This window comes from Periplaneta americana, chromosome 2, assembly GCF_040183065.1.
Source record: "Periplaneta americana isolate PAMFEO1 chromosome 2, P.americana_PAMFEO1_priV1, whole genome shotgun sequence".
In the NCBI taxonomy this organism is placed as follows: Eukaryota; Metazoa; Arthropoda; class Insecta; order Blattodea; family Blattidae; genus Periplaneta; species Periplaneta americana.
The window spans coordinates 17,402,712-17,474,800 of NC_091118.1; the positions used below are offsets into that span (position 1 = coordinate 17,402,712).

General features: G+C 35.3%; 1 protein-coding gene across 1 annotated transcript; it reads left to right on the top strand.

The window, feature by feature from the left end:
- Nucleotides 1-31,543: 31,543 nt before the first annotated feature.
- LOC138714437 (calaxin) lies at nt 31,544-59,483 on the top strand. The gene is made up of 4 exons (XM_069846612.1): nt 31,544-31,731; nt 39,691-39,832; nt 45,564-45,817; nt 57,095-59,483. Exons 1-4 carry the CDS (start codon nt 31,649-31,651, stop codon nt 57,315-57,317), a joined length of 702 nt encoding a protein of 233 aa, XP_069702713.1. The 5' UTR covers nt 31,544-31,648; the 3' UTR covers nt 57,318-59,483.
- Nucleotides 59,484-72,089: the final 12,606 nt, after the last annotated feature.

Below are 72,089 nucleotides of genomic sequence, written 5' to 3' on the forward strand. Positions count from 1 at the left end.
TTGTGAACTCACTCCACACCTTATTAACAAAAAGTTCAAACTCAGGTCTGTGCCTCAAGCAAAAAGAAATCCAGTCCCCTAGTGTCCATGTAAAAGCTATGCAAATCTCATGGCATTCAATTACTTCACAAAAACATAATCGGTAAATATTTCATAGCTATTTCTTCCATGTCACGGATGATACAGATGAGTTAATGTCCTTCATTTTCCCAATTTCAAAACAAATGTAACATTTCTAAGTCAAAATATTCACTTGAATTACAAGATTAACCCAAAGTACTGAAAATAAATCGCAGAGAGAATATAGTACAGAGTAAAAAGTTCCTTGATCCTGCAGCTCTGGAATTAACAGTGCAGGCTCTCAAAATACGTTGTTGTTGTTGTTTTCTAATGCCAGGCGTTTGACAATAAAGTCATTTGACCTCTTGCACTCCAATATTTTTCAAAGATATTATCATGGTCAGCCACTGAAGCACAGATTTTGAGGTGTTCCGAATCCATTTCTTGGTTTGAGTTGCACAATGGGCAGTTAGGGGACTGATATATTCCAATTCTATGCAGATGTTTGGCCAAACAATCATGGCCTGTTGCCAATCTAAATGCAGCTACAGACGATTTTCGTGGTAAATCGGGAATTAACTGTGGATTTTGATGCAGAGAGTTCCATTTTTTCCCTTGGGATTGTGTTATCAAATCTTGTTTGTTGAAGTCTAAGTATGTAGATTTAATAAATCTCTTCACAGAGTAATACGTAGATTTAGTAACAGGTCTGTAAGTAGCAGTGCTGCCCTTCTTTGCTAAAGCATCCGCATTCTCGTTTCCCAGGATTCCACAATGGGATGGTATCCATTGGAATACAATTCTTTTATTGAGTGATATTAATTGAGAGAGCATTTTAGTTATTTCTGTTGTTTGAGATGAAGGTGTGTGTCTAGAGACTATTGATAGAACAGCTGCTTTGGAGTCTGACAATATAACTGCATTCTTAAATTTATTGATGTGGCATAGAAGATTCCTGAGACTTTCACTTATTGCAATGATTTCTCCATCAAAACTTGTTGTTAGATATCCAAGATATCTTCAAAAATAGCTGGTTTAAAAACTTACATTAACAGCTGATCGCTCTATGAATAAGTGCTGCAAACTTTAGGGAAACAAAAAGCACCCATTACCTAGCCAAGATCACTTAGTTTCAATGCCAATAAAACTTGTGAAATATCTTCCTTTTGAAAATAAAACATTAGGATATTTAAATTTAGAGCTTTATCTATGTCTTGCACTAATAATAAAGAAATATTTCTGAAAAAGACTTTCTCAGTTTGCTTGGAATGGCTGCAGATGGATTGAAATGCAAAGTACAGTATTGGAGGTCTACACGTAATTATTCAGCTAACTTGATGTATATACTGCACGCATAACTATAAAGGCAGAGAAGATGCCTATACTCACGGCGACCTCTGCATTTTTTCAGGGTTTTCATGACGAGAGTTCGGATATAAAACTAGGGCGACAAAAAAGCATTGTAAATATCCAAAACAGGCACTAAAATGCGATCTAATATTAAAATGTATATGATGGATATATTATAATATTTTTGCTTCTTTTGCTCTCCTGCATTTTAAACATGTTTTATGTTAATTTAAATGCCGCTTCTTTCTTTGAATTAAATTTAAACAAAAAAACACGTCAATTTAGATATTGAGGGGGAAGTCTGAAACCAGGTTTAATTATTACATTTTAGATTTCACCCCCACCCTAGGCACCCCCTTTAGAAATTTCAAATGGCACCCCTATATTTTTTATACTTAAACATGAAAGAGCATTCAATTGTTTATACACTTCATTCATTTATTTCACGTCTTCTATTTCATATCGTTGCCTGGCAACCTCGATTGTTGTTACTGTTGATTAGAGCTGAACATTTCTTGTAATAGTTGTGTTCATGTAGTAAATTATTACAAAATGGTGTATACCCTTCAAGAGAGAACAGAAATCATATTTATTTATGGAGCTGAAAACCGTTGTTAAATTCTCAACACAACTCTCAATTTCAGAACACACATACTCTTTGACTCCACATTACACTAGACAAACACACCCCCACAAGAAACAAAACAAAAGGCGCCAAGACCAGCAACAACCAGTTCTGAAGAAGGTCAATAACAGGCCGAAACATGTTAACCAGGTACGATAGAATTTAACACGAGAAAGACATTTAGTACATATTCCGAAGTGACGTCATTTGTTGAGTAATTTTTATAATATTTTACTGGTAGCTTCTTGATTTGTATAAGAAATGAACTCACACAAGAAACTATTTTTGTTAAAAGTCTGGCTTTGGACCATTCACATAGAATGAGAAGAATATAATTAGGGCTAGGATTTTGATGAAATTGCATCTTTTTTCTAGTAAGCCAGAAACATAGCTGCTTTAGTATTTCTATGTTATGTGATAAACTACGTGTTTTAAGACACATTTGTCAGGGCATTTTTTTTATTCATTTTTTGCCTGTTTCAACTCATAATGTATGTATTTATTTACACTGCAAGTGGGCAAGCACCCAGTGGCAGTGGTATACACAATATAAACAATACACAATAAAATGATAATACACATAAAATTTACAATACACATTACAATTTTACAATACATATACAATTTTATACACAATACAATTTAACACAATAATAATAAAACATAAATAAAATACCTAATTTTACATTAAACCTACATTATTATGTACAGGTCCTACATAAGTTTCAATAGTCTTTCACTTTACTCTCATCTCATTCACTGTAGTGGCACTATGACGCATTTCGCTGACACTTTAGCACACATTTCACTGACACTCTGTAACACATTTCACTGACACTATAGAACACATTTCATTGACGCTATAAATTATCACTGATCGGAACTGTTCACTGCACTGTAAAACCATAACTTCACTGACTCACCTCGCTTCACTGATACAACAGTTCAAATAAGACAAATAATTACATCCTTATGCATACTTATAAACAGAACTACATTTAAACTAAACATTTCTAGTCTAAGGCCCTCTTACACGCTATTTTTAAATAATTTACAATTCAAACCAAGGAAGTAAACTCGTCAGGCTAGATAAATACATGTCACCTTAAAAAATTAAATGTTGAATGTCACCTTAATTTTAATTTGCACTTGATACACAACTTTTTAAGTTATTCTTGAAACTCCTTAAGGAAGGACAGCCCTCAAATACCGCTGCAGGTAGGTCATTCCAATCATTTATAGTTCTATTTAAAAATGAGAATTTACCTACATCCGTTTTCTGTTTCCTACATTTGATTTTAAAATCATGATCGTTCCTATCATAGTACGTTGGCTTTTCTAACCGAGCCGTTATGTCTACCCATGCTTTCTGACCTAGATGTGCTCTATACAATGATTTTATTCTAGTTTTCCTACGTCTGTTTTCCAAAGTTTCCCATTTAAGTTCTTTTATCGTATCGTTTCCATCGTTAAGTGCATCTTTTGTTTTATTTGGACATTTTTAAGGCATTTTCATTTAATTTTGGCCATAAATCCCCATTATTAATATAAAATAATGTTTATTTCCTTTGATATTTTGTCTACATATTTTGTCCATTAATACACATTATTTTTTACTTGGTTATTTCACGACGCTGTATCAACTACGAGGTTATTTAGCGTCGGTGGAATTGGTGATAGCGATATATTTGGCGAGATGAGGTCGAGGATTCGCCATAGATTACCTGACATTTGTCTTACGGTTGGGAAAAACCTCGGAAAAAACCCAACCAGATAATCAGCCCAAGCGGGAATCGAACCCGCGACCGAGCGCAACTCCGGATCGGCAGGCAAGCGCCTTAACGGACCAAGCTATGCTAGTGGTTAATAACCATTATTTTGTATAATATTTTAATCGTTTTCTACACAAATATTGCCATTTTAACGTAGTACACTCCAACCACCCCTTCAATATAGACTCCTCTATACCTGCTAATTCCGGATAAGAGTGGCCTTGTGATGGGCTACATGGAAACTACATCAGGTAAAATAATTAATTAAAGTGTACTACTTAGAAAAGATTGTGTAAAATTAAATAAACTTAAATGTTGGTACTAGAATTTAATGTAATTACTAGTCTAAATATGATGTAGTACAATAGTAATATACGTTACAAGAGCGGTATGTTGACGTTTTCATGGTCGAGGAAAAGATTGAAAAAGCGAAACGTAATTGAGCTTTTTTAATTTCAGAGAACATGAAAACAAACATACCGCTCGTGTATCGTACATTATTTTGTGCGAAGATCGTTTATTACATACCTGAAAGATGAATTTCTAATTAGTTGCAATGAAATCTCCATCTTGGTTTCTGTTTAATGACGGCAACTTCGGAAAACCAAAATATCTTTCTTCAACATTGTTGCTATAAAATGTTTTCTGTGTTTACTATACTCCAGCAGGCCGTGATATACGTCTGTCTTTTTTTCCCCCAGTCTATAAATGCGAACTTAAAACAAACGGTAAGGTTATGTAATGATTTATTTTTCATTTTAATATTTTAACAATATTATTTATATAACATATTGCAGTAATAACATCGGCATCTGGAATCTTGTTGATTTTTTTACGGCTTCCTTAATGTTACTTGTATCAGGAATGCAATAAGTTTCGTGGAGTAGTAGACTTTACTTAATTTTTGCAAATATTTAAAAACAATAATTAAGCTCTTCAAGATATATTCTCTACCAACGCACTAATTCAAGAAATACACCAGCTCCTCACTGACTTGATAAAACAAGGACGAAAAATAACTCTAATATGGATCCCTTCTCATCAGGGCATTCCTGGAAATGAAACTGTAGATGCCGCAGCAAAAGAAGCTACACGACTGCCATTGCATTTTTTCACATCTATTCCTCATGCAGACGCCATTAAATACATAACCAGAAAACTGCAGAACCATTGGCAAACATCAGGACAGAGTCATCATCCAGCAAACTTCACGAAATAGTAGGCCTACAGCATTCCAGAATGAAATATCCACTACAGAATTTTAAACGTCAAGATCAAGTAACAATCACCAGATTGCGAGTTGGCCACACCAAAATTACACATTCTTATCTTCTAGACAGAACTCCTCCTCCAACATGCACCAATTGCCACATTAGGATCTCTGTACGACATTTAATTTCTGAATGTCCACTATATCACCTTCATCGAGATCAATTCCATATACCAAAAAACTTATCAACAGTTCTAAACAACCCATCATTCAGTTCAAACTTAATTAAATTTCTGAAAGCTATCAACATTTACAAATATATCTAAATGATTATTGTAATACAGTACACTCTATGTAAACTGTAAGAATTGTTTATGTACGTATTGTCGCGATATGACTTCCTAAGTTAAAGCGACATAAAATAAATAAATTAAAAAAAAAAAATTATTAACATTGCAATTTAGGTGAAATTGCAGTGGTAAGTTTCCAATTTATAATTATTACTATGTTAAACGTCTCTAAAAATAATATGTTAAAAGCCTAAAGCAGTAAAATGAATGTCGCGCTTAAGCGGTAAGAAGAGGGAAATTGTTATGTGTGTTACGTTGGGAATAGTGAATGTAGTATTTCACACTTACCGCGTATTGGTTCTGTGCGGAAAACAAGCAAATACACACGATCTCGCACAAAACGTCTTTTCCTACTAAGACAATTATGTAAGAACAATGTTAAGGACTTTTTTTTTTTTAGATTTTTAGATCATAAATGCATTGTTTTTAAGACATTTTTTAATGATTTATAGGTCATCAAAATCCTAGCCCTAATGATGATGATGATGTCGGAAGTGTTATTAGTAAGAACATGAATGGAAGTAGATAATGGCAGTGATCGGTGGTAGCTCAGTGTTATGTAGTTATTGTACAGGTATATCGTGTTAGTCTTCTCGAATCCGAGCTGTGGGTTAGCGAGGGCCTAATCGATTGCACGAAATAGCATTGTGTGTAGTGTTAGTGAGTGTGCAATTGTTCATTACCGTCGTACATGCATTCCAAACTGTTGTTACTGGCACGGGGTGGTATTCACGGACTCAGGGGGCGCGATGTTGTCTGCTGTATGCAAGCCAGACATATACACTTGCATAAGTTTAAATAACTCCATCAAACGCTTAACCAACATGTAATCTAACCCAAATAAGTTAAAGTCTTGAATGAATTCTAGACATATCTCTCTCTCTCTCTTTTTTTACTTAGTCTGTATGAGGAGCACAAAGAGAAGATACTGTGCTGCTGAATTTTTTTTTTTTTTTTGACATTTTCATACGTAATACTACAAGCGGTTTTCCAAAGGAAATCAAAACTTCACGTCCCATCGGCATAGCTCAGGCGGTAGTGCATTTACCTGCTGATACGGAGTTTCACTTGGGAGTGGGTTCGATTCCCGCTTGGGCTAACCCTTAAATTGGCAAAACTTCATTTCTCACACTAGTTTATTAAACCGTGTCGGACCGTAAAGAAAACAACTATCGCAATGTCCATATTTTATATATTGTACAATATTAAACTATTGTGAAATTTTAATTTTCTTACCAATTTTTTTTTCTGGTTGGGTTTTTTCCTGGGTTTTCCATCTATGACCCTACAATTCAATACTTCAGAGATTATTATCATATGCAAGGACAGATTGAAGTATTTGGCCTATTGTTCGGAGCAAGGGGAACAATTCCAAAATTCTCAGTTGAATGTTTTAAGTCTTTTGTGCGAGATCGTGCGTATTTGCTTGGTTTCCGCATAAAACCAATCCGCGGTAAGTATAAAATTCCACATTCAGTATTCCCAACCTAACACACATAACAATATCCCTCTTCTTACCGCTTAAGTGACTTATTGATTTTACTGCTTTAGGCTTCTAACATATTATTTTTAGAGACGCTCAATAATTATAAATTGGAAGCTTACCACTGCAATTTCACCTAAATTGCAATGTTAATTATTGTTTTTAAATATTTGCAAAAATTAAGTAAACTCTACAACTCCATTAAATTTACTGGATTCCTGATACAAGTAACATTAAGGAAGCCGTGAAAAAATCAACAAGATTCCAGAAGCCGATGTTATTACTGCAATATGTTATATAAATAATATTGTTAAAATATTAAAATGAAAAATAAATCATTACATAACCTTACCGTTTGTTTTAAGTTCGCATTTATGGACTGGGGAAAAAAAAAAGACAGACGTATATCACGGCTTGCTGGAGTATAGTAAACACAGAAAACATTTTAAAGCAACAATGTTGAAGATAGATATTTTTGTTTTGCAAATTTGCCGTCATTGAACAGAAACCAAGATGGAGATTTCATTGCAACTAATTAGAAATTGCTCTTTCAGGTATGTAATAAACGATCTTCGCACAAAATAATGTACGATACTCGAGCGGTATGTTTCCTTTCAATTCTCGGAAATTAAAAAAGCTCAACTACGTTTCGCTTTTTCAAACTTTTCCTCGAACATGAAAACTTCAACATACCGCTCTTGTAACGCAAAATACTACTGGAATTCCTTTAAATATTTTGAAAATTATTGCTATAGACGTAATGAAGTATTCTGTTCAGATTTTACGTAATCACCTGTACACCTAGATTTCCTTATATTCTATTTGATTACTAGTAATTATTGATAAAAGTACTTTCCCAAGGGTAGCTTCCATTTGAAAATAAAAATCGTAAATACTGATAACACAAATGTTTATTTTTATTTTATTTGTTTAGTATGCTGTGTCTTCTGGCAACCCTTAATGAAGGGCAGATACCCTTGTGGGATTTATATAAAATTATAGCATACTATAGCCTATTAACCTGTTGTATCCTACAGGATACTTTGTCAATTTAAAGGCTAATTATCTGGTTGGGTTTTTTCCTGGATTTTTCCAACGTAAGGCGAATGTCAGGTAATCTACGGAGAATCCTCGGCTTCGTCTCGCCAAATATCATCTCGCTATCACCAATTCCACCGACGCTAAATACTCCAGTAGCTGATATAGCGTCTTTAAATAACCACGTAAAAGAAGAAGCTCGCATAATATTTAATGAGACTATTTTTCGAATGATATAATAGTACATTATGCAACGAGCCAATAATGATAATAATTAAGAAGTGAGTATGGATGTTTATGAAACGAGCGCAAGCGAGTTTCATAATTTTCATACGAGCTTCTTAATTACCATTATAGGCGAGTTTCATACGACTTTTTATGCTCGACCATATTTCTTGAAATTATTCAGATGTATAAATTTTATTTGTATCTGACAAGATCGGAAGTGACCTTGTTCTAGGTCGTGAATTGTGAGATGTGCGCAGACGCGAAAGTATTGATTTTTTTCCGAGGAACAATAATGTCATTGACCTTGATGTAATCCCGTTAAACTTGGTATAACCTTGATTATTGAATTCGACATTGAAAAACGAGATGACAAATTGAATTTATTTGAATATTATTTATAATTAACGCTAATTATTATAGTAACAGAACATAACCTTCTGCGACAGTATTGGATTTCCAGCCTCCGTGACATTTCGCTAATTCTCTTTCGATTGCATATCCGAGAATAATCGATACTTGCGGTTTTATAACGGTACAAAACTGACTTGTCATTGGCTGAACACCTGTAAGCTGAGTTGTCATTGGCTGAAAACACCTGTACCTTAATGAGTAGGTGTACTTTAATGACATGCATTGAAGGACTGCTACCAGATGTATAATTACTACATTTCGGCATGGTCGAGCATAAAAATACATACTTAATGAAAGGGAAATAACAATTTTTTTCATTGGCCAGCATGATCAGGCCTCTATAATATGAAATTGGAGAATAAACATTTGACAATAGCTGTAATATAGCCATCTTAAATTAATAAGCCATATTAATACACTTGGCAACGTTGCTGCACCAGCATATTATGGTGGTTCGGTTGCAGGAACATACCAGACGACACTTTACTAAATACAGAGTGTCCCAAATTGATGTATACACTATTTGAAATATTATTTCACGGCAAAGAAATGAGACAGAAATACGATTTTTACGGTTTATGATTCAGAAGGTAGTGGAAAACATGGAAACATGTTCATCTGTTTATAAACAAACATGGCTGTGAACGTAAGTGGATACTGAAATGTTATTGTTGAATTTGGAACAAAACCACCAACAAGGTTAACTATCACTAGAATCCGAGACAAGTTTGAAGTCGACGGAACGGTGAAAGATGTGTTGAAAGGGAGGTGCAGAAGAAAGAGAAGTTCCACCGATAACGAGAGTGTTGATGCAGTCATGCAGGCTTTTGCACAATCCCCAAAGAAGTCAATGAGGCAATGTTCTCGTGAGATTGGTATCAGCAAATCCAGTGTTCATCGAATTTTGCGAGCTCAAAAATGGAAGCCTTACATTCCGAGACTTGTCCACGCACTAAATGAGGACGACCCAGAGATGGATAGGACGAAGAGGAAGTGCTGCGGAGTTCCCACCTCGATCTCCGGATTTAACCCCTCTAGACTTCCACCTATGGGGAGCTCTAAAGGACACAGTGTACGCCACAAAACCAGGAACACTGGAGGAACTGAGAGTTCAGATTGAACATGCCTGTAATGATATTCCATTAGCAACAATCCAGTTGGTATGTCGCTCTGTTGTACATTGTTGTTGTTGGGAGTGTAATGTGGCGGAAGGGGGCCATTTTAAACATGTACGGGATTAATAAATAGCCTCCTATAAAATTGAGTACCGGGTCTTTCCCGGGGGTAAAAGGCGCTCAGAGCGTAGTGCCGTCCACACCACCTCATTCTAGTGCCGAAGTCATGGAAAGCATGGGGCTCTACCTCCATGCCCCCCCCAAGTGCCTTCATGGCAAGTTACGGGGATACCTTTACCTTTACCTTTTACAGGATTAATGAATACAAAACCGTAAATATCGTATTTCTGGCTCATCTCATTGCTGAGAAATAGTGTTTCAAAATGTGTATACATCAATTTGGGACATACTGTATATTTAAATCTTCGTGCTTAATGGCTTCGTAGTAACTGAAAAAGCTTATGAATCATTTCGACATGAAAGTGATTAATGAAAATGATCTATACACATTTAAATTTAACAATTAGGAAATACAGTATAAATAGAAAACCTGTATTTTATTATACATGCAGTTGAGGTATAAGCTATCTGTAATCAAGCTATTGACACACTATACGACAAAATTGAAACATTAAATAAAAATAATGGTTCAACTTCCTTTTTTTTTTTTGGTTTCCATTAAAATATGAACTAATTTATTAAAAAAGCTGACGTTTTAAAAATCAGTAGGTCTGTACCTGAAGTCAACCATTAGGCCTATCAATTATCGTGTACTATTTTAATAATAATAATAATAATAATAATAATAATAATAATAACTTCACACATTATCTCTGTATTCTTCATCTTTCACTGTTGTTACATCTCGTCACTGGAACTCTCTGCCGCCTGAAGTCAAGGGCTGCCGAACATTGAAATCTTTCAAATCCAAGTTGGAAAATTATCTTATGACGAGTTGCCAAACTATTATGACAAGTGTTGTAATGCATGTTTCCACGTATTCACATTTTTTTATGTTCTAGTGATATTTAACTTATTTTATATTTTTGTTTTCATATTTTCCGATAATGGTATATCTATAATATTATGATAACTTGAACTATGTATAATCATAATTTTCCTTACTGTGTATACTTAAAAATATTGTATTCATTGTATGCTTTGTACTGCATTATTTTGTTACTATTATTATTATTATTATCATTATTATTATTATTATTATTATTATTATTATTATTATTATTATTATCATTATTATTACCATTCTTATTTTTATCATCATCATCATTATTATTATTATTATTATTATTATTATTATTATTAATTGTCTTACTATTTTATACTTTGTATGTCTTATTTATTTTTACCTGTTCACATTTTATTATGCTTTTTCCTTTCTTTCTGTATGTTATATGTTATGTCTGATTTCTACTTACTTGTTGTTTACATTTTATTATTATTATCTTATTCAGTTTTGTGTGTAAAATTGTAGTGCTTCTTGTAACGCAGTTTTACTCCTGGTTGAGTGTTAGAGAAGGCCGTATGGCCTTAACTCTGCCAGGTTAAATAAATCATTATTATTATTATTATTATTATTATTATTATTATTATTATTATCATCATCCTGGTAGAGGGGCATAGAAGGCGTGACGGCCTTATCTCTATAAGTTTAAATAAATAAATAAATAAATACTAAATAAATAAAATAAATACTAATAACAAAGATGGACTTTCGAAGAAAATTGTATTCGATAATATCTTCAAATAAGCATAGGGGAGAGTCGGGTACTATCGGACATCGGGTAGTATCGGACAGTGCGCTTCTTTCATCTACCACCATATGGTAGTACCTTAATGACATGGTTACGTTTCTCTATGCGACATCATAGAAACGTAACCATGTCAATCAGGTACTATCATCGTGTGGTAGATGAAAGAAACTCACTGTCCGATATTACCCGATGTCCGATACTACCCGACTCTCCCCTAAGCATAAATTGATTGAATTCATAGTTAAATTCAAAAAAAGTAACTCGGTGATATTCTAATGTAATGTTTTCGATTGTTCAACTGTATCGTTCACATACTTAGCGCAGTTGCTCAACATATGTTGGCAAAAACAGAGAAATTCGACCAATTATTAAATTAAATTGCTGTCCATATCCATACACACTGTTCATCTAAACAATAGAACAACTTAATGCGTATTGATTATGGTAATTGGTTATTCTTTAAATTGCGAGACAAAAGTATTCTTCCGTGAATATCACATCCGTATTATTTGATTCAGAAAAAAAATACAATTCAGTTCTCATAATAACATAATTATAGTTATTATGGTAATGGAAAAGTTGGGAAATGCCGTTTCTTTTTATTTACATGGAAATGAATTCAGCATATACACTTTAATGTTATTGCCCAGATATTAACGTTAGCATGCAAAGTGACGTCAAGCATGAACTAATATCGTACTCGCAAATGGGCTCCGTTTTAATGAATGTAATGCATTGAATAACGGAAAGGTTTACATATTTACAGTTTAAAGTACGTAGAAAGCAGAATAAAATTACCCACTTAACTTAGGTGCTTTATATAACTTCTTCCTGATGTAGAACTTTCGTGGTTATCTTAAAAGGGCTAGAACCTACATGGATACATTCACTTAGACTCAAATGGACTCATTGTGGGCGCTAAATGCGATGATTTTAAAAAAATACGATGGGAGCCTTTCAGTGGGAATCGTGAATACGAAGCTGACAGACAGGCCGTCCTGCTTCAACCATGTTGGGCAAGACGAGATATGAGCCACCGGCGTGGCTCAGTCGGTTAAGGCGCTTACCTGCCGGTCTGAAGTTGCGTTCGGGCGCGGGTTCGATCCCCGCTTAGGCTGATTACCTGGTTGGGTTTTTTCCGGGGTTTTCCCCAACCGTAATGTGAATACAAGGTAATCTCTGGCGAATCCTAGGCCTCACCTCGCCAAATATCATCTCGCTATCACCAATCTCATCGACGCTAAATAACCTAGTAGTTGATACAGCGTCGTTAAATAACCAACTAAAATAAAAAAAAAAAAGACAAGATATGATAAATACCAGAACCTATAAATCCTATCACAATATTTAGAATGTTTGTCTAGGTTTTGTACAGCCCATTTAATTACAGATAAAAGTTAGTTTATAAATATGTTGTTATAGTCTATTTGTTATATTTTAGTGAATCTTATTTGTTTCGCTCATGCGATGGTAATTTGTTAAATAAAAAGTTGAAAGTAATGCTTCATTCCTTATTGTTATTGTTTAGTTATTTTTAGTTGATGTCTCAACTGTTTTAATTGCGTAACTTTTAATATATCAACATTGCGATAATAATTAAAATATATGTCTATTAATTATTATGAAATAAATTATTAAAAACAAAGAATATAATTAATACATCTTGATTACACAACTTTTAACACTGTATCACTTCGGAATAAGTATGATAAGTCTTTCTTGTGTTAAATTTTAACGTACCTTGTTAACATGTTTCGACCTATTTTCGGTCATCTTCGAAACTGGTCGTTGTTGGTGTTGGCGCCTCTTGTTTCCTGTGTGGGTGCGTTCGTAGTGTAGAGTCAAAGAGTGTATGTGTTTTGAAATTGAGTTATGTGTTGAGAATATCGTTGGGGTGTGTTTTCGTGTGTCTTTATATTTTATATTGTTCTAATGTGTTGAGTTTCTGGCTTTTTGGTTGGATGTGCAGTACTTCCATGTCTGTGTTGATGTCTCTATAGGTGTGGTTGGCATTTGTGATGTGTTCTGCATATGTGGAGGTGTTTTGTAACATCAACACAGACATGGAAATACTGCACATCCAACCAAAAAGCCAGAAACTCAACACACTAGAACAATATGAAATATACAGACACAAGAAAACACGCCCCAACGATATTCTCAACACACAACTCATTTTCAAAACACATACCCTCTTTGACTCTACACTACGAACGCACCCACACAGGAAACAAGAGGCGCCAACACCAACAACGACCAGTTCTGAAGATGACCCAAAATAGATCGAAATATGTTAACAAGATACGTTAAAATTTAACACAAGAAAGACTTATCATAAATATTCCGAAATATAGGCTAATTAAAGTGAAGTTGTAATGTAATCCAATCACATTTTTCCAATAACTTTTCACAGTTCATTAATTTTGACCTCATCATGTTTTCTGCTATACTTGAAAAACGATATAAAACATTACTGGAATTTCTAATGGATACCAATGTATACGCACAGACAGTCATTAGAAATACGCATGGAATTTCCATTCATCTAACGATACTGACATTCTAGAAGGCAGTGGTCAATGTTTCCTATTGTTGCGACCTGAATTTTGGGAATAATTTTCGAAGGTTACGCGTGAAATACATAATAATAAGTCATTAATGTTTAGGCCGGTATTTTAGTTGGTTGATTTGACTTGAGATTTATTAAATGAAGCATTAATTATTTTATTTGAAGATCTGTAAAAACTTTAATGTTCTAAAGAAAACTTGAATCACATGAAACGGTGGAAACAATAACAATTGAACAGTGTAAGGAGATATCAATTGTTTTAGTGGCCTTGAATAATTATACAGTTACGAAGGCCATCTATATTTTAACAGAATTAGATTATACATACACCGGAATTCAAAAGGCTCTTTTTGTATTTAAATAAATAAATAGATGAATAGAAGAATAGATGAGTGAATGAATATTAACTTCTTCTGTACATAGGTATTGTTTGTCTTTTGTCTTCGTAAACCAACCAGAAACCCCATGCGTTAAGCTGTTCAGATGGATGGTTTTAAAAACAAAGTCTCTGGTTCAATTCCGTTCAATTTCTTCTTTCTTTCTTTTTTCTGTCTTTCTTTATCTTTAATTGTACTCGTAATAAAGGAATTCAATTCCTGTCATTTTTTTTATTCTTTGTTAAGTTCTTCGTTCCTGGATTGCGTATTACATACAGTAACAGAACTTAATAAATTTATGTGCGTATCTCGTCCTTCGTAAATCCATTGAATTACTTTTGCACAAAAGATGGCGGTTTATTTGATACGACCTTGAATTTTATTCGTATAGGCCGAAACAAAACAATAGAAGAAATTTTTTCTTCGAAATTGTACAGGCAATTTATCATCCGGAAGGCAATTTCGATTCAATATGTACGCAAATAATGGACCAAATTGATATTCAATCAGGACATAAAACATTCTCAAATATTTGTAATATACAAAGCATCCGCTAGATGGCAGAAGCGTGCTCAAGCACGACATTTCTTGAGTAACTGACAAGAGGCATCAGTTCATATTATTCTATATAAAATAATGTATTAGATTATGTACGACGGACGAATATGAAGTGCAAGACTGGCGTAAAGGACATATTTTTTCGTGGCACTTTCATAAACCAATAATTACGTCAGTTGTTTCCGTTTTTGAAAGATAAAACCTTAAAATTTAATATTAGCAAACTTAACTCTCTTCTGACGTTAAAATCGCTGTAATCCAGACAATTCGGTTCGATTTCAAACACGAAAGTGATGATTTAGTTCAACACTTCGAGGCCTTGGACGTGTTATCCCTTGTGTTTATTCGCATAAACATTGGTCTCAAGTTTTACTGAGAGCACAGACATCATGAATGCTCCCCCCCCCCAAATATTCACAATAATGAAAACGAAAATCAAGTAAACAGCAAAAACGATGAAAAGAAGAAGAGAGGATTCATAGAATCCCTGTAATTGCGTTAAACGTTTATGCTGTTCGTGGTTGGGATTGTAAGAATTAGAACTAAAAAATTCGATATTTATTTTCATTTCTGTCTTTATGCTCCCCGCATTTAAATTCAACAAGGCGGAGCCTTCTCGTTAACTACTTCAAAATCGTTTCCTCATTCCATGAGGCCTAGTCTCCAGACAACAATGCAATTGATAGTTGAAAGATTCACACATCAATATGATGCCAATGAGTTGTTTGAAATTATAATGAATAATTTAATATATCATTACAGAGAATTCGATTCATTTGGAAATTAATACCATAATTAAGTACATTAGAATTAGTCTATGTTAAATTAACTAATCTGTCTTTACTATATTCTGCATTTATAAATATACGAACAAAATTATTTTATTAAATTAAAAATAAGTTTAATATTTTGTTAAGCTTTTACACGTTAAAAAGTATCACGCAAATTTGTCCGAGGTCATCTGATATCGAAATCACATATTTACCACAACTGTTTTTAACATGGCCCTCCTTGAATGAAGATATAAATAATTTAAATAAAAAACCATCAAAATGCATTAGTCATTTATTAGTTAATACGTCATTGATATGGTTGAAATTGCTTATATAGGCCTAAAGAGGTGACATCGGATGACTTGGTGGTTTCTTTCAGGAAATTCTGCGATGCACATAACCTCATAAAATATAAAAACAAATGAGGGTAGATCCGACAACTTAATCAGTATATATCGCGTATTCTATTTTATCAGTGTTTAATAGAAGCATAACCCAGTGAATGGGGATTATATAGAATGCACACTGAGCGAATTTTCCTGTTTTGTTTTTTCTGTGTGTCGGCGCTTAGTTCCACTTTCAAGCGCTAGAGGTTAGTGTAATCGAGCACACGCTAAGATAATAATTGAGAATAGAATTAAGACACAGGATCCAAACATCGCCTACCTTATTGCATAATCCCGTAACGCTTTGCTTTAAATAAATTCAAGTTAACAGCTTTTCCTTATTTCTCAGTGACAAACTAGTTGTAATAATAATGTTTTATGTTTTATATATAATAAATTATATTATAAAATAATATAATACATTATAAAATTATGTATCAAATTCGTTTAATATTTGTATACAATATAATATAGGTATATGGTTTTACTTCTCATAGGAGTTTTGTTTTTCCATTTTCAGCGCTATCAAATCATTACATATTTTAATTGTTGTTGGGGTCAACGTCTCAACTCTCATTATAAAGGAACTCTGGAGTCTAGACATTACAGTTAATGACGGATTTATTATTTCATTGATCCAATTTATTTTATTTCAGTACATAATGTTCCTAGATGTATTAATTGTATGTGTTATATTTCCGCTGTGTCGACTGCTAGCTGGTATGATGTCAGTGCCAACTCTAGGGAGAAAGCAGAATCTCACGCTCAAACTGGTTTGAAGGTCACTGAAATCAGTCCTGCTACATCAAAGGTACCGACGCGAAGTGTCCATACTGTATAATTATCTATATGCTGCATAACTTAGGCATGACTGAACAAATGAAAATCGTTACTAGCAAATATATTGAGAGTGGAATCGACACAACGATGGACAATGCCGTAATTTTTGTTACAATTTTATTTTTCTGTAGTGGTACGTAGAAATAAGTTGGAAGTCAAAAATATTGCCTGTTTTTATTTATTTATTTAAGCTGGTAGAGATAAGGCCTCTACCAAGCGATTACAACTACAATATTAAGAATGCAATTACAATTATAATTACAATTAATATTAAATTTAGAAATACAATAAAAATCAAAGTACTAAAAGATTAACTGATTAATAATAGCTAGACAGTTTATTGTAAAAGTTAAGAGAGAAAAAAACTGTTTTTATTAATTAAGTAAAAAGTAAACCTACTCTACGCAGTAAGAAAATGCTTAATAAGTTTGTTTTTGAACGCTACTAAATTCCGACAGTCTCTGATGTCACTGGATAGGGTATTCCACAAGCGCGAGAGCGAGATTGTGTATGATGATGAATACGATGATGTCTTATGTGTTGGTATGACTAGTATGCGGCTATTTTGCGTGCGAGTGAAGAGATTATGATATGATGACTATAATTTGCAACGAATCTGCTCTTATGTGGCCACCAGACGTTCCTTCGACAATTTTTATTGGGTTATTTTACGACGCTGTATCAACATCTAGGTTATTTAGCGTCTGAATGAAATGAAGGTGATAATGCCGGTGAAATGAGTCCGGGGTCCAGCACCGAAAGCTACCCAGCATTTGCTCGTATTGGGTTGAGGGAAAACCCCGGAAAAACCTCAACCAGGTAACTTGCCCCGACCGGGATTCGAACCCGGGCCACCTGGTTTCGCGGCCAGACGCGCTGACCGTTACTCCAGAGATGTGGACTCCTTCGACAAAATTAACGATAAAATAAGATAAAGAAATTTTGGGATAGCCTTATCGAAAATGGTCATATTTTGAGTATAATTTACCGTTCCTCATAACAGTACTAAAAATGAGCATAGTCGTAAATAACACGAAAAATCATAATACTTTCCTATACTTCCTATATTTAGAAAGAAAGTTAAAGAAATTAAAAAAAAAATAGAAAGAAACTTTGGCAAGGTGTGACCTTCAGTTTTCTTTAACTCAATACTTTCAGTTTCTCTGACAAGTTTCACCACAGCTCAGATAAAAGAAAAAGACTTGAAGTACGTAAATGTGTGCTGCCGAGAGCCATTATGGGAGTAGATTGGTTCACGGAAGAGCTCAAACTTGCTGGAAGTTTCTCGATCAAATTCGGTGCTAGAGTTGCGGTCGTATTGCCACCTCAATCGTCTCGCAGATTTCGAATTTATCTCGCGGTAGCGTGACAGTGAGGAATGCCACGCCACACACGTCAGTCTTCTGACACGAACGATCGAGTTCTGCACCCAGCCGTGGAAAGGTGATCGTGTGCAAGAACACTGCCAATTACTATGACAGTCAAAACATATACTTGATACCACCAAACCTACATTCAGATATAATCCAACTACTTAAGTTATATACTTAAATATACGGAGTGAGTAAAAAGTTTGGAACAATGCTTGTAACTTTCTTATTTCTAATTTTATGAAGAATTGTTCAAAAAAAAGTTGTAGGGTATCAAAGAAGGAATATTTTCAACATGTTTTCAAATACTATGCTTTTCATTTAATAAAGGATGTGCCAATGAGTCTGTTTTTTCTAATGGCACCATGTACATATCTCCCCATTTTTGGATTCTTCAGGTCTCAGTACGTATAGGTATGTATGTATGTATGTATCCCACTGTGTTGTTTTTTTATTATTATTAATCTATTTTTGTGTACATTTTATTCAATTGTCGGTTTCTGGTTTAATTATGTAAATCCTACTTAATTGTAATCTAATACTAATATGTATACTAATGAGTTTATTTTCATTTCTACTGTGTACATTTTTTATTAAATTATCGGCTTCTGTTTTTATGTGATTCGTATTTAATTCTAACAACATTAATATGTATTCCACTATATTTATTTTTATTTCATGAGGTAAATTTTTATGGAACTATCTCTTTTGATCTCATTATGCACCTAAATTGTATCAGTATGTAATTACTTAGTTCTGATCCAATTTTATGTTCAACTGTGTAAGCAAGTTTTAATCCTGGTTGAGTGTAAGAGAAGGCCTTACGGCCTTAACTCTGCCAGGTTAAATAAAGCCATTATTATTATTATTATTATAAAATCTTTTTTTTTTGCCATTTATAAGTTATTGTTTTGTAAAAGTTACCTCTTTTGATGACAATGTATATGTACTGAATAAAGGGAAATTTTAATTCAATTCAATTAAATTCAATTTATTAAGCCATTAAACATACAGTGATAGGCTTCGTCACAATACAGAAGGTTGGAAAAAAACATTCATTTGAAAATTGCACATATAATTGAAAACAGTAAAATGTAATTAGAATGAAAACACAAAACATTTTGAAACTCTAAACACTTCACTCTTAACTCAGATAAGTCCAAACATTTTTGTGATAAAAATACAGTAGCACATTAGTTACTCTCAAAAATCGGTTAAATGATGTCGAAATAAACTGAAACAAGGAACGTATATTTTCTAAAGCTAACAAATACTACCAACATTATCGCACAACTTATAAAATGTCCCTAACACCAACAATGACATAATATCCTAAGGCACTGCAACTGTCCTTAAAAAAGGACGGTGGGAAAATCTGGGTTAATGTAATATTTGTAACTAAATGTAAATAACTTTATTTATTAAAAAACAATTTCGTATGAATTTATGTTAAGAAACTCATCTACAGAGTAGAAAGGATTAATTAAAAGCCAATTATAAAATCTAGCTTTGAAACTATTGGTTGGTAACTTATAATATTGACTGGGAAGCTTTGTACACCAATTTGAGGAGGCTTTGGATGAAACAATTGCAGACAAAAGCTAACAGAAACAAGTGAATAAAGGTAATAAAAAAACAACTGAATAACAATGGTTAAACATCAAACGATTTCAAAGACAGATTTATGCATTGTTTGATAGTAAATGGGGGCCATTTTGAGCACCTTTTGTAAACTGCAATCTACATAATTATGATACAACGCAATAATAGTAATTTTGTATTTAATGGGTTTTCTTACTTTAAAATCCATGTTATTGCATTACTATTGCAGTTAAAATTCAATAGTGCATATCCTACAATGTGTCTTTTTAAATTATAAATTTAAATAATATTAATATTGTAATCCGATGTAATCCGTTCAATTCCAAACCCTCTCTGTTATCCTGAACTTTCCTATTGGCATACTCTAGAGCGAAGTTAAAAAGTAAAGGTGATAGTGCATCTCCTTGCTTTAGCCCGCAGTGAATTGGAAAAGCATCAGACAGAAACTGGCCTATACGGACTCTGCTGTAATAGTATAATATATTTACTTACATAGAGATGCGTACTACATGCGCATATACAGGGTGTACTGTAAGTAATGTCATTAATGTCGGGAGTTATTCTTCGAGATGTTTGAAACAAAATAGTTTAATACAATTTTGCTCGGTTTTCTTTTCTTTTCGAGATAAAAATTGTTTTATATGAAACATTTCATAGCGTGTTCTGGGAAATCCATTGATTTAATTCCCAATATGCTCAATCAATTTAAGAGAGCAGTGTATTATGATAATGAATTTATTTATTTAGGGTGGGTGGAATTTTAGGGTGGGGACATGCATGTATTTCTAATCTCACTCCACATACTTATTCAGAAAAGAATAATTAAAATATGCCTTAATAAACCAATTGATTACTCATCCGAGCTTCTGTTCACTGATTTTAATGTTTTGAAAATTAAACAGATTTATTATATTGCCTTATTAATCTTCATACATACAAATCGTAATAAATTCAAATTGTATCATCATAAATATGGAACTAAAAGATCCGATTTTATACGACTAGAGGAACCAAAGTGTTTCACAAGCATAGCTCTGAGCCATGGTACCTACTTTGGTCCAAGGTTATACAATAAAATAGTTGATAAATACCCAAATTTGGAAAATTTTAGTATCAGGAATTTAAAAACTAGCGTTAGGAATTTAATTTTAAAGAATATATTATATTGATTTAATTGGTATATGTATTTGTATGACTTAAATTGTTAAAATTGAAATTGTATTTTTAAATTTCATTTATTCCTGTAATTTTTTTTTGACCCAGTTTGTGTCAAATAATTATCTTTGTTTGTGTTTATCTTTGTGTTTAGATATCTTCCTGAGCACGAGTTTTTACTCCTTCAGGGAAGAACTAAGATTGTATTTTTGTACACGTTATTTTACTAACAATAAACAACAATTTATTTATTTATTTACTTACTCATTTACTTATTTTATTTATTTATTTATTTACTTATTTATTTATTTACTTCCTTACTTATTTATTTATTTATTTATTTATTTATTTATTTATTTATTTATTTATTTATTTATTTATTTATTTATTTATTTATTCATTTATTTTGCTAATAATTGTAACATAATAGTAATATGCGTTACAAGAGCGGTATGTTGACGTTTTCATGGTCGAGGAAAAGATTGAAAAAGCGAAACGTAGTTGAGCTTTTCTAATTTCCGAGAACATGAAAACAAACATACCGCTCATGTATCGTACATTATTTTGTGCGAAGATCGTTTATTACATACCTGAAAGACAAATTTCTAATTAGTTGCAATGAAATCTCCATCTTGGTTTCTGTTTAATGACGGCAACTTCGGAAAACCAAAATATCTTTCTTCAACATTGTTGCTATAAAATGTTTTCTGTGTTTACTAAACTCCAGGAGGCCGTGATATACGTCTGTCTTTTTTTTCCCCCAGTCTATAAATGCGAACTTAAAACAAACGGTAAGTTTATGTAATGATTTATTTTTCATTTTAATATTTTAACAATATTATTTATATAACATATTGCAGTAATAACATCGGCATTTAATAATTTAATTATTTATTTATTTATTTATTTAATCTGGCATCTGGAATCTTGTTGATTTTTTACGGCTTCCTTAATGTCACTTGTATCAGGAATGCAATAAGTTTCGTGGAGTTGTAGACTTTACTTAATTTTTGCAAATATTTAAAAACAATAATTAACAGTGCAATTTAGGTGAAATTGCAGTGGTAAGTTTCCAATTTATAATTATTACTATGTTAAACGTCTCTAAAAATAATATGTTAAAAGCCTAAAGCAGTAAATTGAATGTCGCGCTTAAGCGGTAAGAAGAGGGAAATTGTTATGTGTGTTAGGTTGGGAATACTGAATGTGGTATTTCACACTTACCGCGTATTGGTTCTGTGCGGAAAACAAGCAAATACGCACGATCTCGCACAAAATATAACTTATACAGAAAAAACTTTAGCTCGCCCCTGAAAGAGTAGAACTCGTGCTCAGGGACGGATTCCTGAATTGAAATTAATAAGTGTATAATACAAGAATTATTGAAAGAATTTTAGTTTTGTCCTTTAAATGTGCAGAAATTTGATCCGAACAATGTAACATTTTAAAATACCTCGACTATGTTCAGTATTTTAACGAACAGAAAGTATTTTTTTAGATACAAGAGCAGTTGACATGGCATGACCCATTACTATAATAGCTGCAATTGGAATTTGGGTGAAACACAAACCCCGAAGCGAATTTCCCAGACGGGCAGATTCCGGCACTTGCGCCACTGTTGCATTCAGGGTCCGTCATCGACCGTGCGGGGCATTTACCTGCGTCCCCCAGAGGGCTCCCCCCGTCTTGACTTCTTTATTGTGAGCAGCTGACTGGCTGGCAGACGTGGATAGATAACTTCCACATTATTTAGTGATGGGGTGGGCTGGGCGTAGACCGCAGAAATCGATGACGTACGATGTCAGTTCTCATACATGGAACCAACATGTCGCGCTTTCCATGATGCAGGCAGACATGGTGCTCGAAACTCGGTGTTTGTACCCGGAAGTTTCCATCACATGGGGTTAGATTTTGCCATTCTTCCTGTTTTATAACAGCAGGAAAATATGTAATAACATGAGGCGATCTTATAGGCGAATAGTACGGTTCAGTACTAGAGTACCACATCCCAGAAATTCGACCGACATATTTTCAAGCCAATTTCGTCGCACCTATAATTTCTAAACTACACGACCTATTCCAATGAAGTAAACGGCGATTAACAGACGAAGAATTAAGGTTAATTCACAATGAAAATTAAACATAACGTAAGCGTTAACTTAACGTTACAGTAAAATCAAGAAGTCATACCATCATTCACGATGGGAACATAAACATAACAGCAAACATACTTGGTAACCATGGAAACATAACAACGACGCCATTTCCTCATATTCTGTCGTATACTTCAGCGCTCTACGATTGTGTTCTGTTTGCAAATCACGTAAAAGCATGAAAGTTTGGAGTTTGCAAACTTTCATGTTAACGTCTTACGGTAATGTTTATGTCAATGCTTATGTGAATCATTGTGAATGATCCCATTTGGTAGCCTGGGCGCAAACTTCTGTGTTTATGTTACGGTTATGTTTAATTTTCATTGTGAATGGGCCTTTATGCATGCAACGTGACCTTGAGTTGCAGCAGGTGACGTCATCTAGCGATACGCGGGAGGGGAAGTTGAGACACGAATTGGTGGGTCGCGCGGTAGCCGAGGCAGTGTAACTCGAGAATGCGGAGCGATAGAACGTTCGCAATGGTGTCAAGCGATTCGTAACGAACCCGACTACAATTTCCATTGAGCAACAACCAGCAATCGACAAGTTAAAACTGGAAAAATTCGCGAGTAAATTTGAATGAGACGAAAATTCATAATGTCGAGATAAATGCAGCGCAAATGGGAGCAGGCATTAAGCAACGGACAGCAAACCAAACAACACTATGGTTACTATAGAAACGGACATGTTTACTCTCAATGCATACAGGATGGTGGCCTGTTACAAACAAAATTATACACACAGTTAAATAGATAGGCAGACAGACAGACAGGCAGACAGATAAGATGGATTTGATTTGAGTGAACAGAGAGAAAGGAAGACAGATTAAATTTGGTTAGATTAGAGACAGGAAGACATACAATGGATTAGATTATATTATAGGCAGATAGATTAGATAAATAAGATTAGATTAGATTAAACAGAAAAACAGGAAGGAAGATGAGATGGATTTAATTAAACAGAAAGACAGCTAGATAAGATGGATTATATTAGGTGTATTAGATTATATTAGAAAGGTAGTCAGGCAGATAGGTTAGATAGATAAGATTAGATTAGATTAGATTAAACAGAAAAACAGGAAGGAAGATGAGATGGATTAAATTAAACAGAAAGACAGGTAGATAAGCTGGATTATATTAGATGTATTAGATTATATTAGAAAGACAGAGAGGCAGATAGATTAGATAGGTAAGATTAGATTAAACAGAAAAAGAGGAAGATAGATGAGATGGTTAGATTAGTTTAACAAGAAAGGCAAATAGGTAATATGGATTATATTAGATGGAATAGATTACACTAGAAAAACAGATAGGCAGATAGATTAGATTGGATTAAACAAAGAGGAAGATAGATGATATGGATTATATTAGGTTAGATTAGAATATATTAGATAGACAGGCATATAGATACGGTTAATTAGATTAGACAGACAAAATGAATTAGATTAGATTAGACTGACAGGTAAATAAGATGGACTAGATTAGATTGTATCTGATTAGATTAGATAGATAGGCAGATAGATAAAATGAAGTAGATTTGATTTTTTTTTCCAAGTACAAATTTATATAATACAAAAGAGAACGTATAATACAGAATAATACATCAGACTAAAGAATATAATTACAATAGAAATAGAAATGAAATAATGCAATCAATATAAAAAGAGGATACAATAATATTAACAAAATCTGAGGACCGAATGAGCAGCGCTCGTGTTCGGTCGCAGTTCAGATATATTATTAATACATGAGGAATATAGAAAATAATATAGGAACTAAAATTAAAACTACATCTACAGTGAAATGATATAATATAATATTAACGAATGAATGAAGCCACTGTGTCCCATGAAGGGCTAGGACCTCCTACAGGAGAGGAAGCTCGGTGTATGGTTCACATGATGAACTATTTCAACTGAACAATATTCACATTCACATTCACTATGTGAGATACACTAGAGTTTGTCAAATTTTAGATCTATATGAGTTTGTTCACTATCTGTCTCCACTCGTTCCTGTTGCGGGCGATGGTTGACCAGTTCCCTCCAGCTGCTGCTTGAATGTATCTGCCCATCTTCTTCTTGGCCTGCCTTGTGTTCTCCTTCCTATGTACGGGTCCCATATGGTGGTTTCTCGCGCCCATCTGCCTTGTTGCTGCCTTGCTACATGACCACCCCACTTTCACTTCGTTATGAGGGCTTTTTCTGTGATGTTCTCAGAAGCTGTAATCATAACATATTAACATAGAGAACAATAATATCGTACGTGAATAAAGTAGAGCAATTTATGAAAACTATATATTCCGAAATTATAGAATACAAATATAATATAGGCTGATTAATTCATACACATAGGCTACTCTTCAAGGAACGACCATTCTTATAAACTGAGGGAAAGAAGACAGAGGACGGACACTGGAAAGTTTTCTTTTCTCAATCGTACTATCAGGGACTGGAATGCGTTACCTGCAGACTTACTAAAGGCTTTACCAACAACCAAAAATGTATTTAAAAATAGGCTTAAGGACTTTATTAATAGACAGTAATTATACACAGTATTTAAAGGGTGTAATTGATATTTTGTTATTAAAGTGTTGTATCAGTGAAGAAGTGAAGAATTATGTTGTGTCAGTGAAGTGTGTTGTGTCAGTGAAGTGTGTTGTGTCAGTGAAGTGTGTTGTGTAAGTGAAACGTGTTCCTGTCAGTGAAACTTTATAGTTTATAGTGGCAGTGCAAAGTATTTGAACAGTGAAATGTTTTTGAAGTGTTAGTGAAATCAGGATAGAATCAGTGAAATGTGTCGTAGTCCCAGTGCAGTGAGTGAGTTGTCAGCGAAATGAATGTAATGTTGAAAGTTACTTGTGCAGATATGAACATATCATACTCGTGGGTTTTAGTTCGAACTTAGGTTTAAGGTACAAATTAGATTTACTTTAAATGTTATTTTAAGTGATCGTGCTTCATTTAATTTAGGATGTGCCCTGTTATTATTATTTATTATAAATTATTGTTAGTATTAATTACTACTATTATTATTAATTGTGTTTATTATTATCTTTATTGAGTGTAATTAGTTACCACTGCCACCGGGTATATACCCATTGCAGTGTGAATAAATACATACATACATACATACATACATACATACATACATACATACATACTGTACATACATACATACATTTATTTAGTCAAATTAAAGACATTAACACGTTTCTAATTTTGTTGTTATAAGTTAGTAGGTTACACGTTAGAAGTTCTGGGTGTAATTTAGCTAACGAATTATACAACCGAGGGCCAAAATTAATGCTATGCTTTAGACCAGCAGATGTGAAACATTTAGGTTCTACTAATGTTGAATTATTATTTGAGCGGTTGAGAGCAGAAGTGGTGTAAGTCAAAAATGGGTAATGAAGATTAAAGTAAACATTCTGTAAAATACAGCGCAAAGTAGCAAATAATATTCCATTTATTTAAACTATTAGTAGTCAGTGGATAGCACGAACGACATATTAATTGCTACTTTGCGCTGTATTTTACAGACTTTTTACTTCAAACTTCAACACCTAATTTTAACTTACACCACTTATGCTCTGAACGGGTCATTTCGTCTTGTGTCATGATTACTCGTATGTGCCTGTAATTTAAACTTATTACGATTTTTATGATACAATTTTAACAGAGTATATATTTTATAAATTTGTTCAATATTTAATACATTAAATTCAGAATAAATTAATTTAGTTGGATAATCAAAACGTTTTTTCAAACACATTTTAATTATTCGTTTTTGTAGTAAATTAACGGACTAAGATTAATTTTTGTACTTCCATTTCAAACAATAATTGGATTAGACAAACAAACACATATAAGATGCATTAGATTAGAAGATTAGATTGCATTATATAGGCCTATATTGGACAGACACACAAGGAGCTGGACAGGTAGGCAAGCCAAATAAATTATATACTGTAGCATTATTTATTTATTTATTTATTTATTCATTTAGTCATTTCTTTATTTATTTTATTTATTTATTTATTTATTCTTAGGAACTTAAAATCCAGACGTTTGAGATGGGCAGGGCATGTAGCACGTATGGGCGAATCCAGAAATGCATATAGAGTGTTAGTTGGGAGACCGGAGGGAAAAAGACCTTTAGGGAGGCCGAGACGTAGATGGGAGGATTATATTAAAATGGATTTGAGGGAGGTGGGGTATGATGATAGAGACTGGATTAATCTTGCACAGGATAGGGACCAATGGCGGGTTTATGTGAGGGCGGCAATGAACCTTCAGGTTCCTTAAAAGCCATTTGTAAGTAAGTAATTGATTCATTCATTTACTTATTTACTTATAATTTATTTATTTATTTAGTAATTTATTTATTTATTTATTTATTCATTTAGTCATTTCTTTATTCATTTAATTAATTTATTTATTTATTCATTCATTTACTTATTTACTTATAATTTATTTATTTATTTGTTTAGTAATTTATTTATTTATTTAGTCATATAGTCATTTATTTATTTATTTATTTATTTAATTTATTTATTTATTTAGTCATTTAGTCATTTATTTATTTTATTTATTTATTTATTCATTAATTTACTGATTTACTTATAATTTATTTATTTAGTAATTTATTTATTTATTCATTTAGTCATTTCTTTATTTATTTTATTTATTTATTTATTTATTCATTCATTTACTTATTTACTTATAATTTATTTATTTATTTATTTTGTAATTTATTTATTTATTCATTTAGTCATTTCTTTATTTATTTTATTTATTTATTTATTCATTCATTTACTTATTTACTTATAATTTATTTATTTATTTATTTAGTAATTTATTTATTTATTTAGTCATAAAGTCATTTCTTTATTTATTTAATTAATTAATTTATTTATTTTATTTATTTATTTATTTATTTATTTATTTATCTATTTAACCTGGTAGAGATAAGGCCATCACGCCTTCTCTTCCCCTCTACCAGGGGATTACGACTACAATATTAGGAATAGAATTACAATTAATATTAAATTTACAAATACAATAAAAATCAAAGTACTAAAAGATTAACTGATTAATAAAAGCTAGACAGTTTATTGTAAAAGTTGAGGAGAGAGAAACATTTTTTTAGGCAAGTAGATAATCAGATAGATAGACGGATAGACAGAAAATAGGCAGAAGGAGTGACAGAAAGATATTGGATGGAAAGTTTTCTTCAGTGATTAGTTTTCGAAGAAGTTTTAATAGGAACAGGAATATCGTGTGAACTACAGATGTGACAGATGTCGTGTGCTACGACCATTAAGTCTCTTTGCTCATGGCATAAGTGCGTGCACGTGATGGGGCCCAGAGAATCACCTCAATCGTCTGGGCCAATGTCAAATATGTGAATGATTTATAAAACTGTAATTTACGCAAAACTTATAATAGAATAAATATTCCACATATAAAATATGAAGAAATAGGCAATGAATTTGAAGATAGCTCTCAGGAATCAATGTGTATTCAGAATGAAAAAAATAAAATCACAATTTTTTATGATTACTGTTTACCTTAACAACAGGCCTATTGATCTCAATAAAACGCTTTTTTTTATCATTTTTCTTCTGTCAACAGTCAATTTATTTACGTCCCTAGCAACCAATAAAACCACAAAATATTTATCATTTACATGAAAGAATGGCATACGAAACAAGACTGGAATGATTTTAATTTCAGAAAAGTTGTCATCATAATCATTTTCTTATTTTTCTTCTTCTAATCAAGTTATAGACCGTGTTAGCTGCTCAGTCATCTGTTTGCCGATCGACTAATTTGTCGTTGCCTTGGGAACGGTAATGCAGGAGTCGCTTTGAGATCGTTTTATACTTTATTGTGTTCACCCAAATCTTTCTTTGTTTTATATTTAGTTTAAGACAGACTTTATGCTTAATTATTTCATTATTTCATTATGTATTTTGTAGTTACATTTAGTATATCCTACACTACCTCTATAAATCTCATTTTCAATTTTTAGGCGTTTTTTACACTTTTTTCTAATTGTTCAGTCTTAACATCTACCAGAGAATTAATTTAGTAAGATTTTATACAACTTTAATCTTGTCTTTTTCACATGAAACGTCTAAACTCGACCTACAAGGAAAGGCTTTTCTGTTAACTCTGACAGCGCTAGTGATAGCATTGAAAAGTACGATAAACTTCGTGCCCCGTGGTTTTCCACACGGTCAGTCTCGCTCTTTTTTTTTCAGAAGGTTATTTTACTACGCTTTATCAACATCTTAGGTTATTTAGCGTCTGAATGAGATGAAGGTGATAATGCCGGTGAAATGAGTCCAGGGTCCAACAACGAAAGTTACCCAGCATTTACTCATATTGGGTTGAGGGAAAACCCCGGAAAAAACCTCAACCAGGTAACTTGCCCCGACGGGAATCGAACCCGAGCCACCTGGTTTTGCGGCCAGACGCGCTAGCCATTACTCCACAGGTGTGGACTCGCTCTTTCTTCTATTTAGGGGAAGACTCCACTGAAAATCATGAAAATTTTCCAAAATATTTTATTTACTATTTTACTTCTTTAGAATGTATATTTTCATACCCCAAATGGATTTAGTTCAATTCTGATTACAAATATGTTTTAAAATATTTTTAATGAAGGAAGAAGAGATAGCAAAATTATTTTTTCATTAAAGAACTCTTTTTTACAAATTTCTGATTACAAATCTAGCAACTGCTTGTTCTGAAGTAGCTTCCTGAAGTTACTAGGCAAATGTAGCGGAGTATAATTTTACTAGGTATGTGTTACATAAATATTTATTTTACTTTCAAATCCATTTTTCCGTAAGTTTATTTTTCTTAATTCTACACCAACTTTTTTATGCCAAATATTAATCAACGTGGATGACATTTTTACTGCAAGTATTTATGAGGTAGCTGCATATTTCTATGCATTTATTTTGTAAGAAATGCTGTTAGTTTGTTTTATTATTTTTTTTTCATGATTTATAGAAAAGACAGCATTTTCAAAGGTTTAAAAATATTTTTGAAAGTGAATAAATAATATATTCCATAAAACCAATGCATAGAAATGTTTCTCTATGTCTTGTAAATGCAACCAAAACATGATGCTTAAATATTGAGATCTTCTACTGAAAAGTTGAGTTTGAAAATATTTCTAAAAAATGTATAAATAAATGAAAAAAAAAAACCAAAAGCCAAAAACATTGGAGAGTGCAAAATTTGGATTTTGTTACTCCTTTACATAGTAAACATGCTCTCAAAATTTGGTTTAAAATAATTAGGAAAGAATCTGTCATTTTTAATGGCGTTGTTCATTTGACTTTCAAATCCATTTTTCCATAGTTTATTTTTCTTAATTCTACACCAACTTGTTATGCCAAATATTAATCAATATTTATGACAATTTTAGTCCAAGTATTTATGAGATAGCTGCATATTTCTATGTATTTATTTTGTAAGAAATGCTTCTGGTTTATTTTATTATTTTTTTTTCATGAAAAAATAACATTTTCAAAGGTTCAAAAACGTTTTTTGAAAGTGAATAAATGATATATTCCATAAAATGAATGCATATAAATATTTCTCTATGTCTAGTGAATGCAACCAAAAAAGTGAAGCTTAAATATTGAGATCTTCTACTGAAAATTTGGGTTTGAAAATATTTCTAAAAAAATAAATAAATAAAATAAAAATCAAAAGTCAAAAATATTTGGGAGTTAAAAAATTCTTATTTTGTTAGTTCTTTACATAGTAAACATGCTCTCAAAATTAGGTTGAAAATTATTAGGAAAGAAGCTGTCATTTTTAGTGCAATGTTCCCTTAATGTGTCGAACCTGGTTTGCATGCTTCCACCCCTCACTCCTTTGTGGTAGCTATAGATGATTCCACATTAAGAAAAAAGTATTGGTTTCATCGGCCTTGCCTAGTATATTGTATAAGCTACGTGGTATGTTGGCGTTGCTATGGCAACTGGTCATTAGAAGGAATAGCCCCATATGCTTAATGCTTTTTCCTTAATGTGAAATCCTCTATATTATGTTACATCAATTTTCTTCCAACACTGTGGAGTAACGGTTAGAACGTCTGGCCGTGAAACGAGCGAGCCCGGTTCAAATCCTGTTTGTGACAAGTTCATTGTGCATATTCGGTAATTTGAGAGCGCATGTTTCACGAGTGACAGTCTTGTCTGTAGTGATGAACGTTGGCAGGGGGGCGTGACATGGACGCAACAGCCACTGCGCGGGTCCCGCGGCCCGGTGGGGGGGCGGCGCTCATCAAGAGCGTCTCCCTGTTCGTGACGAGCGGACGCAAAGCGTCTGCTGCTGCCGCCGCGGCAGCCTCGGCTTGGAAGTCGAGGACCGGGCAGCGACAGGAGCAGCCCGAGGCGGCGAAGAAGAAGAAGCCGCGCCGCAGGATGGGCGACGACGCCAAGAACGGCGCCGGCAAGTGCTCGCCCAAGATGATGGAGGCGCTCAAGAAGAACACGCACTTCACCAGGTCAGACAGCTTCGTAATGTATTCTGCTATCTCTGTCAAACTTACAAGAGACGCATGTGCGAAATTTACTTAGCGTGTGTCTTGACATTGCTCGCCCCTAGACGACATAATAATGGCATTCCGCAAGGATCAATTTTTGGTCCCCTACTTCTTGTGTTTATAAATTCCGGCATTACACTATAATGGAATTCCACAAGGATCAATTTTTGGTCTCCTACTTTTTCTAGTGTTTATAAATTCCGGCATTACAGTGTAATGGAATTCCACAAGGATCAATTTTTGGTCCCCTACTTTTTCTATTGTTTATAAATTGCGGCATTACACTGTAATGGAATTGAGAACCGTTTTTGCAAAACTTGCTAACTGCAGAATTTGCAAAATTGAGATTTTGGTGGATTCGTTAACATAAGGCAGACATCTACACTATGTTAAAGTTATCTTAGTAAAATTGAATTATTTCTCTTCATTATTGTGTGTCAAAGTGTGATGGTTGCACCTATAACCTATTTTTCTTTATTCAGTTTTTTGTCTCTCCTGTAAAATTTAGTTTTTTGAGTTAACAAGTTTTGCAAAAACGGTCCTCACTTCCACAAGGATCAATTTTTGGTCCCCTACTTTTTATATTGTTTATAAATTCCGGCATTAAACTGTAATGGAATTACACAAGGATCAATTTTTGGGCCCCTACTTTTTCTAGTGTTTATAAATTCCGGCATTGCAGTGTGATGGAATTCCACAAGAATCAATTTTTGGTCCCCTACTTTCACTAGTGTTTATAAATTGCAGCATTACACTGTAATGGAATTCCACAAGAATCAATTTTTGGTCCCCTACTTTTTCTAGTGTTTATAAATGCCGGTATATCACTGTAATGGAATTCCACAAGGATCAATTTTTGGTCCCCCACTTTTTCTAGTGTTTATAAATTCCGGCATTACACGACAATGGAATTCCACAAGGATCAATTTTTGGTCCCCTACTTTTCCTTGTCTTTATAAATTCCGGCATTACACTGTAATGGAATTCCACAAGGATCAATTTTTTGTCCCCTACTTTTTCTAGTGTTTATAAATTCCGGCATTACAGTGTAATGGAATTCACAAGGATCAGTTTTTGGTCCCCTACTTTTACTATTGTTTACAAATTGCGGCATTACACTGTAATGGAATTGAGAACCGTTTTTGCAAAACTTGCTAACTGCAGAACTTGCAAAATTGAGATTTTGGTGGATTCGTTAACATAAGGCAGGCATCTACACGATGTTAAAGTTATCTTAGTAAATTTGAATTATTTCTCTTAATTATAGTGTGTCAAAGTGTGATGGCTGCACCTATAACATATTTGTCTTCATTCAGTTTTTTGTCTCTCCTGTAAAATTTAGTTTTTTCAGTTAGCAAGTTTTGCAAAAAACGGTCCTCAATTCCACAAGGATCAATTTTTGGTCCCCTACTTTTTCTGGTGTTATAAATGCCGGTATTTCACTGTAATAGAATTCCACAAGGATCAATTTTTGGTCCCCTAATTTTTTTTAGTGTTTATAAATTGCGTCGTTTCACTGTAATAGAATTCCACAAGGATTAATTTTTGGACCCCTGCTTTTCCTAGTTTTTATAAATTGTGGCATTACACTGTGATGGAATTCCACAAGCATCAATTTTTGGTCCCCTACTTTTTCTAGTGTTTATAAATTCCGGCATTACACTGTGATGGAATTCCATAAGCATCAATTTTTGGTCCTCCACTATTTCTAGTGTCTATAAATTCCGGCAATACACTGTAATGGAATTCCACAAGGATCAATTTTTGGTCCTCTACTATTTCTAGTGTTTATAAATTCCGGCAATACACTGTGATGGAATTCCATAAGCATCAATTTTTGGTCCTCTACTATTTCTAGTGTTTATAAATTCCGGCAATACACTGAAATGGAATTCCACAAGCATCAATTTTTGGTCCCCTACTTTTTCTTATGTTTATAAATGCCGGCATTACACTGTAATGGAATTCCACAAGGACCAATTCTTGTGGTTCTCTACTTTTTCTAGTGTTTATAAATGCCGGTATTTCACTGTAATGGAATTCCACAAGGATCAATTTTTGGTCCCCTACTTTTTCTTGTTTATAAATTCCGGCATTACACTGTAATGGAATTCCACAAGGATCAATTTTTGGTCCCCTACTTTTTTTAGTGTTCATAAATTCCGACATAACACTGTAATGGAATTCCACAAGGATCAATATTTGGTCCCCTACTTTTTCTAGTGTTTGTAAATTGCAGCATTTCACCGTACTGGAATTCCACAAGGATCAATTTTCGGGCCCCTATTTTTTCTAGTGTTCATAAATTCCGGCATTACACTGTAATGACATTCCACAAGGGTAAATTTTAGGTCACTTACTTTTTATGATCTTGCCTCCCACATTATTTGCAGATGACACAAGTACAGTAATTACCAGAGTTAGGAAGTTGGTACCAAAACTGTGAAGTTGTGTGAGCTTTGACTATATCTCTACGGAATGAAAAGTAATAGCGCATTTCTCTATGTCAGTGAACCAGAACGACAAATATACAGCAGGGTGGTACCAAAACATGTGCTCCAATCGTCCACAGCCTTAGAACAAGAAAATAATAAACGAATAATATAAAAAACAATAATTTGTAATTATAAACTTCGTAACTCCCAAACTAAAATAATTTACCCATACATGTAAAAATAATATAGGGTCTATTACGATTGTAGCCTCATTATAACAAATAACAATGAACATTTCCATTTTATCATAAGAAATACTCCTTTCATGTTCAGAAAAAACTCAGAAAATATTCGTTCTACGTCACAAGGCGTTCCTTATTGCTAGCAGCTGTTTTCGACATTTTGTTTTAGTCACATTAAATCAACGGCTCTTCCTTGTGAAGCAACACTGGATTACGAATTCAATTCCCGGTACTCAAAGGGCATGCCAGAGAGAATTTGGTGTTCATAATCCCCCCCCAAAGAAACACAATACTGGGACTGGTAATTGGAAACAACTGGGTATCTAATAAAATAATAATTTTGATGACAATAAATACACAGAATAAAAATAAACATCTGCGCATCTCGTAACAGGGAATCAAAACTACTGCTTAATTTGACGTTAAAAACTGGTCATTAAGTGAATTTTCAGACGAATAAATAAAGAATTTTCAACATTTGCTATAGAGGTTAGTAATCTCCCAAAGATACTCTACATTTGAGGTATAACAAATTGTGGCTAGCATAATTCGTTTTTAAATAAATAAAGAAAGAAAGAAATGTGTTAGTTCAATATAAATCACTCAGTAGAAGATAGTAACAGTATATTCCTACTACAAAAAAGAGTAATTATTAGAATAATAGTAGGTAAAAAATTTAGGGAATCGCGTAGGACCATTTTCAAGAAACTACAAATAATGCCCATGGCTTGTCAGTAAGTTCATTAATAAACTTCCTCATACCGTATGTAGTCGTGAAACATTTCGTAATATAAATACTCGTCAAACAATTACTTTCACACTCCATCGGCAAATCTATCGTGCTATCAAAAAGGAGTGCGTTAGCTATATGGCAGTACAAATTTTTAATAGTGCCCCTATGGATATAAAGAAACCAAACTCAATACATAAGATTATTTAGGATCAAATTAAAGAAGTACCGTATCTAATTTCTCACGCCTTCTATTCTGTAAATGAATTTATGACTTTCAACAACGCTATATGAATATTTCTGTATTGTACGAGTATTAAGTATCGATACTAATCCCTTGTGTTGTAATAGTATATTGTAAAACTCTTCTGTATACAGGATGTTTCCGTTTTGGTGTTACAAACTTTCAGTGATGATGGGGAAGGGCACATGTATCAATTTGAGATAAGGAACCCTGGTCCGGAAATGACTGAGCCGAAAGTTATAAGCAAAAATATTTGTGTGGAAATGGAATTGTAATTTGCGCCCACGTGCCCTCCTTCTCTTAACCTTTAGAACAGTCGTGGAAAGATGGTATGGCCGGATGTCTCGTACGTGGGTACTTGTCCTGATACAATCTGTGAGCTTGTCTATTGTTCCTATTGGCTCATCCATATTCGAAAATCAGGTCTGCTTATTCCGCTCTCGTGTACTCCTCCATTTCACTAGGACTGATCGACTGGACACTGCAACTTATACACATACACTGCTGTATACAGACGTGCATATCAGGACCGACCATGTCCGTTACACATTACGCTATCTGCATTGCTTTAGTGTAGCTTCCTGTCCCCATCCCTCAGACAGCGCACTGAATGGAATACTGTAAGTAGACAACGTAAACAACGTCAGATGAATACAGTATGTGTAAGATGTGCAGATAAATACACATAAATAAGATGTACAGAGGAATAAAATTATTTAATTTCCACACAACTATGTTTGCTTGTAACTTTCGACTCGTTCATTTCCGGACCAGGGTTCCTTATCTCAAATTGATACACATGCCCTTCGCCATCATTCCTGAAAGTTTGTAACACTACCTCGGGAACACTCTGTATATTTCAACTAGACTGTGACTTTGTAGTAATATTAAGATTTTTTTTTACATGTTCCATATTCTAGCTGTGAAGCGATGTACGAATACCATGGAATGTAAATAAATACAATACAATACATTACAGTTCAAATCCTCAAGATTGCAAAAAATCCAGGGTCATGGCCAATGTGTGACAAATTGTCAAAGCCTGCTAATTTCTAAACATGGCCCACTAAGATATTTCTTCATTGCCTTTATGCATAGGTTTGTAATAGTAATGTTAAGGCCCTATGTCCTATACCCAGAAAAACACATGGTACATAATTTTCAATCTATAAACAACAAACAACAATCTGAACAACAAAATCAGGCCGAAGGTTACAATAAACGTGCATGCGAGCTTCCACAGATGAAGAAGGTATTATGAGCGGTTTTCCGATACATTTATTCGCACTAAATCTTCAGATAGACAGAAATCATTAGCAGTAAATCTTTATATAAAATGGCGACTGGCTGCAATAATTCATAATGAAAGACATGCAATAACATACCCATAAAATAACAATGAAATATTGATGTGCTATTCTGGGGCACAAGAATGAACTTCCGAAGAAAGACAATTAGTACCACATACATTCAAATGGTATTGCTTTTTCTAGCAACATACATTCCATACTTGTGTTATATAAAACATCCACATGGACACATTAATTATGATTGCTGTGTAGACAGTTCATCATCGATAAATGACATTTGGGTAGTAAATAACAAATGTCTTCAGAAGTCTATACCATTTGAGGTATATAATATAATATAATATAATATAATATAATATAATATAATATAATATAATATTGGGTGTTCAGTTCAAAGTGTGCCATGGCTCGCTGGATGCCGTCATGTGGCTAGCCGATGAGCCTAGAGAATTCAATCTTCCTACACTTCCGCAGAAATGTATAACCTATGAGGCAGAGAAGTTGCCTAGCAAGTACGGCGTTCATTCTGAAGAGTACGTAGCCTACCGATACGTACGGTAACGCCGGTAGTGGCAGGAATGTGAACTGTTTGGAAATACGTACTGTCGGGATATGGGGAGAGGGTTAAGACGATTACTTACGTATTTGTTGACATTAACTTCGACGGTCAACATGGACACGGAGCATTTGATTTGTGTTGTGGAATGTTACCGTACGCAACCGATGATAACAAATACCCTGCGTACGACTTGCCGGCGCAAAACACAGTTCGAAAGAGGTTATGGTAGCACACAGACCGTACAGACCGCCATCTGTTGCTACGACGTTCAAGTTATACCGTACACGTTCTCAAGTTCAGATTGAAGAACGCCTTAAATAATAGGCAACTTCTCTAACATATAAGCTGAAACTCGCTTCAAATCGGTGACCCAACAACAGTGACGTCATGACACACTTTGAAATGAACACCCAGTATAATACAATATAATATAGTGCTTAGTTATGATATTGATTTCCAATTAAATCCAATTATCCAATATTATAATAACATTATTTATTACTATTTCAAACAACTCATTGGCGTCATATTGATGTGTGAATCGTTTCGACTATCAATTGCATTGTTGTCTCGAGACTAGGCTTTTTGCACGAGGGAGCAATTATAAAGTAGGCCTAGTTAACGAGAAGGTCCAGACTTATTTTTATTAATTTATTTATTTATTTATGCAGGCTCCTACGATTTTCACGTAACTCTACTTGGTATCGGAAAGATACCCTTCCCATAAAGGTTCGGTTTTCTTGGGCATTGCTACTGTGATACACCGTGCACTCTGATTATGAAATCATTCACTATTGGTCTGTCACCTCTCGCCGCAATTGTGATTCCTGACGCACATGACGTCATTCAAATTCGTTATCAGAGTTAGGAAACAACCCTCTGTAAAAAATATATCGAAGTGCACAATAACAATTATTTAATTTTCTTAATAGGTCCAGGGGAGTTAATTAAATAAAATTCTGAAATGTGATGTATTGTTTAGCGTATGAATTAATAATAAATTATTATTATTATTATTATTATTATTATTATTATTATTATTATTATTATTATTACACACGTAAACCAACCTCTCAAAAATTTAATTATACTCTTAATAATGTCATAATTACTAGGAAAGATACTATTAGAGATCTTGATGTCTTACTTGATTCAAAATTATATTTTCATGATCATGTGCAATATATTTATACCCATTCATTAAGAATACTTGGTCTAATCAGATCTATAACTTATTCTTTTTCTACTCCCATATGTTTATTAATTTTATACTATACATTGGTCAGATCCAAGCTTGAATATGCATCTGTAGTATGGAACTCCATTACTTCCACTGACTCGGCTAAGCTTGAGAATATTCAAAGAAAATTTATTTCCCTTTGTTCTTATAGATTTTTACCTAATCCTGATGATTATAAATACGAGATTAACTGTAAATATTTTAACTGCTGCAGTTTATTTGCCAGACGTCAAGATCTTGATTACTTATTTTTTTGTAAAGTTCTTAAGGGTGATATTAATTGTGAATCTTTCCTAAGCAATATCAGTCTTCGTATTCCTGCTAAGGGTTTAAGATATCATAAAATGTTTTACAATAGAAATTTTAATCTCTCTCTCTCCGGTCTGCAGATGTATAAAATATGCGAATTTGCATGGATCAAGCTTGGATCCATTTAATGTGTAGTATAACTTTGAAGTTTTACATCAGTTTTTATTTATATCTTTTGTTTAAATATGTATTTTAATATTATTCTCGCTAACTTTTATATCATTTTGTTATTTATTAATTTACTTGAGTCCATCCTTTCATTTTCAAATACAATTACTTTTAATCTCATTATGCTATATAGTTTAGTCATCCATTTTATCCCGTCCATTCGTTGTCATTATTATCGTTGTATTATAATCTTGTATATCTTTGTAATATATTTTATATGATTCCATTCTTCATTTATGATTCCATTCTTCTATTTGTAATTATCATTTTAATTAATTGCCATTAATTTAATTATTTCTTTGTACTTTTATTGTAAATTATTGCTAATGTTTTTGTTATATTGTTTGTGCTGAACTGTAATTGGCCTCTGGCTGTTGTACAGCACATTAAATACAAGTAAATAAATAAATAAATTATTATTACTGATTTTAAATAGTATTGTGTTGTTTCTACCACGGCCTCATGAACAGTGTAAAACCACAGTCTAGTATATATAGTAACGAAGCTTGAGTTGTTGAGGGTACTAGGAACAGTAGACTGTGCAGGACTATTTCGCATTGTCTGTGATGAGAGATAGTAGCGATCCTAGTGGTTACCAACTATCTATAGATGCATATTCCCTACATATTGAGCTTCGTGACTGTATATACTAGACTGTAGTGAAACTCTCTTGCTTTTGTCAGGCTGGAGATCGAGGCCTTGGTGCGTGTGTACCGGAAGCTGGTGACCAGTAATGCCAACTTAGGTGTGGGGTCGGCGGCGGGAAGTGTATCGGGCGCTGTGGTGCCCACCCCTGGCATCGCACCCGTGGCTGTCACCTGCGAGGTAACACGATGTTGGTTATTCTCAGTACAAGATCACAGTCAAAGATAAGTAGCGTTCAACCTTGAAGAATCCTACTTCAGTTCCGGCAGCGATCTGTATGGCTGGTTGACCGCATCTGTGGCCCAACACTAGAACGCTGGAGCTAGTCTTACAGGGTGATCCGTTTGGGTATGGATAAAATAAAAACACCGTAAAACATTTACTACTGTACTTTATTTGTTGAAACTTTGTGCATACAACACTGAACGATGGGAGATCTTCAGAGCTCAACATGATCCCATTGCGCATCTTGCACAACTCATAGGGGAGATTCGGGTAGTATCGGACATCGGGTAATATCGGACAGTGAGTTTCTTTCATCTACTACCAGATGATAGTACCTGAATGACATGGTTACGTTTCTGTGATGTCGCATACAGTTACGTAACCACGTCATTCAAGTACTACCATCTGTGGTAGATGAAAGAAACGCACTGTCCGATATTACCCGATATCCGATACTACCCGACTCTCCCCTAACGGTAATCCAATTCAGCCCACGTCCGTTGTAACATAAGAGGGGTGATTTGTTGAAAAGATTGAGTAATTTTTACTCTCAGATCATCAATGTTCCTGGGTTTCTGTGAATAGACAATGTCTTTAACAAAACCCCACACGAAGAAGTCAGAAGGGGTTAGATCTGGGGAGTTTGGGGACCAAGCCAAGAGATAGCTGCTTCTCGTACTGGGTTTTGCCTGCGACCTCTGCATGTTTTTGTTAACATAGAACCTGTTTCTATAATGTTCGATACCACAACATTATGGAATCGTATTTAGGTACATTACATCACGTCGAAATTCCCTTTGAACTCTTTTAACACTCTCAAATTCAGCATAGCAAAGAACACATTGTGCCCGCTGTTGATTTGTAGTAGCCATTTTAATCATCTACGATTTTCATTTGTCCTTTCAGATTTTGCATTGCTGATTGTCATATATGGAAACTCCCATCTTTTAATCATAATATAACCAGCAAGAAATTTTTCCTATTATCATAATAGCTTTATAATAATAAATTAATATTATCCATACCCAGATGGATCAGACTGTACTTTCAGGCGACCTGGTTGTAATGAAATTTTTATTGGAGAAATAATACTTTTGTACCGGGATTTATTCTCGGGGCACACTGTTGATTTCAGTGCCGCTATATTCCTTAAAATTGTTGAATTGAATTGAAGCGAGGGGAAATGAAAGGAGAAATTTAAAAGCTATACGAAACGCGTCCTTTCAAGGGGAGTTCGGGACTGAGAGAAACTCAATATGTGAGCTCGAATCTTGTTGACCACTTGTCTCACTTCGGGTTACGCTCCTCCACTGAAGGAGCTCTAGAAAATGTTGTAGGGAAAAAGCCAAAAATGGACGTAACCTCTTAGGTACCACATACGCGGAAGGAGGGGGATGCACTCGAAAAGCTGACTGTAGGACGGAGAAAGAAATGGCGGAGAGGGTAAGCCTGCACATTGAAAGGAACTTTGTCGTTTCGCAGTGCAAGTAGAGTCGAGATAACTCGCTCGTGTAACAGATGTGATGTTCGATGGCTAAGGCAAGTCAAGGCCGTCGGAAGAAACGCTGCGATTTCTAAGTCTGCAAATTGAAAGGTTCTCTGTCCTTTCGCAATGCGACTAGAGGCGAGTAACCTCGCTCATGTAACGAGTAGTATAATGGAAGCTGAGTCAGGACATTTTCGTCAAGAATTTAAGTCGCAAAATATCGGGAACTTTACAGGGAAGGACATGTATGTCCATCCCAACATTTCTCTTAGCGCCTTAGGAAAATCACGGAAATACATTAGGCAGGATGAGTTGTCTGGAAATGTTCCCATGGATGAATGCAATAGGATGCGAAACTGCGGTCAACACCATCTACCTTCGCCTGGCCGAAGTAACAAGACCAGACTTCGATGTAATAGGTGGTGAAATTTAGAACTTCGTGATAGGTAGATCTTCCACCAGAGATCTCCACTTATCCATTAGGGCTAGACCAACGAGTTAGAAAGAGAAGACTATGGAGTGGCCATGTTGTCCTGTACAGCGCTCTTTGCGGTGCCACCGCGAAACACGGCAGATCTGAGCTAAGCGCCCACCTTTGTAAAAATTCGTCTGCTTACAATGTTGTATAACGGAGGTAAGAGGCCCAAAAAAACGAAGAAAAAACATGCCTGTTGTGTGTGCTGCATATAACTGCAATGTCAAAATGAAAAAGACAACTGATATATCATATTTCATGTAAATTTTATGAAGTTAAGTCCATAGTTTTGTTAATTAGCAGCATTATTTTTCATGCATAAATGTGTAACAACGTCCGGCATAAACAAAATAAATGGTTCACTGGTAATGAACTTAAACTAAATACGGATAAAACCAATACAATTCCGTTTCAGACCCAGTGAAAAACAAATAGCAATACAATATTAAAACTGTATTTTGACACCGGCATCCTTTATTTCTGCTCCTTCTGTCCTTACTGCTTATACAAGAAGACGATGAGCTGTAGCTTATAAGAAGTAGGCCTATTTCGAAGACAAACGGTTAATCAAATATATGGTTCACTAGTAATAAAGTTAAACTAAATACGGATGAAACCGCTACAATTCCGTTTCAAACCTAGTAATAGCAATCAAATATTGAAACTGTATTTCGACACTCGCATCCAAAGTAACGCAAAACTCTGGGGTAGGTCGTATTGTTGTTAGTATTTTGACTGGAAGGACATGAAAGAACATAATTGAGCACCCACGTGCAATAATGGGGTAAGTATGAATATATTTCGTAACTACTTACCCCATTATTGTACGAGGGTGCTCAATTATACACTAATAATTATCTGTGGTGCCACAGCCCTTGAAAGGCTCAGACAGACCAGCCGGCTGTTGGCCTCACGTTCACATTTCGATAATAATTATATTTTACTGTAACAAAAAAACTGAGAGCGTGTTTCGTCATGTTTCACCCACGTTACAAGCTTGGAGGTAAAGGTTGTTTACTACAGACAGGGCCACTTTCATTCTATATCTTATGGTATAGTAAATAGTTTTGCAACGTGTAGAGACTGGGAAAACAATTTAATAAAATCATCCGAATCATACTCGTTCATTTTATAGGCAATCTTGCAGGTCGCATTTAAAAGAACCTAGGAATATTAACATTTTCTTCAGTATATTTGCTAGGATTTCTTGTCATACTACATGACAATTTTGCTTAGGTTATTCTTTTAAGCATTCCTTCTAGGAATAGCTCAAGTGTTTTAAATTTAGCGTACATAAGTTTAGATTAAGTTCCTAGCATGTATTTGACGAAATACTAGGTTCTTCCACTTCAGTTTAACTGATTTATGCAAACGAAAGTTAGACAGCTGACGATTCTAATGTCAGTTATCACCACGCCCACTTTGTTTTGGGCGCATAAGTTCATTACCGACCGTCGTTCAATTTTCTTCAAACATGGCGGCGCAATGACCACTCTATATCTTTCTCTTTCTAACTCGTTGGGCTAGACAGATTCAGAAGACAAGATGGAAGCCAGAAACTTCTAAAAAAAATTGAGGAAAATGTTGTGCCTCTGGATTTAATTCGTACCTGTGTAAATGCAGTGTATATTAAACAGTGACGCTTATGGACCTTATTAAAAAAAATGTTATTGAATATAGACTAAAATATTAGTTACTAATTTAATAATTTGAATTATCTAACTAGTTTTTGTAGCATATATCAACATATGATTGATTATTTATTCCGTCAATATGGCTTAAGCAATGAATTACATATGAAAGAAAAACATATGAAAGAAAACTATTGATATATTACATCCTATTTAATCTTGATACTAACGTTCTCGCCCCTAGTGGGGCATCTTCAGGTACAAGATAGAAGTATCATCTAAAATCAATTACAAACATGACTAGAATAAAATATGACATGGTGACACTATTATCCATACCAACATTAAATGTCCTGTCAAAATGTTAAAAACAAATTTAATTTAAAACAATGTGAATTTACATAGTTATATAATGTAGATCCCCTTGTATGGATATGTCAAATATATTGTTGCCAATAAGATACGAGAGCATTGAACATTTTACGAGAATTCCACTCGCTCCATGAAATTAGTTATACAAGCTTTTATGACTCCACATTTAATAATATAAGGTTTTAATTCTGTATATTTTTAGTATTTTTATGGATTTTATTGTGATCATCACCTTACTAGCAACAATATATTTGAGATATTCATACAAGGGGATCTACTTTATATAACTATGTAAATTCACATTGTTTTAAATTAAATTTGTTTTTAACATTTTGACAGGACATTGTTGGTATGGATAATATTGTCACCATGTCATATTTTATTCAAATCATGGCATTTTCAAATGTAAAACTTGTTTGTAATTGATTTTAGATGATACTTATATCTTGTACCTGAAGATGTCCCACTAGGGGCGAAAACGTTAGTATCAAGATAAAATAGGATGTAATACATCAATAGTGTTCTTTCATATGTAATTCATTGCTCAAGCCATATTGACGGAATAAATAATCAATCATATGTTGATATATGCTATTAACACGAGGCTTAGCTGAATATTTCCAACATGAATTGTAAATTAGTTTTTGTAGACTTTTCCAATGCACTGTACATTAAATACCCAAACAATACAACATGGATTGAATACAATTTCAATTATCTAACCTTTTGTTTTATTTTCTGTCCCCTTTTGGTTGTATTTTAATAAGTAGCATTAGAAGGTGGTGTAAAATAGTGTTTCATCTTACTGTTGGCTCTAATATGAATTTTCAGTGGAAGCTGAGAGAAATAAAAATTTAAATCGTTTATTTTAAATTTGATGATTTCAGAAGGGAGAGGGGAATGTTTTATGGAGAAGCGAAACGAGCATCAAGTCGGCCGTGGTTTTATGCTCGTAATTATACTTTCCGCCACTTGGTGCGCTGCTAGATGCGCGCAGTAATTAGTTATTCCTTCCACCACTTGATGTGTTGTTATATGCATAGAGTAGGCCTAATTATACTTGTTTCTTTTTTCTTTTTAAGATGGGACATGACAGTTAAGCGGCCGAGCTTGGAACTACAGTGCCATGTTGCCAATATGAACTACCATGCCGCCAGCTGATGGAAGCTAGCAATTGATGTTAAGATGGCTGACGTTAAAACATTCATTGACAATTGACGCGAAGGTAGAAAACAATACAAAAATCGACAGAGAATCAAAGACGAAACGTACCAATGTTAACATTGTGTGCACAATAAATGTCGCCAAGAGAGCTATTAAGTACTCGCCACGTGGGAACGGTAAGTTTGGCAATTCAACCGTTGTTACCATAGCAACAGGCCTACCACGCTATGTGACATTCAGTTGTTTTTCCGATCGCAACGCTCCTGTCATGTCCCATCTTTAAAAAAAAAACAAATATAGTTATCCCGGGCAAAAACAGGTGGCAGCAAGATAAATTTCTACATTAGCGTCTCCAGCGTTGAAACGGAAAAGTCAATGACTTTCGCATCCTATTACATTCATCCTGAGCCCGGGATAGAGAAGATTGGAGGCAGAGAATCAAGAATGCCAGGGCCCGTTTTAGGCTGTAGCGCCAATGATGATGATGATGATGATGATGATGATTACATTCATTCATGATATTTATTTTGAATATCGTGTTGTTCTGTGTTGTCTCAGGGCCTGGACCGTGTGGTGTTCCGAGAGCTGCTGCATAACACATTCGACCTGGTAACTGAAGACGTGCTCATGGACAGAATCTTCTGCGCGTTCGACAGGAATAGCTGCGGCGCTGTCAGGCTCGAGGACTGGGTTCATGGCCTCTCCGTGTTCCTGCGAGGCACCCTGGAGGAGCGCACAGCCTTCTGCTTTCTCGTGTACGACCTCAACAACGACGGCTACATCACGCGCGATGAGATGTTCAACCTCCTCAAGTGAGTCTGGCCATCTTTTGTGGACAAAGACAGTGTTGGGTGGTAGGATTTAAAGGGGGCTTCCATTCCACCAACACTTTCCACATCCCCCCTCCTTTCATCTATTTATAATTACTTTCGATTATGATATAGTCACAAAAATCACAATTCCAGGTTAAATTAAGACAAGAATATTCTTTTTTAAGGGGTTAGGTACAGCTTACAGCAGTAAAATTTTTGGAATAATGAAAATTGGTATGTGTAAAGCACTGTCCTTCTGCTATATGGAAAAAATATTTTTACGATTTAAAAAAATTATGATTTTTTAAAATTCAAAATGGTGGCAGTTCACTGTGCAGTGATGCTTTTCCCTCATAACTCATAAACTTGTTAACTTCTTCATGTTCTCTCTCTTTTATTTTATTGCTGAAACTCATGTTTACAATATCATGCCCTTTCAACTACATTCCTTAATATTTTTTTTTTAATTTTGTGTTAGAAGAAAATACTGATATTTAATCATTTTTCTAAATAAATTTATTTTTATCAGACAATCTGTCAAAGGTAAAGAAGTGATCTTGCATCATATTGTAGATATGACATGCATAAATACACACAAAAAATTTCATAACAGAATTTTGGATAGTTTTTTAGTTATGAGGGAAACGCTTCATCACTGCACAGTGAACTGCCATCATTTTGAATTTTGAAAAAAAAAAAAGATATAAATAATTTTCTAATCGTAAAAATATTTTTTTCATATAGCAGAAGGACAGTGTTTTACACATATTAATTTTCGTTATTGTACAAGATAGAGTAATGGAGGAAAAAATGTTTAATATTTCCAAAATTTTACTGCTGTAAGCAGTACCAAAACCCCTTAAAGGTCATCAGTCAACTGACGTAAATTTTAAGGAAAAAAACTATAATAAAACGTATGAAAATATTATTATTGTATTTTTCTGTTTCTTAAGGCGATGTGCTACTGATAATAGTCGAATTTTGACATATTTTATCATTTTTTTTATTTTCACACTAAAACATGTACGATTTCATGACGAATATTTTCGTGAAAATTTTATCTCAGTATCTTAATTATATATATAGGGTAAAGGTTGGTAATATTGTGATACTAATAATATTATAATAGTACTTTTTGAGAATTTTTTTACGATTTTACTGAGCAAGAGAAGGGCCAGTTTTGTGCAGAAACTTGTCCACGAACATTCCCAAAACGAAAAAAGACAGGATATGTAAAAATAAAAAAAAAACAATAATATAAAATTTATTGATATATTTATTTTGTATAGCTACTCCTTCCTATAAATCATGTTTAATTTTTTAATTAATTTGCATTAATTGTTGTATACTAGCCCATGATTTCAGTCATAATATTAATATTACTAAACTGCCCCTGACCGTGAGTTCCGCTCATTGGGGTGGCGCTGAAGTACAAGCGTGTTTGCCTTTTTTATTTTTATTTTTGCTTTGTAATTATTGTTAAGGTATTTTAAAATTATATTTTAATTATTACAATAGTGTAATTGAGTCGCATGGAATCTAACTGCACTTTCTCCAAATTATTAAATATAGGATTAAGGTTTCTTTCAGTGCAGAATTTTGCAGGGAATGTGATAAACTCCTCGTTTGGAGTCAAATTGGAATATATCTGCCTTAAATTTAGTACTAAAATCACCGTATGGTGACTAGTTTTTCATCTTTTCTGCCAAATCAGATTTTTGGATAAAGTGCAGTTTGATTCTATTCGACTGAATTGTAATATCTTTGTAAATATGTTTAATTTTTACATTTAATAAATTCAACATAATAATAACAATAATAATAGTAATAATAATAATAACAATAATAACACGAGAGAGTTGGAGGAAATACATTTCGCCATTATATTTTAAGTACATGCTTCATTTGTTAACAGCTCGTCATCACGAACTCGGGACTACAGTATAATAGTTCGTATTGTGGCGTGATTTAATATGTATAAATGATAAAATGTATATTATGAAGTATAGTATATCCTTTTCAAACAACCCCTCCCGATAAATTACCTGTCAAGTTCCTCAAAGATGTAGATCTTCTTATTAAAAGCTCAATTAAGGACATCCTACAACTTCCTGGAGATATTCCAGACAATACTGTTATTTCAAGTTATCTTGAACCTTCTGAGCGGGGTCAGAGTGGCAGAGGGAAGGAAGAGCGTAACGTGGGTGGAGCCAACTGAGTTGTTTGCGCATGCTCCGCATCATAATCTCTTGTCAAAAAACATTGTACTATTTCCTTCACTGCGTACCAGTAGTGTTACCATGGAGCAGCAACCACAGGGTAGTAATTATGGTGAAATCACACCACCGCGGAGAAAAAGTAACGCTGTTATCCACAGCGGAGAAAGAGAAATTATCGTAAATGTAATAAAATTAAGCGTTGCGAGGAGGAAAAATTAAACGTATATTTGCTGGAACCTCTTGCTAAGGAATATGAGAGAGCGGCTAAATACTCTGGCAAAAGTATTAGTTCCGTGAAGAGAATTAAAAGCAATATTGAATTACAACCGAATGAACCTCACACTACTCCGGGAAAGAATAGGTATGTAATGTTTAGAAATTATTGCTATAATAGTTATGTACAATAGTGTCTGTATTGAGAGCGACATAATGAATTACTGTTGCAAGTTATTATTTTCTTATAGTTCTACTAAACATATTATTTCATTCCAGAATTAGACTTGTGTGAAGTTGAAGTGGACGACTTCGATCAATATGTCATTCGGGATACAATCGAAGAATTCTATCGTGTTCAGAAAGTAGTACCTACGATTAAGAAGATAATTCCGAATGGATGATGCCATTGGCGAAATAATTAATTTTGAAACAAGCGGTGATGGCAGCAATGATAGGGATATGGATTGTGTATAATTGTAAATTAATGTAAATTCAAATAATAAGCCTGTAAAATATTGTTATAAGAATATGTACATATCAGCTGTAGGTGTAAGTCATGCAGGCCTATATAATGTATAGAAGTAGCTGTAGTAACTCCTCCATTGCCGGTCCCCAGCCCGGATGAGAGATTATATTTAAATACTTACTCATTACAGGTTAATTAAAGCTTGCTATGAAACTATTTTCTCCTCTCAAAACCGGAGTATCGAGAGAAGATGATGTCTGTATTGAACCAAGTTCTATTACAGTAGAGAGGCGTAAAGTGTAAGAACCAACGTTTTCTGAAAAGAGTCACGTTACCCGAGGGAGGGGCATCCTTACCGTGCCGTTACGTTGATGAGTACACGCCATACCGAGCAGTTCCAAAGACAGACTTAGGGGATGTAAGGTTCAAGATAACTTGCAATGTTGTATTCCGACAAAAAATTTTAAGGCTTAGGTATTTTCTGCTCACGTTGGGAAGCCTATTTGCAACACGTCAACTCTTGCATAAAGTTGAATATGTGTACATAAACAACACTAGATGTCTAATGGAGGAAGCTAAACATTGTTTGAACAACCTTCAAATAAATGAAACTGAACACCTAACTTCTACGAGTGGAGTAATAAACCCCAGAAAAATTAGGACTGAATTACGCCAGCGTGAGCACAACGCATGGTGTAACTTACCTTAAAAGGGAAAAGGCGTTATTCTGTACAGTGAATTCACTCCCTCTAACAAATGGATAACTAAGCCCGATGGAATGACTAGCGGTGATTGGAAGGAGGCTATCAAGATGACTGCCAACGTAAGCGCTGTAAGAGCCATACCCGGTAGGTCTCAGGACAACCACTGCAGGCGATGCCTCAGTGAGATAGAAACCCTTGGACATGTCCTGGGAGCCTGCCCTTATGGCGAAACATTGCGTATACATAGGCACCATGCAATTAGAACTAAATTGGCCGATGCCCTTAGAAAACTAAAATACACCGTCTATGAAGAAGTCCACGGAACCGCCGACAATGGCAGTAACAGACGAATTGACATAATCGCCATTAGCGAATCCCTGTCTCAGGGTATGATAATCGACCCCACCATCAGGTTTGAAACGTATAAAGGACTGCCCGAAGACGTACATGAGGAGAAACGAGCAATCTACGTTCCAACCATCCCGTATTATAAGATAAATACCAACTTCACGATATCAGTGTTACGGGATTGATGTTTGGAGCAAGAGGAACGATACCCAACTTCTCTTCTCAATTCTGTAAGACCCTAGGACTGCACAAATCTTTTCTGAATGAACTGGCCCTCCTCATAGTTAGAGAGTCAGTCAAACTTTTACGGAACCACCCATATGGACTCTAATTCAGTGTATGGAAAAAATTGACGCACCATTATCATTTTTCTTTTTCCTTCTTAGCTTTCATTGATTCTTTACTTGAATTTTTTTTTCTTCTGTAAACTGCCATTGTTTGTTTGTGCATTTGTTTGCCTTTTTTCTGACTCTTTTAGCTCTCATCTTCTATTTGTTCCTTTATTGTTTTGTATGCTTTGTCTAATGGCAGCCTCTAATTTGAGGAAGCTTTGATAAATAATTAAATAAAGGTTCGATTGTCATTTGTATTAGTTCTCAGTCTGTTGCCATAGCTACGCTTCTTTGAAAACCAGTGATAAAATTTATGTAATAGAAGTAGATGTACTCCCCTATCTCAGGTGATTCCTAGCAAATTGAGGGGAAGTTGGGCGGGATCTAAGTACTGAATATACGTATGATCGGGTGTTCTGTCACGTGGTACCCCTATAGCGTCAATGAGATTGGTGACAGATGCATCATAGGAATCGCTGTTGGAGACGAAGGGTGTTACAGCCAAAGAAACCTGAACGAGAGCAAAAAGTGCTAACCGGTCAGATTCTGCGTCACATTTGACCTTCGACTGGTTAACTCGCCCACCAGATCCCTTCAGCAGTTCTTGCAAAAAACTGGCTCTGTAATTTTCCATGCTAGGGGCTAAAAATTATTTAAATTAAAACAATAAATTAATTAATGTTTAGCAGGAGCTAGTGAATTTTGTGACGTGTTTAACGAAGAACCACACACGAAGATAGCATTCGTCGTTGGGATAGACAGTTAAAAGAGGCTGGAATCCTAGTGGAGAAAAAGCGTACTACAGGGACATCATTTTATTTTTACTAACATTTTTAATATTAACTTGCCTATACCTCTGGATCAACGCCGTTTGTTACCCCCTTCCACGACTGGAGTTCGATGATACTGGCGTAATATACAAACAAATCACTTTACTAGGTATAGGAGAGAAGAAAAGTAGTTCATCCTTTTACGTAAACTAGGAAATATTGCGCTTCTGAGTTTGATCATTTTCATTAGGTTTCTGTTCAATCAAAATACAGTACAGTATTAACAATGAGTGTTTTTACTCACGAACTGAGCTGTCCATGTGGACGTATTCATTATGCAGTGTATATTATACTGTCTACAGCACATTAGCGTACAATATAGAGAATGAAGTTAAATTGAAAAATAATCATAATATGGATATTTAAACAAATTTTTTAAATGGTGGCCATTCATTTCGATACAGGCTTCAGTTCTAATGTGCATATTATCGCACTATAGACTATTGTACCTGATCCCAATTACCAGTTTCGTTCTTCGTACTAGTAACTCACGTTGTAATAATTCTGTACCTACTCCGTAAAAGAGTACCTTACGTACTGTAAATTCAATCTTCATTTCTGCCCGATCCGAAAAAATAAAATTACTCAGACTTGCTATCTACTGTCCGTCCAAGTGGTTATGTCGTAGGGTCGTAGAAAGGGAGGAAATCACGTGACAGTTAATTATTTAACAAGGCCCTTTTATTTAAGTAATTTAAAACGGTTGTATAATATTACGTAGACGTCCAATTCCTAACAGAAATTAATGTTCTCAGAAAAGAGCTAAGACAGCCCAGCCACTAGCTGGCGAATAAAAGCTGGTGGGGGAAACCGGGATACGACGTAGGTAAACGGACGACAGTACCTGTGCGAAAATGATTCAATATTGAAAGCTCTTTCGTCACTGGATAACGCGAACATATTTTTGGAACGTACTGTTTACTATGACCGTAAGGCTACTATGACTGTATATGCGGTCTTGTATCTGTGTGGAGGACGGTTGACCTTCATTAGTAGAAGGGGTGGGAGTGAAGTACATTAAAAACTCAGATACAATAAAAATTGAAATAATAATAAAATGATGTCCCTGTAGAAGACCATCGACAAAATAATGAAACGAAATAGCGAACTGAAGAGCATCTGTTCAGAGTGCAAAAAAATCAGTTCGTATATGTGCCCAACAATTAGGACTTCTGAAAACAACAGTTCACAGAAAAGTCTTCATCTGACTTCTTATGAACTTCAGTTATTGTTACACGCACTTCATCCAGAGGATTATCGCAAAAGTATCGTAGTGCTATGGATATGCTTAATGAAATGGACAGCGACGAACAGCTTTTAGGTCGCGTTCTGTTTAGCGAAGAGGCCACTTTTCACGTTCTTGAACGAGAGTCACAGATTCAAGTTTTGTCAGCCACAAACTGATTGCACTTTTCTTTGGACATACAGCTTGTATAATTAATTGCAACAATGAAAATTACTACTGATGTAACCCGTTCAATTCCAAACCCTCTCTGTTATCCTGGACTTTCCTAATGGTATACTCTAGAGCAGCGTTTCTCAAAGTGTTTTCCTCGGAACCCCGAGGTTCCGTAAGCAACTCTTAGGGGTACCGCCAATTCCTGATGTGAAATTATTTACTTTTTAATCTTTAAAATATAATGTTATAAAAACATAAAACATAATAAGAACAGTTGTTTATTCTGTTCGCAATTTTCAGAACAACAATGGCTACCGTTTACGGCAATCCGATCACTAATGCACATTGTTGAAATAATAATAATAATAATAATAATAATAATAATAATAATAATAATAATAATAATACTTACTTACTTACAAATGGCTTTTAAGGAACCCGAAGGTTCATTGCCGCCCTCACATAAGCCCGCCATCGGTCCCTATCCTGTGCAAGATTAAGCCAGTCTCTATCATCATACCCCACCTCCCTCAAATCCATTTTAATATTATCCTCCCATCTACGTCTCGGCCTCCCTAAAGGTCTTTTTCCCTCCGGTCTCCCAACTAAAACTCTATATGCAATTCTGGATTCGCCCATACGTGCTACATGCCCTGCCCATCTCAAACGTCTGGATTTCAAGTTCCTAATTATGTCAGGTGAAGAATACAATGCGTGCAGTTCTGTGTTGTGTAACTTTCTCCATTCTCCTGTAACTTCATCCCGCTTAGCCCCAAATATTTTCCTAAGCACCTTATTCTCAAACACCCTTAACCTATGTTCCTCTCTCAGAGTGAGAGTCCAAGTTTCACAGCCATATAGAAGAACCGGTAATATAACTGTTTTATAAATTCTAACTTTCAGATTTTTGGACAGGAGACTGGATGATAAGAGCTTCTCAACCGAATAATAACACGCATTTCCCATATTTATTCTGCGTTTAATTTCCTCCCGAGTGTCATTTATATTTGTTACTGTTGCTCCAAGATATTTGAATTTTTCCACCTCTTCGAAGGATAAATCTCCAATATTTATATTTCCATTTCGTACAATATTCCCGTCACGAGACATAATCATATACTTTGTCTTTTAATAATAATAATAATAATAATAATAATAATAATAATAATAATAATAATTATTATTATTATTATTATTATTATTATTATAGGTGCGCTTGAAGTAACTTAAGTGTCTGCAGCTAACACATTTTCCAACAATAATGCATAGGTGTAAATTGTATGTGGAATTAAATGAAAATTCTGAGAAGGATATTTCGCAGATTTGTTTTGACGTTCCTTCAAGAAAGCACAGGAAATTCTTGTGGAGAGGAAAGACCGTTGTTTTGAAGTTCAAGGTGAATTGTGTGTTAATTTTGTGTCTCAAAGTTTATTTAATATCAGAAAAAAGTGAAATATTTTAAGGGAAAATTGTTCGATTTTTATCATCCCTTCTTCAAAATTGTGTAAATAGAGGGCGAGACCAATCATTGGGAGTTAGAGCACGTCATCCTATGTTTAATACAGAGTGATACCCATCCTCAGTCTACTTTTTTTTTAATACAGAGTGACACTGAATCATGGATCAGTGGCTTAAAACAGGATCATTAAAACAATCAACATCCAAGTGTGCCACTACAACTTCAACTATCCCTAAATGTGAGTCTGATGAAAGCGAAATGGAAAAAAACAACCCCTCTCCACGAATATTCACTGGGTTCATTGGGTTCCAGAGTTTTATTTTGGGTTTAAAAGGGTTCCGTGGATAGACAAGTTTGAGAAACGCAGCTCTAGAGCATACACGGGCACAATTTTCTGTTACGTGAGGCACTCGATTTGAAATAGTTTGTTTACTAGGAGAGGAGACTGCAGAGTAGGATGGGAAATATAAACTGCTGTGACCTGCGTCACCTCATCGTAATCGCTAAGGCGGTCAGTGGCGAAATATTAGGAAAGCGCTTGGTTAACGTGAGAGCCTCGAAAACTTTTATTCAATTTGGCAAATTAATTCGGCAGCTTTAATCATAAATCTCTTTACTATTTCTCCATCATTGAATTGATTTAAATCACAGGCGAGAAATTGCGTAACTAGCCAATAATATTCCATCACGTTGTCTACGTTTATTTTCTTGAATATTCTGGCGTTTATCAAGATTACTTAATAGATTTGCACGTTCTCGACCTAAAATAATTTCAGAAAATCATATTTCGTTTTCTATGCACATTTGATATATTTTTTTATAAATTTCTTTTGGAAATAATACGTACAAACAACATTTAATTCCTCGTACCTTTTAATGCAGCGTGTTTAAGGTATAATGTCGTATTTAGTGTACTACGCAAATGTTAAAATCATAAATTATCTTCGGAATAGTACGAAAAATAACATTTAATTTGTCTTACCTTCTAATTCAGCACGTTATTTATGATATAAGGAGTAATGTCGTTGTATATTAAATTTATTAATGCCTAATAGGATTTTTGAGCATAACATACATCGTATGTTCTCCCCTTCTAAACAGCAAAAAAACTCTTTCTCCCATTTCTCATGAAATAATGTTTTCTAAGGCGTATACACTGCTTTGATAATGCCATTATGCCACCACTGATATTGCTTATGAAACTGATATAGAACCTGCCCACGCCTAGGAGCTGTGTGAGGGAGGAACGGGGACTGTGAAGATGATGTCACTCAGAGCGATAAGCTCTGTGAAGGTCAGTGAGGCATTATTTCTCAAGTGAGGCACGATGCCCATCTATGCTCTAGAGCAAAGTTAAAAAGTAAAGGTGATAGTTCATCTCCTTGCTTTAGCCCACAGTGAATTGGACACGCATCTGACAGAAGCTGACCTATACGGATTTTCCATCATACTAGAAGTTATGTGATATAATTAATTATTGTAAGTAAAACCTGAAAAAAAAGACACTAGTCGAAAAATAGACAATAAAAAATATTTATATGAAAAAAAGTTCAATAATGAACAGTTTCAATTTAAAATCGTCATCATCATAATCATCATCATAACCACAGATATCTGTTCCCCTTTTATCCGCCTTGTTTTCTTTCTATTCCCCTTGCTCTCCTTGTATTCCCCTTGTTCTCTACATAATCCCTTCCTTGCTGCGAGATCAGGTTGCATTTTTGTGTGACGGCAAAAAGCATAAACCTACGAGGCGCAACCAGAAAGTAAGTTTCCCTATTTAAAAAAAAAAGAACACACACTTTCAGGAAAACATTTATTGGCAACAGGTACAGCAATGTTTCAGTTATTTTTCAACATAGCCACCATCAGAATTGAGACACTTGTCGTATCGTGGGATCAACTTTTGTACCCCTCTGTCGTAGAACTCTGCCGCCTGTGAATGGAACCAGCGTGTGACAGACGTCTTCAGCTCTTCGCCGTAGCCAAAACGCTCACCGGAGGACAGGAATTTCTTGAGGTGAGAGAGAGGGGGGAGAGAGAGGGAGAGGAGAGAGAGGTAGAGAGAGAGAGGGGGAGAGGGAGATGGAGAGGGAGAGAGAGGTAGAGAGGGAGAGGGAGAGAGAGGGAGAGGGAGAGAGAGGAAGAGGGAGAGAGAGGGGGAGAGAGGGAGAGAGGGGGGAGAGAGAGGGAGAGGGAGAGGGAGGTAGAGAGAGAGGGAGAGGGAGGGAGAGGGAGAGAGAGGGAGAGGGAGAGGGAGAGAGAGGGGAGAGAGGGAGAGGTAGAGAGAGGGAGAGGGAGAGAGAGGGGGAGAAAGAGAGGGGGAGAGAGAGGGAGAGAGAGGTGGAAGGAGGGAGACGGAGAGAGAGGTAGAGAGAGGGAGAGGTAGAGAGGGGGAGAGAGAGGGAGAGAGAGAGGTAGAGAGAGTGGGAGAGAGAGGGAGAGAGAGATGTTCGGCCCATAGATCTGACAGAGCTGCCGATGAATTTCAATTGGCGCAATGCTTTGTGCATTAAAGAACTTTATCACCGACCGAACCTCGCAGGCGGCGGGAGAAGGAATAAGAGCTTCCATTTCGGACCACTGCTGCCACGCTACTGGCACCAGGCGGGACCTGTCCGGCTGGCATATGATTGATACGTCATAGATCTGTTACGCATGCGCAACTGACACGGCTAATTACGTTTACTTTCAAGGGGAAAAAATAGTATTTCAAAACTTTTTTAGTAGGTTATTTTACGACGCTTTATCAACATCTCAGGTTATTTAGCGTCTGAATGAAGTGAAGGTGATAATGCCGGTGAAATGAGTCCGGGTCCACACCTGTGGAGTAACGGTCAGCGCGTCTGGCTGCGAAACCAGGTGGCCCGGGTTCGAATCCCGGTTGGAGCAAGTTACTTGGTTGAGGTTTTTTCCGGGGTTTTCCCTCAACCCAATACGAGCAAATGCTGGGTAACTTTCGGTGCTGGACTCCGGACTCATTTCACCGGCATTATCACCTTCATATCATTCAGACGCTAAATAACCTAGATGTTGATACAGAATCGTAAAATAACCCAATAAAATAAAAAAATAAAGAAATGAGTCCGGGGTCCAACATCGAAAGTTACCCAGCATTTGCTCATATTGGGTTGAGGGAAAACCCCGGAAAAAACCTCAACCAGGTAACTTGCCCCGACCGGGAATCGAACCCGGGCCACCTGGTTTCGCAGCTAGACGCGCTAATCGTTACTTCACAGGTGTGGGTTTCAAAACGTTAAAAGTGTGTTCTGTTCTAGTAATATCCTCAAGTTTTTGTCTGCAGGAACTGTCTGATGAAGCAACCGGGTGATGACGATCCTGACGAGGGGGTGAAGGACTTGGTGGAGCTGGTACTCAGGAAGCTGGACATGGATCGAGACGGCAAGATATCTTTCCAGGACTTCCAGACGGCCGTCAGACAAGAACCTCTCCTGCTGGAGGCCTTCGGACAGTGTCTACCGGCGGAAGGTGCATGTCAGACGTTTATGGCCACGTTGTGTTCGTGAGGGATCGCTCGCATATCCGTGCTTGTCATAAAATACTCTAAAAAGTGGGTCGAGACGATGTCAGTTCTTGTCTGCAGCCTCAACTGCATTCTCTTACATGTTTAGTTTTTTAACAGTTGTACAGTTCTTCAATTGTTCCACACGAATTGCTTCTGAATACATTTATGTTTAGGTGACTGATATTCGAAAAATCTGGTTACACTTTCTGTTAATACGGTGACGTTATTAATTATAGTAGGGGAAACCCGGGCAAAGCGGAGAAGCTAAGAATAAACAATGCCATAGGCTATATTTTGGTGCTTTCGAAATAAAAACTTCATGACTCTGGTTGTGACACATGTTGTCCACATATCTACAAAACAGCAATTCGTTTCTCGTACTTACGGACAGTGATATGATTTGGGAAAGAAAATATAGTTAATTATTCGCTTTGCCCGGGTACACGGGCAAAGCGAATGATTAACCCGGGCAAAGTGAATATCCCTATAACATTTTCACCTTTCTATTTAATTTCTATTCACTGATAATAAAATTAAATCAACACATAAACACGATGTTAATGAGTCATATAAGACTATAAGAAATGTTATTACAGCCCATTACAGCACGTTAGATTAGTACAAAATCAGTGGCGGCCGGTGAGGCATTCTGTTGGTGGTGCCAAAAATGAAAAAAAGATTGTACGCAAATTACCCTAGTGAAATTGATAATCGCAGCTCACGTTTGCATTATATTAAATAAAACATTAATTAAACCAGCTATTTTACAGTAAATAATGCATATAGTAACAGTTACAATAACATTTCCGAAACTAGTAACGAAATTTACAGATACAGATAATCAAAACTTTCACAGTATTGTTAGTCAAATACAAATAACTTTTATAACTAGTAAAATTACTGGCTAAAACACACGAGATAAACAGTGATATAGATAATAAACAAACACGTTTGCACTTTAATTAACAGGCCGATGAATCCAAGGCAGTGGCCTGAATAACACATGTTCATGTCCTGCACAGATCTCATGTATCGTTAACAGAAGCATCAATACTATAGCAACATTGTAGCGATATTTATTTGCCGCAAAATAAAACAAATATTACACAACATTAACAAACAGTTTTACATAATATGAAAAAAATATTTATCTTTCTAAAAAGAACCATGACTATCTCTGCATTAAATATAGTTAAATGGATAATACTTTACACATTCAAATCCAAGTTATGTGCTTTAGTTTTGAAATGGCAACATTACATTAACATTTGGCGCGGAACTTTAACTTGTGTTTTGGTGCAAGTCTGCGGTTGATGGTTCCTGCGTAAAGTCTCCAACAACCCTGCCATCTAGCGAAAATTCTGCATTATTGTGCTCTAGCGGGCGGAATATTAACTACTGAGTCAAATCGAATTCGGCTCAGTGTCTGCCATAAGAAACGCATATAAACTAGAATCAGTAGCCTTTTGTACAGTGTTACATGGACGTAAGCAGTGCCACACTGAAGTGGCTCCAACGTTCGGAAAAACGCTGCAAGAGTGCGTCCCGATCTGTGCGATTGCTCGTTCAGATGAAATACGAATAAAATGTGTAGAAATAAACAATTACAACTGATTTTTAGAATATTATTTTTGTTTCTTTCATTGGCGGTGCCATGGCACACTGGCACTACCCCAAAAGCCGCCCCTGTACAAAATACAAATTTGAACAAGTCGACGTTTCACTGTCACTGGAGACTTGGATTTCTTCTGCTTTTGCTCCTGCCCATAAGTTACTTCTCTTTCAACGTTTTTAATCTGTATAGATGTAAGAGTTTCAAAGCGCTGACATTTTCTTCGTTTAACTCGTATCTTTCGAGCATCCACTTTTGGCACTGGTCTAAATCAAAAGAACTGATTTGGGTTCTCCTGCTGACGATGTTGAGGGTTTTGGTGTAACCGGAACTGAAAATCTGAGTGTAATAATAATAATTTATTTAATCTGACAGGATTAAGGCCATAAGGCCTTCTCTTCCATCCTACCAGATAGCACATATAAATACAAAAAAGAAATACAAACACTGATGAAAATGATACAAATTAAGTTAAAGCCCTATAGAGGGTCAACAGAGTCAAAAGTACATTATAGTGCTCCCATCGAGCTAATACAACGAAAAGAAAGAAAACAGAGATAGCAATGGTGATATTGATAACTGACAATAATAATAATAATAATAATAATAATAATAATAATAATAATAATAATAATAATAGCAATAATAATAATAATAATAAATATATTACATATTAATTTTTAATTTTACAACAGCATAGTTACAATATTTACTATATGTCATGGGTTAAGGTGAAGTTGCGCAACCTGACATGTGTTCAACAAGCAATTCTACGAACTAGAATGTGATTTTTTAATTTAAATTTGAATTTTGATATTGTCCGACAGTCTCTGACGTGGTCAGGGAGAGAATTCCAGAGGCGTGGAATAGATATGCTGAAAGATGATGAGTAGAAGGATGTTCTGTGCAGAGGAATAGAGAGAAGGTACATGTTCCGGGTTCGAGGTAGTGAAAGGTAAACAAAACGAGATGCTAGGTAAGAGGGTGTGGAGGTGTGGATGATTTTAAATAGTAATAAGAGAGAGTTGAAGTATCTTCTTTCTTTAAGTGGACTCCAAGACAACAATTCTAGTGACGGTGTTACATGATCGAATTTTCTAATGTTACAAACGAAACGAACGCAGATATTGTGAACACGCTGTAGTCTATGGGCAAGATCAGTATTTAGATTCGTGAATAAAGAATCGCAATAATCGAAGTGGAGCATCACTAAAGTTTGGATCAGGTTCTTTTTAAGGCTGAGAGGTAAAACATTGGTTAAGTGTTTGAGGGAATGAATTATGGAAAAAGTTTTCTTACATATGTAGGTCACTTGACTTTGAAAATTTAAATTTGAATCTAAATATACCCCTAAATTTTTTACAGTCTTACTATATGTAATTGTAGTATTATTTATTTTTGTATTTGATACAGTGGCTAGATCTATTTTGTTTAATGTTCGCTGGTGGCCCATTATTATAGCTTGTGATTTGTCTGGGTTTAGTCTGAGTCCAAATTTTTGCGCCCATTGAGCTACAGATGCTAGATCTTCATTAATTCTGGTCACAGAGTCATTGATTGTACAAGTTCGGGAATGAATGTAAAGTTGTAAGTCGTCAGCGTATAGGTGGTGTTTTGAATATTTTAAGATCTTTGTTACGTCGTTTATATAAAGCGTAAAAAGTAATGGCCCAAGAACCGAGCCCTGAGGGATTCCGGCCTTGACGGTACGCCAATTGGGAGAATGACCACCGGCTGATACACATTGTTGGCGTTCGCGAAGGTAGGAATCGAACCAAGCAACGGCACTGTTAGAAAGATTGTAGTTTTTTAGTTTGCATAAAAGGAGATCCGTGCCTCTGTCGCTGGCTTCTCGAGTGTCTTCAATCACTTTTAAAAGGCCAGTAGTAGTATTATGTCCTGCACGGAAACCAGATTGGTAGTCGTCAAGTAAGCAATGCTCATTGAGGTAGTCAGTCAGTTGCTTATGCACTACGCGCTCCAGTGCTTTTGACAGAGCTGGTAAGATGCTAATTGGTCTGTAGTGTAGTGTAGTGTAATTGATGTATTGAATATTTCGTCAATCTCTGAAGATGCCGACATCACAGATGTGGTTGATTCTGAGTGAGCACTAACTATTTCTTCAGTCGCTGAAGAAGCTGGCACCGCAGAATTTGTTAAATCTGAGCCAGCTGTCGTTTCGCTGATTTCTGTCTCAAGTGGACGATCTGTAAGTTCATCTGGAGCAAAATATTCATCAACAAACACATTATGTTTGTATGGCCAGATAGCAGAACCACTGATTGGAAGATTTAACTTCTTCAAGTGCATTCTTCATGGCTTCTTCAGACCATTTGGCTTGCTCCGTCTTCCTCTTGAAAAATTAAACCATCTGAAAACACATTACGACATTTTTAAGTAAACATTAAGATCAGTGTTACTGATTTATAATTTAATTAGTGTGACTTAATGTCTCCACTATGTAAAATGATCTAACACGCTTTATTACAATAGACAAATACATACAAAAAAACAGCTGACACTTATATAGTCAAATAAAGGTGGCAGGGGAAAGCGGGTAAGTTATCCATTTTGCTCTATTCACTTTGCCCGCAGACGCCACTTCGCTTTTCATTTAATAATAATAATCCGTGGCGCTACAGCCCGTGAAGGGCCTAGACCGACCAGCCGGCTGCTGGCCTCACGCCCACATGTCGAAGCAGAGGTGGACGATCATCCAACCAGAATGGAGGTATCGTGTGGTTAGCACGATGATCCCCCAGCCGTTATAGCTGGCATTCGCAACCGGATTTCGCTACCTATCGTAGCTCCCCAAGTGCACCACGATGCTGGGTGGGCACCGGTCCCATACACTGGCTGAAATTTCATGAGAAAATTTCTTCCCCCATGAGGACTCGAACCAGCGCGCATTCCGTAACGCGAGTCCTAGGCAGGATGCCTTAGACCGCGACGCCACGGCGCGGGACGCTTTTCATTTAAGGTTATACAAATATAAACGTTAATAATCTTCTTCGTAAGTACGGCATTTTAGAAGTAATAGTTTCGCCTATATATTACTATCACATAACAAAGAGTTTCTGCAGTACTGTATGTTGTACATATGTTTCTCTTACCTTGAAATATTTTAAGAAAACAGTCAATTTTCTTCAAACACACGCTGACTTCTTCTCTTACTAGCTAGAATGACGACAAGTCAGTTTCAGCAGCAAAATCTACTAGAGATTCTTCCCCAACATAGCAGAAAGCGCTACCTGTTGGCGTTTCTAAGAAACAGGCATTATTCTCTTTGCCCGTGTTATTCGTTTTGCCCGGGTCTCCCCTAGGCCTTGGATGAGTACAATTATGATGTGTTTAAAACAAATTAGATTAGAATCGAGTCAGCCGCGATAAAACGTAAAGAGAAAACCAAAATTGTATAATAATAATCATTATTATTCTTTCAATAGCGTTCACTAGCCCAGTAGATATTTATCGTTTCACGGGGACTTTGGTAAATAAAAGAGTAATGAACATATTGTCTGTCTAGAATTTGAATGACCTATTTATTTTGATGATAAGTTAAAACATTATAGGTTCTATTCGAATTTTTAATAGTTATTTATGGTACTTGTGAGGTAAGTGCATCTTTATTGCACGAGTGGAAAGATTTAAGCACAAGGCTTCAGCCGAGTGCTTAAATTACACGAGCGCGATAAAGATCACGCTCACAAGTACCATATGTAATTTTATCCATGCTCATAACGAAAAATTATGTTTTATAAAAGAAAATATGTTGAAAATAAGTCCTCATATAATCACGTATCATGGCATGGATTTTAGAATCAATACGTGTACTAGGTAGGTCATGATGTAGGAGGCCATGATTAGTGAAGAATGGTATCTAAGGCGTTGGATGAATAACAAATTATAATTAATTATTTAATTTTAATATACATTTTTTTTTATTTTAAACGTGTATTTTCATTTTTTGAAGTTTCAGGGATTATTTAGAAGTGTTCACGGGACTAATGTGATTAAAATAATTTCAAATTTTACTTCTGTAAACTTAAGAAGAATATTAAAACGTAATTAATCATCGTGTCTGTTTAGCTCAGTTGACTAACGCGTGTTGTTATAAATTTATGAAAGTTATAAAGTTATAAACTCCTCTAAACGCAACTTCGCAGGTTCAAGGTTCCTCGCCTCCCAAAAGGTAAATTATTACAAATTAAAAAAAATACATATTAAATTTTCATTTTTTTTTTCATTTATTTATTTTATTCCATAGATCTTACATGAGCAATGAAGCTTTAAGATGTGGAACATGTCAACATTTTACAATATTACAATTACAATTTTTACAAATTTTTATAGTTTTACAATTTAGTAATTTTCTACAATTTTTACAATTTTGTACAATTTTTTACTTTTTTTTTTTTTTTTTTTTTTTACATTTTTGGCGAGATGTGCAATGCACAAATTACGACGTAGTAGATAGAGAAAAGAGAAGGAGATTGAGTGTATGTATATTTAAGAAATGGTAATAAAGAAGTAGAGGTAGTGACATCTAGTAACTAATATATTAACTTCTTGAGTAATAGTTGAATGGAAAAGTATACGTGTGTGCCCGGGTACTAGGAAAATACTAATGAACTGTGAGATAAAGTTCAAACTGTGAGGTAAATTCTTTATCTCACTAGTGAAATAAAGTAATGTTGAATAAAAGCCTACTTTACAAACGCAAAAGTATTTACTAACGGCATGTTTTTCGTTATTGTCATGGATAAAATATTTTATTATAGTTTAGCGAATTTTATTTATTTCGCTCATGCGATGGTAAATTGTTGAATAAAAAGTTAAAAATAAAGTTTAATTTACTACTGTTATTGTTGTTCTTTTCTTATTTGTAGTTGATGTCTGATCTTTTACTTTTATTTTTATTTATCAGAGCTTCCTCAAATTAGAGGCTGCCATTAGACAAAGCATACAAAACAATACAAGAACAAATAGAAGATGAGAGCTAAAAGAGTAAGAAAAATGGCAAACAAATACACAAACAAACAAAGGCAGTTTACAGAAGAAAAAAAATTTCAAATAAAGAATCAGTGAAAGCTAAGAAGGAAAAAGAAAAATGATAATGGTGCGTGATAATAATATTTCGAAGTTACGAAATGAATACAAGGAAATAGCTTATTCTATGTTCCATTAACCCTTAAATTGGCAAAGCTTCATTTCTCATACTAGTTTATTAAACCGTGTCGGACTGTAAAGAAAACAACTATTGCAAAGTCCACATTTTATATGTTGTGCAATATTATAGTACCCTGTGAAATTATACGAGTAGTACTAATGAAATTTTAATTTTCCTACCAATTTTTTTTCTATTGTTCTATTAAAATTATAGCATATAGCCTATTAACCTGTTGTATCCTATAGGATACATTGTCAATTTAAGGGTTAACTATTACAGTATGAAATTAAATATTAAAAATAAAGATAATAATAATTAAAAATAAATTCCAATCACATTTCGGATAATGTTTTCAGATCATTTTAAGCCCACCATCTTTCCTGGAGTCCTCGCAAATGGTATAAAAATTTTGAATTTAAAATACACACCAGTGCACACAGATGGTCATTAAAATACACAGGAGATTTCTGATCATGTTACAACGACTCGCAGAGAAACAAAAGACAGACGATATCTACGTACAGAAGAAAATAATATTTATTTACTTGTTAAAATAAAAGATTAACATTGTAAGTTCTGGTGATTTTATAGTAGCCTATAATACCGGCCTGAAGGTTAGTTAATTATTTATTTGTTTTACTTGTGAACCTTGGAAATTATTCTAAAATATCAAGGCAGCAACAACAGGCAATATTGACCACTGCCTCCTTGAATGTTAATATCGTCAGGAGGAATGGAAATTCCACGCTTATTTTAAGGATCCTCTCTAGTCTCTGTACTGGGCTGCAAAGAAAATACCGATACGATATTATATCGTTTTCCGAGGACTTTAGCAAACACGGAGAGATGGAACGCAATTTTCCTGAGAATAGTTTAAAAAAAAAAGTACAAAATTTTGTCCACTATTCTTTTGAGAAGATTAACTCCATATGTAGATGAAATTATTGGGGATCATCAGTGAGGTTTTAGGCGTAATAGATCAACTATTGACCAGATGTTTTGTATTCGACAGATAATGGAGAAAAAATGGGAGTATAAGGATACAGTGCATCAGTTATTCATAGGTTTAAAAAAGGCATATGACTCGGTTAAGAGAGAAGTTTTATATGATATTCTTATTGAATTTGGTATTCCCAAGAAACTAGTTCGATTAATTAAAATGTGTCTCAGTGAAACGTACAGCAGAGTTCGTATAGGTCAGTTTCTGTCAGATGCGTTTCCAATTCACTGTGGGCTAAAGCAGGGAGATGCACTATCACCTTTACTTTTTAACTTTGCTCTAGAGTATGCCATTAGGAAAGTCCAGGATAACAGAGAGGATTTGGAATTGAACGGGTTACATCAGCTGCTTGTCTATGCGGATGACGTGAATATGTTAGGAGAAAATCCACAAACGATTAGGGAAAACACGGGAATTTTACTGGAAGAAAGTAAAGAGATAGGTTTGGAAGTAAATCCCGTAAAGGCAAAGTATATGATTATGTCTCGTGACGAGAATATTGTACGAAATAGAAATATAAAAATTGGGAATTTATCTTTTGAAGAGTTGGAGAAGTTCAAATATCTTGGAGCAACTGTAACAAATATAAATGATACTCGGGAGGAAATTAAACACGGAATAAATATGGGAAATGCCTGTTATTATTCGGTTGAGAAGCATTTATCATCCAGTCTGCTGTCAAAAAATCTGAAAGTTAGAATTTATAAAACAGTTATATTACCGGTTGTTCTTTATGGTTGTGAAACTTGGACTCTCACTTTGAGAGAGGAACATAGGTTAAGGGTGTTTGAGAACAAGGTTCTTAGGAAAATATTTGAAGCTAAGAGGGATGAAGTTACAGGAGAATGGAGAAAGTTACACAACGCAGAACTGCACGCATTGTATTCTTCACCTGGCATAATTAGGAACATTAAATCCAGACGTTTGAGATGGGCAGGGCATGTAGCACGTATGGGCGAATCCAGAAATGCATATAGAGTGTTAGTTGGGATGCCGGAGGGAAAAAGACCTTTAGGGAGGTCGAGACGTAGGTGGGAAGATAATATTAAAATGGATTTGAGGGAGGTGGGATATGATTATAGAGATTGGATTAATCTTGCTCAGGATAGGGACCAATGGCGGGCTTATGTGAGGGCGGCAATGAACCTCGAAGGTTCCTTAAAAGCCAGTAAGTAAGTAAGTAAGTAAGTAAATACGACTTTTATAACATGTTTACGTTATTATTTAATATGAATTGGTTTTAAATTATTCATATATTTTTATTTTACAACATTAATAAGAATACTACACGAAAATAGTGAAACTGCAGTTTATATGGTATCCCACAGCCTTCCTTATTATCCATGGATGCTGTCATTGTTACAATCGATATCCTTCCTATTCAATATACAAACACAGTCTAGTATATACAGTCACGAAGCTTGAGTTGATGAGGGTATTAGGAACAATAGACTGTGCCGGTACTGTTTCACATTGTATGTGATGAGGCGATAGTAGCGATCCTAGTGGTTAGCAACTGTCTATGGATGCATATTCCCTACGTACTGAGCTTCGTGACTGTATATACTAGACTGTGATACAAAGCAAAGACATTCTTTTTGCACGCCCTGAAGGCAGCATATGTGGGATGGGAAAGAATTCCCTGCTTCCATGACTTCTAAAATTACTACCGAATAATCATGATTTATCTGTTTTTAATAAATGACTATCACTCTTATTTATGACGTAATATGTGTCCCTGCGTCGGACTGTAGATTCTGACCCTACTTCAGCTCCTGTAAATGCTCGTCATCCTCTTACAAGACACTCAAATAGCGATCCTTATGTTTGGTAATGACTTGATGTTTACATCAGCCATCAACTCGAAACTATTGGACTCTCACCAACAACTACTAGTACGCCGAGATCCAAGGTTATTAATGATTATTGCAATTCTGACAAATAATAATCCCTTGGCTGATGAAGAATCATATTTGTATTAAATGAATTTTCCTCTGACATCAGTGAAATAACATGCCACAAAAACGGAAAGCGACAGTTATACAAAACTTCGACAAATTAAAAAGTACTGAAAAAAAATATGGAAGAGATTGGTGAGTGGACTGAATGAAGAAAGATACTAGAAAGAAAATCCTGTAGGACGGCGTAACTTCTGAAGCTGTGCGAACGACAACCACCGCTCATCCTTCGGAACATGGCGTCACAACTCCCTATAGAAGAGCAAACAACAGTTTTAAACATTACTATTCTATCATGCTTTTCGTTTTTTCTTCACTTATTCCACTCTTGCGACTTCATATTTCGTTTTTCCTCCATTCCTTATTGCCCGCCTTTCCCTCTCCTCTTGCCTGTCTTTCCCCTCATTTTTGCTGCCTATACCTTCCTTCTTGTCTACCTTTTCCTTCCTTATTACTTCCCTTCCGCTTCCTTTTCGCCTACCTTTCCCCTCCTTCTTGTCTGACCTTACCTTCCTTCACCCTCCTTCTTGTCCCCATCTACCTTTCTTCTTGCCTTTTTTCCCTTCTTTCTTGCCTATCTTTCACTTATTGTCTGTCTGCCTTGGCCCTCGTTCTTGATTGCCTTTCCTGTCCTTCTTCTTTGCCTTTCCCTTCCTTTTTGTCTACCTTTCCTTTCATTCTTGCCTACTTTCCCTTCCTTCTTCTCTATCTTTCCTCTCCTTCTTGTCGTACTTTCCCTTCCTTCTTGCCTACCTTCCTCTTCCTTATTGCCCACCTTGGCCCTCATTCTTATCTGCATTTCCCGTCCTTCTCTGCCTTTCCCTTCATTCTTGCCTGCCCTTCCCTTCATTCTTGTCTGTCTTTCCCTTCCTTCTTGCCTGCCTTTCCCTTCAGTCTTGTCTGTCTTGACCCTCTTTCTTGTCTGTCTTGACCCTCTTTCTTGTCTGTCTTACCCCTTCCTTCTTGCCTGCCTTTCCCTTCATTCTTGTCTGTCTTGACCCTCTTTCAATGTCTGTCTTTCCCTTCCTTCTTGCCTGCCTTTCCCTTCATTCTTGTCTATCTTGACCCTCTTTCTTGTCTGCCTTTCCCTGCCTTTCCCTTCATTCTTGTCTGTCTTGACCCTCTTTCTTGCATGCACTTCCCTGCCCTCTTGCCTGCCCTTCCCTTCATTCTTGTCTGTCTTGACCCTCTTTCTTGTCTGCCTTTCCCTGCCTTCTTGCCTGCATTTCCCTTCATTCTTGTCTGTCTTGACCCTCTTTCTTCTCTGCCTTTCCCTGCCTTCTTGCCTGCATTTCCCTTCATTCTTGTCTGTCTTGACCCTCCTTCTTGTCTGCCTTTCCCTTCATTCTTGCCTGCCTTTCCCTTCCTTTTTGCCTGACTTTCCCTTCCTTCTTGCCTACCTTTCCCTTCATTCTTGTCTGTCTTGACCCTCCTTCTTGTCTGCCTTTCCCTTCCTTCTTGCCTACCTTTCCCTTCATTCTTGTCTGTCTTGACCCTCCTTCTTGTCTGCCTTTCCCTTCCTTCTTGCCTATCTTTCCCTTCATTCTTGTCTGTCTTGACCCTCCTTCTTGTCTGCCTTTCCCTTCCTTCTTGCCTACCTTTCCCTTCATTCTTGTCTGTCTTGACCCTCCTTCTTGTCTGCCTTTCCCTTCATTCTTGCCTGCCTTTCCCTTCCTTTTTGCCTGAATTTCCCTTCCTTCTTTCCTGCCTTTCCCTTCATTCTTGTCTGTCTTGACCCTCCTTCTTGTCTGCCTTTCCCTTCCTTCTTGCCTACCTTTCCCTTCATTCTTGTCTGTCTTGACCCTCCTTCTTGTCTGCCTTTCCCTTCATTTTTGCCTGCCTTTCCCTTCCTTTTTGCCTGACTTTCCCTTCCTTCTTTCCTGCCTTTCCCTTCATTCTTGTCTGTCTTGACCCTCCTTCTTGTCTGCCTTTCCCTCCCTTCTTGCCTACCTTTCCCTTCATTCTTGTCTGTCTTGACCCTCTTTCTTGTCTGCCTTTCCCTTCATTCTTGCCTGCCTTTCCCTTCCTTTTTGCCTGACTTTCCCTTCCTTCTTGCCTGCATTTCCCTTCATTATTGTCTGTCTTGACTCTCTTTCTTGTCTGCCTCTCCCTTCATTCTTGCGTAGCTTTCCACTCCTTCTTGTCTATCTTTCTCTTTCTTCTTGTCTGCCTTTCCCTTTCTTATTGTATGCCTTTCCATCCCTTCTTTTCTGTCTTTCCCTTCTTTCTTTTCCGTCTTTCCCTTTCTGCTTGCCTGCCTTTCCCGCCATTACTTTCTCATCCTACCTTACTTATTTTCCCTTGCTTGCTTTCTGTCTTTTCCTGCTATTTCTTCTTGTCTTATTTGAAGTTCGTTTTAAAAGATGGAATTCTGATAATTTGGCAATATTGTAGCAAAGTTGTGAATTTGCACTGCAGTGATAACTGAGTGGTCTACATGAATGCTGTCCCGCAGTTCTTCTGCATTCACAAAATATATCATTACTGCATTCTAATCGTAGACATTATTTTTTGTTAACATTTAAACCTTGCTTGCCCTCTCTCAATATGACGTTGATTTGCGTATGCAAGATCCATCTCGGGTATGTCGTCGGACAGGTTTGTTAGTCTAGCCACGAGATTGCTGAATGTTGTTTTAGTTTTATGTTATAAATATTAGTGAGGTCGAGGAAGGTGACTTTTTTGGGGTTCATGACTTGTTTAGCACTGTAAAGTTGCAGAACAAGACTGAGTCTACGAATCTGTCGTGTAGGCTACACCTTACTGATATTCTGAATTATATTTTGAAGATCTATAAAATCCTCCTTCACGTCTCGAGAAAAAAAAGTGTTGAATGTTTCAGTACCAATAAAAATCCGATAAGAATCACATATAATATGGTGATGAACAGCAGCTTTGTAATAAAAGAAATGAACAAAATGAGATTTCACACGATTCCTATCAAAAAATCTTCCCGAACCTTTTGCAAATACATCTTACGTAAGGCATACAAACTTCACAAGAAGATCTTTAAATCTGTAGTGCTCGGGAAAAGTTGTTGTTGTTGTTGTTTTCTAATGCCAGGCATTTGACAATAAAGTCATTTGACCTCTTGCACTCCAATATTTTTCAAAGATATTGTTATGGTTAGCCACTGACGCACAGATTTTGAGATGTTCTGAATCCATTTCTTGGTTTGAGTTGCACAATGGACAGTTAGGAGACTGATATATTCTAATTCTATGCAGATGCTTGGCCAAACAGTCATGGCCTGTTGCCAATCTAAATGCAGCTACAGACGATTTGCGTGGTAAATCGGGAATCAACTGTGGATTATGATGCAGAGAGTTCCATTTTTTCCCTTGAGATTGTGTTATCAAATTTTGTTTGTTGAAGTCTAAGTATGTAGATTTAATAAATCTTTTCACAGAGGCTCGGGAAAAGTGGCACAAGTCAAAAATGTTAATTTTACAGGAGAAGGAAAAAAAAACTGTCTTCACACTGGTTTATGTCGATTTGATTTTATTCTGTATGAATTATTGTAATGGGAGAAATACTTATGTCCTTTTCCCAAGCGAGAGATGTTCCGTAAGTTGTCAATAAATTAAAAAAAATGTTTGTGGAAACTGACTTATGCCACTTTTCCCAAGCATTGCAGAAATATCCCTTTCATGTCAGACATTCGTTCGTTATCAAGATATTAAAACGTTTTTTGCTCTATTGTAAAACTGAGTCCACACCTGTGGAGTAACGGTCAGCGTATCTGGCCGCGAAACCAGGTGGCCCGGGTTCGAATCCCGGTCGGGGCAAGTTACCTGGTTGAGGTTTTTTCCGGGGTTTTCCCTAAACCCAATACCAGCAAATGCTGGGTAACTTTCGGTGCTGGACTCCGGACTCATTTCACCGGCATTATCACCTTCATTTCATTCAGACGCTAAATAACCTAGATGTTGATACAGCGTCGTAAAATAACCCAATAAATTAAAAAAAAATAAATAAACTGATTTTTTAGCATACGAGGTTGCTGTTCTACACCATCGTTATACTGTAAATCTACTATAGAGGAAACAGGTTTTTTATATATTCCAATAGGATTCTGCAACAGCACATACAATCGACTGCTCTATGGACGAACTTCATAGAGTATTTATTGAAGGATATGGTTATCAGTAGGAATGAGTATTATTCTTAATTATCTGACCTAACCCCTTGTTAAATTATTTCTAGCAAACTCTAATATAAATTGTGTAAAAAAATATATAATCCATATGTCCTGGAAAAATTGAAAAATAGCTTCTAGGGAAACATTTCTTCAAATTCTCAATGGAAATTATAATTAGTGATAGTCACATCTTTAACATGTATGAAAAATGTATGGAACAAGAAAACGAACAGTTTCCGTATCTTCTTTTTAACTTCGGTAAGTAAATGGAATTGTACGAAGTTATAATTGACATTTTTGCATTAACAGTTTTTAGTGTGTCGAATTCATATTATTATTATATACAGAAGGTCGTATTGAAAGTCATGAGCAACACATTGCTATAATTTCAATTTCAACAATGTAACAAAAACGATTATATGGTCATAATCTACAGACTTTACACTATGTATTGACATACTGTGAAGTCATTAACTTCTATCATGTGACCACAAGCAATGTTTGCAAAATGGCCGACAACAATGGTTCGTTTCGACAGCGTGATGTCATTAAATTCCTTGTTAAAGAAGAAAAATCAGCTGCTGAAATTTACCTCAGACTTCAGCATGCATACGGGCTATTCCATCTCAAATCGACCGAAATATAGAGAAAATTGACCTTGCAATTTCTAAATACAATGAAACTTTCTCTGTCCGTAGACAACTGTGATACAATGCTTTGTGCAAAGTTTGAGGCATCAGAACTTCATAGTGTTTAAATTTAAAATATTTTAATTTATCGTATTTTCATGAAATTACCAACTGTAAACTGTTGTGGCTCCGAAACCCTTTCACCCAATGATCAAAATCATGGTTTATTTTGATGCTGAGAAATGAAAGTTCATATTGACATG

Excerpts from the sequence above, each read along its gene's own strand:
- LOC138714437 (XM_069846612.1), top strand. The coding sequence starts at position 31,649 with ATGGGCGACGACGCCAAGAACGGCGCCGGCAAGTGCTCGCCCAAGATG. Across the intron at positions 39,833-45,563 it reads CCGTGGCTGTCACCTGCGAG|GGCCTGGACCGTGTGGTGTT; the intron begins GTAACACGATGT and ends GTGTTGTCTCAG. Across the intron at positions 45,818-57,094 it reads GAGATGTTCAACCTCCTCAA|GAACTGTCTGATGAAGCAAC; the intron begins GTGAGTCTGGCC and ends TTTTGTCTGCAG.